Source organism: Eretmochelys imbricata, chromosome 20 (assembly GCF_965152235.1).
Source record: "Eretmochelys imbricata isolate rEreImb1 chromosome 20, rEreImb1.hap1, whole genome shotgun sequence".
NCBI classification, from domain to species: Eukaryota; Metazoa; Chordata; order Testudines; family Cheloniidae; genus Eretmochelys; species Eretmochelys imbricata.
The window spans coordinates 9,352,765-9,422,859 of NC_135591.1; the positions used below are offsets into that span (position 1 = coordinate 9,352,765).

Consider the following 70,095-nt stretch of genomic DNA (forward strand, 5'->3'; position numbering starts at 1 on the left):
GGGGCAGTTGGTGTCACAGAGTCCCTGGGCGATGCTCTGGAACTGCTCCCCATGATGCCAGGCAGGACTCTGGGGCAGTCGCCTTCCTATGAGCAGCCTGTCTTCAGGACACACAGCTCACACAGCTTCCACCTTCCTGGGTCTGACCTCGGAGCATTCAGCATCCTCTGCCCCTCCGTGCGCTCCCCACAGCGAGTCCGCTCAGGCGGGGCTCCTGGGGAAGCAAGAGGGTCCTGCACCCCAACTCCGCAGTCAGACGTGACTCTCAGCCAGCCAGTAAAACAGAAGATTTATTAGATGACAGGAACATGGTCTAACACAAAGCTTGTAGGTGCAGAGAACAGGACCCCTCAGCTGGGTCCATTTTGGGGAGCAGTGAGCCAGACAACCACGTCTGCCCTTCACTCCATGTCCCCAGCCAGCCCCAAACTAAAACTCCCTCCAGCCCCTCCTCCTCTGGGCTTTGTCCCTTTCCCGGGCCAGGAGGTCACCTGATTCCTTTGTTCTCCAACCCTTTAGCTCTCACCTTGCAGGGGGGAAGGGCCCAGGCCACCAGTTGCCAGGAAACAGGGTGTCGGCCATCCTCTGAGTCCAGACTCCTGCACACACATGCCCTCTAGGGCTCTGCAGTGATTATACACCCTTACCCCACCACCTAGATACTTAAGAACTGCATAGGGGAAACTGAGGCACCCCCACACTATTCAGAGGAAACATTAAGAACAGTCCCACTTTGTCACAGTTGGGGGTCGGGGACTTGGCACAGCCTTGTGTCACTGCTGCACAGTGATCTGTGAAGCTGTTAGTAGAGCCCTGAATATCCGTGGGTATCTGCAGATATCCCCATTCAGGGATGCAGAGATTCACAGACAATTTTTGCGGATCACGGATCGGATGCGGATATATATTTTTGTATCTGTGCAGGGCTGTAGCTTTAACTATCAGTGACTGGATCACGTTAGACCTTCCTCAGCTAGACTGATGAACCCAGTATCAAATATCTGTTCCCCAGGTAGGAACTGAGATCTAGTCACCCCCTAACCCTCTCTTTGTTATACTAACTAGATAGAGCCCCGTGAGTCTGACTCTAAGGTAGGTTTCTAATCTTTTAATCTCATGGCTCTTCTCTGACCCCTCTCCAATTTATTCACATTCTTCCTGAATTGCAGGCTGCAGAGCTGGACACGGGATTCCTGTAGCAGCTGAACCAGTGCCAGATACGAGGCTAAACCTCCCTCCTCCTACTTGAGATTCTCCTGCTTATGCATCTCAGGATTGCATTAGCCCTTCTAGCTACAGCATTGTGCTAGGCGCTCATGTTCAGCTGCAGTGTAAAGACATTACCTTGGTTTCCCTTTAGGCTGTGTTATCAAGTGGTTGGGATGGAGCAGTGAGTCAGAATTCTGGGTTCTGCTCCTGGCTCTGCCACGGCTCCCGTGATTTCAGCTAAGTTGCTATTTCCCCATCTGTAAAATGGGCCAACGCCTGCTTCTTAAGGGGGGATGGCCTGTGTAGCTTTGGGCCAAAAGGGGCAGTATGGTGCTGAGTTTCTAGCTGTGAAGAGTAGCTCCCTCTTGGAGTGATGGAATGGTATGTTCCATTCCATTCCGAAGACGTCCTGTTAGTCTGATCACTGTCTCCTGCAGGCTCATTAACGTCACCATCCAGTTTAAACTGAAGGCCATCAACATCCAGACGATCATTAACAATGAGATCCCGGACTGCTACACCTTCACCATCACTGTGAGTAACCCTGGCCCAGCTCTGAGCTGCTCCTGCCTGCGCCAGAGAAATACATAGGCAGCACTCCCCCAGGGCTGCAGCTGCCTGAGGGAAGCATGGGAATTTGGGATGAGTTAGAGATGGACAAGCCATTAGCCTGTACTACCTTCTTCCTGGGAGACCACCCCACAGCCTGGTCGCTCTCGCTGTCAGGGAGCGCTCACTCTTGAGCAAAGGAGCGGTCAGGCTGAATTCCTCCGAGCGATGTGCCCCCGGGCCAGCAAGCAAGGGCAGGTAGCTCTTTGGGCTGAGTCCCTGGGGTGGTGAGCAGCCGTGACATAGGAGGAGGGAGCCAGGGAGGAGGCCAAGGTTTCTGGCCGTGGTGCAGTTCTAGTGGGGGTCTCAGCTGGAAAGACACTGTGAAATTGCCCTTGTTCCACAGTGCCACCTGCTGACTCAAGCGACGAAGAAGTCTGCTGCTGCTCATTCCTCTTGGCCCTGCAGAACCAGCTCAGGAGCTGGATTCCAACTGGCTCATGCGTCTGAGCCAAGAACTCTTCCCAGAGAGCCAGGAGGAGCCCAGCTGGGCTCCCTGAGCCTGCGGGGCTGCCAGATGCACCCTCTCTGCACGGCCGCTCGCTGAGCAGGTTCTCCGTCAGAGGGTCAGTGTGAGACCCAGCTGTGCTGCTGGCACATGCTGCCCGGCAGAGCAGGACTACAATAAGGGAGTGAGAGTCCTGCGGCAGGAGCAGGGCTGGTGAGGACTATCCAGCCAGAGAGGTTCCTGGCCATCCCATTCCCTCCTCGCTGTGCAGTAGCAGTCTTCCTCTTCCTTCACCAGATCACGTTTGACAACAAGGCTCACAGTGGCCGGGTGAAGATCAGCCTGGACAACAAAGCTGACATCAAAGAGTGCAAGGACCCCAGCGTGTATGGCCGAGGTAGGGGGTGGGAAGGGTAGACAGAATGGGGGGCAGTCTGCCTCCTCCCCCCCCCCCACTGCTAACTGGAAGGGCCATTGGTTTGGCTGTGCTAGCGTTGCTGTGAACCATTCAGGCCTGTCCATTCTAGACGCCCCCTTTCACAGCAAATGTGACCTCGCCTCTGGGCTGAGCCTTCCTCAGCTAGATCTGTGCCGGGGGATGATTTGGGCAGGTGGAGGGATCTGTTCAGCAGCGTTGGAGTGATCTCTGGGTGATGTGACTCAGGGCAGGTGTCCATGGAAGACCATGCACCGCTCCTGTGATCGGAGCAGACACGCCTACTCCTTCATAGACTATCAGGATTGGAAGGGACCTCAGGAGGTCATCTAGTCCAACCCCCTGCTCAAAGCAGGACCAATCACCAATTTTTGCCCCAAATCCCTAAATCACCCCCTCAAGAATTGAACTCACAACCCTGGGTCCTTACTTCCTCACTCCCACGTAACTAAAATCCTGGTTTCAGGATGGGCACTGGGTGTCACCCCTGCTGTCTAGCAGGCTGATGGTGGTGGCTGCTCTCTGGCGGGCGTTCTAGGCCGGTGTGGCATGTGGGCTCCGGGCACTGCTGTCTCCATTCTCAGACCCCTGAGCACTCCGTTCTTGTGGAGGAGCCTGTCTCCTTCGCTGCTTCTCCTCCACCGGGGCTCTCCTACACTGTACTCTGGGCTCCGCTTGGCCACCCTGGTGTTCCCTTGCTGAGGAGATCCACTGCCTCTTCCGGGAGACAACACCTTTCGCGTGTTCTTTGACGTGGCTGTGATCCTTGTTTGTGTGCTGTCCTTCATCCTGTGTGCCCGCTCCATCATCCGGGGCTTGATGCTGCAGCATGTGAGTACTGGCCTGGCCTGCTGGGCTGACCAGCATGAACCCTTCGAGTGCCACTGGGCAAACATCAGGCTCTGACAGCACAGCCCCTTGCACTCCTGCAGCCTCTCAGGAATGATGGGCCTCCACTTGGGTGTAAGGCTGTGCCTGCTGCAGCGATCCCCTTTGGGGCTGGGTCTCTCTGGCAGGAGGGAGGGTTCCCAGGGCATCTCCTATGAATCCCTTGAGGCACACATCTACTGAATAAGGCTGAGGGCCGTGGGCATCTCTGGGGGTGGAATGGCTCAGTCAGTCTGAGATGGAGCTGTCAGAGGCTGGAACCTGCTGCTCCCAGCTGAGTTGCCCTGGAGGTGAGCAGAGCATCAGACCAGTGAGTGAGAGAACGTGATGTTCTGACCTGGTGAAAAGGGCACATATGAATTTTATTTTGAGCCAGGTAAAATCTCTCTCTCCTGGAGCACTGGGCAGAGCTGGGAGTTTTGCTTTGTCTATTTCTCCCTCTGCAGGGGTGAGGATTCTGGGAGATGGGGCCCTGTTGCTCCCACTGGGGCCTTCTCCGCCCAGCAGCCATGTTCCAAACCAAACATCCCCAAGGGACTCTTGGGAGTCCACCTCAGCCACCTGCCTGGGGAGCGTTGTCCCTGCTGTGGGTCCATCACCGCTCTCCATCCTGCTTGCAGGAGCTGGGCCATTTCTTTCAGAGACGCTACAACCAGGATGTCTCCCTGTCAGACCGCATGGAGTTTGTGAATGGCTGGTACATCCTGCTGGTGGGGAGTGATGTCCTGACAGTGTCTGGGACCATCATGAAGATCAGAATTGAGTCAAAGGTGAGGGCATGGCCAGGCATCCATTCCTGTGTGTGCTCTTCCCCCTCTCCCCCATCGGGCTGTGCCAGGGAACCCTCCCAGAGAATCTCTCTGGTAAAACATCTCCTCTGCACCCTGGGAATGTTGCCAGGGCAGGGGCACTGGCAGGGTGTGCAGAGCCACTGGAAGGCCACACCTTCGCTCCCAGCGGGTGGCGGCTGCTCTCTTGTGGCTGGGGCGCTGGGATTCCTCCTTGTGCCTCCCTGATAGGGTTAGGGGCAAGGACCCTGCTCAGTCAGGCCAGAGGAGAAGAGGAAGATGCTGGTCCTCTGGGAATGCACCATTTGCCCCCTGCCAGAGCAGTTAATAGCTGCAGCCTGAGGGGATTTTCACAGAGGAACTAGAGGAACCAGCTCCCTAGTGGCCCCAGGCCAGGACACTCAATGGGAGTGAGTCACAAAACAGAGAGGCAGCCAATAGTTTCACTGACAAGTGACTTTGGCTGTAGGGCTGGCAGCTTGCTGGGCATGGAGATCCCAGCCTAGGTGCAGATGTGGGCACTGCCAAACCTCCTGCCTGGGGTCATGTTCCCTCCTAACTCAGGGCTGTTTGTAAGATCAGTGCAGTAATCCTCTGGCTCTGTAGGCTCCTGCAGAGCTTGAGGCACCATTTGCCTGTTCTGTTCCCAGCAGGGAGAGAGGGACAGGGAAGGACCCACTCTGAGACTGGGTGGCCCGACAGCTGCATATGTGTGCCGGATTGCTGCTGTCCCCATGCTCTGGAGTGAGGGAACGATCATGCCTACTGAGCACGTCTAAGTGTTTAGTGAAGTCCTGGTCTGCGCAGGTCCATACGGGGCCCTGAGTGACGATCCCCCTCCTGTGTACAGCCCCTCCCCGCCACAGACAGTAACGTAGGGGACCCAAGTCACTAGGTACTCGTGCCAGGTCTTTGCCTAGTTTAAAAGGGCCCGAGTGGCTTCCTCCCTTCCCTTGGGAAACCATGCCAGGTACCGAGCCAACCCTGTCCTGAGCCCAACCTGTTCTGGCCCTTGGCCCATCCCAAAGGGGACCCCTGGCCGGGTTAGGACGGTCAGATTCTGCTGTTGTCCTGGAGCCAGGCTTGGGAGTGATCAGTCTCCTCCTCTCCCCTCTGATTGGTCCTGTTGCTTTTCGCTGACCTGCCCTCCCCTCGCTCGCCTCCCCACTCCAGAGGCTGCAAGGCCTTTCCTGATGCAGATCTTTTCCAATCCATCATGTTCCAAATGCATAACGGGCTGCGGGCTGCCCTCGGTGTCTTGTATTGCTGCTCCTCGGGCTCTCCTGTCCACCTGCCGGTAGCTGTCAGCTGGGTTCTGCTCCCCTGGCTGTAATGGATTCATAGATTCCAAGGGCAGAAGGGACCACTGGGATCATGTGGTCTGGCACAGGCCAGAGAACTTCCCCAGAGCAGAGCTCTTAGAAAAACATCCAATCTTGAATTAAAAATTGCCAGTGATGGAGAACCCACCACAGCCCTTGGTGGAATGGTAGTGAGTGCTGGGTAGTCCGGGATACTAAGCACCTCAGCTCCTGTGAATGATGGGAGGCATGTTTGCTGTGAGGAGCGGGGCCGCCTGATGTGTCTGTGTCTGTGTCTGTGTCTGCAGAACTTGGCCAGCTACAACGTATGCAGCATCCTTCTGGGCACCTCCACACTCCTGGTCTGGGTCGGGGTCATCCGCTACCTCAGCTTCTTCCAGAAATACAATGTGAGTGATGCCTGCGTGCAGACGCACACAGCATGTAGCGAGAGAGCTCTGTCCCAGTGAGTGGCAACGCTGCTCGAGGTGCTGTATTCTGCTCGAAGCGAAGGCCTGGGCACACTTTGCCCCCTCAATCCTGACCTGCAGCGTGCCACTGCATCTCCCTACCCCTGGCTCTTCTCTCACAGCTCTGCCGATACCCCTCAATTCTGACTTGCAGCCCTGTGATTGCAGATGGGGTTCACCCCCACCCCCCAGCTCTGCCAGTGCCCCTCAGAGCTGACTTGCAACCCTCCGGCTATTCCAGCCTTGCTCTCTCAGCAAACAAAACTGGAACAATTCAGTGTAAACCTGTTGTGTTAGCTAATGCTCTGTCCACTCCACATTAGTGCTCTGAAAGAATGGGGCTTCCAATGCTCCCTTTGAGAATCATTTTGAAGCCTGCTGAAAGAACAGGAGGACTTGTGGCACTTTAGAGACTAACACATTTATTTGAGCATAAGCTTTCGTGAGCTACAGCTCACTTCATTGGATGCATGCAGTGGAAAATACAGTGGGGAGATTTTATATACACAGAGAACATGAAACAATGGGTGTTACCATACACACTGTAAGGAGAGTGATCAGGTAAGGTGAGCTATTACCAGGAGAGAAAAAAACAAAACAAAAAACCTTTTGTAGTGATAATCAAGGTGGGCCATTTCCAGCAGTTGACAAGATCATGTGAGAAACAGTTGGGCGGAAAAATAAACATGGAGAAATAGTTTTACTTTGTGTAATGACACATCCACTCCCAGTCTTTATTCAAGCCTATTTTAATGGTGTCCAGTTTGCAAATTAATTCCAATTCAGCAGTCTCTCACTGGAGTCTGTTTTTGAAGTTTTTTTGTTGTAATATTGCAACTCTTAGGTCTGTAATCGAGTGACCAGGGAGGCTGAAGTGTTCTCCAACTGGTTTTTGAATCATATAATTCTTGACGTCTGATTTGTGTCCATTTATTCTTTTACGTAGAGACTGTCCGGTTTGGCCAATGTACATGGCAGAGGGGCATTGCTGGCACATGATGGCATACATCACATTGGTAGATGGGCAGGTGAACGAGCCTGTGATAGTGTGGCTGATGTGATTAGGCCCGATGATGGTGTCTCCTGAATAGATATGTGGACACAGTTGGCAACGGGCTTTGTTGCAAGGATAGGTTCCTGGGTTAGTGGTTCTGCTGTGTGGTGTGTGGTTGCTGGTGAGTATTTGCTTCAGGTTGGGGGGCTGTCTATAGGCAAGGACTGGCCTGTCTCCCAAGATCTGTGCGAGTGGTGGGTCGTCCTTCAGGATAGGTTGTAGATCCTTGATGATGCGTTGGAGAGGTTTTAGTTTTAGTACCCAGAAGTTACCTGCTACAGGACAGGCCCAACAAAGAAAGTAACAGAACGCCACTAGCCGTCACCTTCAGCCCCCAACTAAAACCTTTTGAAATGAATTTACCTTTTCTCACTGCTTTTAAAACCAGTGTGTAGCAGCAGCGAAGAATCACCCTCTCTGTCCTATTGCACTGTTTAGTGCAGCATAGGGTCTGGAGCAGGTGAGGCTGCTACAACAGAACCTCTGGCCCATGGCTTGGTTCGGCCTGGCTTGGCTCTGCCAGAGCCTCTGCTCCTGGTCAGGCAGCGCTAAGCAGCGGGTGGCGAGAGAGGCAGGAGGAAGTGAGGCAAGCAGGAAATGGGAGCCCTCAGGGGCCTGTTCCTGTTGCTACCCTGCTGGGGGATGTTGGCTAGTCCCTTCCCCTCTCTGCGCCCATTTGGGGAAGGGGGCTAATGGCCGGATAGAGCTTATAGCAAAAGGCCCTGAAGAGGGAAGATCTGTGTTGCTGGTAGCTCTGCTGCCATTAAGCCTAGATGGTCACGCAGCACTGCTCCAGCTCCCCATGTGGCTTAGCTCCAGGGTCTGCCTGGCCATACTGTACTCGGGGGCTTGGCTCTCTCTGTCCCATGTGCAGTTCCGCTCCCTCTCCATGGTGTCCGAATGCCTCTTCTCCCTCATCAATGGGGATGATATGTTCGTGACCTTCGCTGAGATGCAACAGAACAGCTACCTGGTGTGGCTCTTCAGCCAGCTCTACCTCTACACCTTCATCAGTCTCTTCATCTACATGGTGCTCAGCCTCTTCATTGCACTCATCACCGGCTCCTATGAGACCATCAAGGTCAGTCTGGGGAGTGCTGCCTTCCCTGGGCTGCAGGCTTGTCCGAGCCCGAGAGCCATGTCCAACCTGCATGAAATGGACCTTGTCTCAGGTTCCCTCAGCCACCTCCGTCTTGGGGTGGAGCACAGCATGTTGGGACATGAAGCCCTTCCAGCAGGGAGTATTGTGAACTCCATGGGCTGCCCTCTTAGAGTGGTGCCAACGGTGGGCTTAGTTACCCAATGACAGGTGTGTGGGCTAGGACACGTCCCCTCCCCCGGGCCTAGCTGCAGCTGGCATTCATCGCCTGGGGACGTGGTGTGGAGACAGCTTTGCTTGAGACCATAAGCACTTGTGTGCCTGAGCCAGCCCGTTCCCAGTACGACCCAGGGGCTCCACCAATTCAAATCCAAAGTGGCGCCACCTATGGTCCCTCCGGCCCTAGCATGTCTGGCAGTGCTGCCATTGCCCTGTTGCTGCCAGCCCTCCAAGGGCTGTGGGGAAGGGGAGTGAGGGCCCTGGAGTCTGCCCTCATGTGTATTGAGTAGGGAAGTCCTCTCTGGGGAGGCTTTGGCTTTCTCTTCAGTTCTGTGGAACTTTTCCTTCCACCACCACCCTAGGTAACCCATTCCAGTGCTTCATCACCCTCCTAATGAAATAGTGGTTCCTAATATCCAATCTAGACCTCCCCCACTGCAACTTGAGACCATTGCTTCTTGTTCTGTCATCTGCCACCACTGAGAACAGCCGAGCTCCATCCTCTTTGGAACCCCCCTTCAGGTAGTTGAAGGCTGCTACCAAATCCCCCCTCATTCTTCTCTTCTGCAGACTAAATAAACTGAGTTCCCTCAGCCTCTCCTCGTAAGTCATGTGCCACAGCCCCCTAATCATTTTCGTTGCCCTCCGCTGGACTCTCTCCAATTTGACCACATCCTTCTTGTAGTGGGGAGCCCAAAACTGGACGCAATACTCCAGATGAGGTCTCACCAGTGCTGAATAGAGGGGAATAATCACTTCCCTCGATCTGCGGGTAATGCTCCTACTAATGCAGCCCAATATGCTGTTAGCCTTTTTGGCAACACGGGCACACTGCTGACTCATATCCAACTTCTCATCCGCTGTAACCCCAGGTCCTTTTCTGCAGGTCCTTTTCACCAGTTCCTTATCCACCTTTCAATTCCCATATTAAACCCCATCTTCTCCAATTGAGCTAATAATTTCCCAATTGTATCAAATGCCTCACTGACATCCAGATAGATTAGATCATTGGTTCTCAAACTGGGGGTCACAACCCGGTTATGTGGGGGGGTCGCGAGCCCTGACCCCTGCGCCAGGCTGTGAGCCCCGACCACGATGCATGGCTGTGAGACCCGACCCCTGTGTGGAGCTGCGGGGCTACGAGCCCCAACCCGGGCGTGCAGCTGTGAGTCCCAACCCCTGCGCCGGGCTGTGAGCCCCGACCCTGACAGGGACGCGAGGCTGCAAGCCCTGATCCCGGTGCGCATATGCGAGCCCCGACCCCGGCGCGTGGCTGTGAGTCCCGACCCGACCCCTGTGCGTGGCTGTGAGCCCCGACCCCGGCGTGCGGCTGTGAGCCCCGACCCTGGCACGCGGCTGTGAGCCCCAACCCCGGCGCGCGGCTGTGAGCCCTGACCCTGACAGGGAATCATGCCTGTGATCCCCGAGTCTGACTGCCATGTGTGGTTGCGAGTCCTGACCCGAACCAGGAGCGGGGCTGTGAGCCCTGAGCTGGGGCCTCCAGGACGCTGTGAGCCCCGACCCCTGTAATGGGGTTTCAGGCGGAGCCCGGCCATGCTGAGGGTTATCAGCCGAGAGCACACACAGGGTTGTCAGCCCCGAGCCCCGCCACCCGCTGTGTTTTAGTCTTAATTTAAAAGCAGTGAGAAAAGGTAAATTCATTTTAGGCAATAGGGTTTAAATTTAGTATTTAACATAGTGTTAAATATCAAAAATCGCTGGATTAGATCTACTGCATTTCCTTTGTCTAAAACCTCAGTTATCTTCTCAGAGAAACAGATCAGGTTGGCCTGGCAGGACCTACCGATTGTAAAACCAGGTTGTATTTTATCTCAATTACCGTTCACCTCTATGTCCTTTATTACTTTCTCTCTCAAAATTTGTCCCAAGACCTGGCAGACAGTTGAGGTCAAATTAAAAGGCCTGTAGATACCTGGACCACGTTTTTTTCCGTTTCTCAAACATAGGAACTATATTAGCAATTCTCCACTCCCCCGCCTCGAGTTTACAGAGTCATCAGAAATCCTTGCTATTGGGCTTGCAATTCCAGGTGCCAGTCCCCTTACTATGCATGGATGGAGCTTATGGGGGCCAGACCGGCTCAGGATTTGGATGGGGGATGTTCAGAGGAAGCCCAGTTCCACAGGCTGTGCTGGGGGCTAAGCAGGAGGTGCTCTCCCCTCACAGCCATTGCTGGCCCCAGTGTGGTGCTCGGGGCTGCAGTGAGTGGGATGGGAGGGCCCAGTAGGGGGCGATCGCCCCTTATAGTCTGTGCTGGCCGCAGCACAGTGCTCAATTTGTGCTATTTTGGGGGTTGTAAATCTAAGCTCCTGAGCGCTTGTCACTAAGGAGCCCATGTGCAGCGCAGCCTGGTGTCTGGGCCAGGCCCAGCTCCCCATGCTCTGTGCAGCGCAGTGCAACTAGATGTGGGATTCTTCACTTGTCCTCATCTACTGTGCTGTGTGGCTGTTAAACAGCTGCTCCGTCCCACCCCAGAGGTGGCTGCATCTCAGTGCTGGGCAAAGGATCCCTGTATAAATAGCCCCAGCACCCCACCCCAGAGGTGGCTACATCGCAACCCCAGGGATGAACTGAGTGACTGGAATACAAGTGACTCTAGTCCTGGGAGTGACCAGGGCTGCTGGGCCTCTTGCCAGGGAGGTGGGCAAGGCCTCACCAGAGATTGGGGCCCTGGGGTGGTGCAAGGCCAGGGCTGAGATTCCTCTGGCTGTGGGAGCCCAGTGATGCAGTCAGTGCCCCACCCCCAGCCAGCCCTCCCCATTCACCAAGCCCTTCGTGCCAGCCATGTCGCTCTGAGTCGCACTAGGTGCCACTCGATAGGTCACCTACAATCACACGGTTTCTTTTCGGTGCCTCGACTGGGCAGCGGGTAATGAGCGGTGGATAACGGATTCTCTAGGCCAGGACTATGGACCTGCTCCCCCGCTGTGCCAGGGATGCCCCGCTGGTCCCATCTCTGCCCCAAGAGCCTCCCCCGCAGTCCCTGGCAGGGAAGGGATTGCCCCACTGCCAGCACCCAGCAGGCCTATGTGTGATATGAGGTTGGGGGTCTCAAACCCGTCCCTAGGGGGATGGGTCCATGCTCTGACGGGCATTAGCTGACAGCCAAGGACTGGCCAAGAGTGCCCCCCACTTCTCAGGCAGGGCAAGGGATGGGGTGCAGAGTGATCTGCTGTGGGGCCCAGGCCCTAAGTTTCTGGGGCTGGCAGCACTGCCCCAGTGATGAACCTCCCTGAGAAGCAGGGAGCAGCTGCCGGGTCCAAAGCCTCCCAGCAAACACTGGCCATTCGGCACCAGCCAGGGGAAGGTCTCGCACCCAGGCCATTCTGGATCAGAACCGTGTGTGGGGAGATGGGAGCTGAACACGGACCCCACTCCAAACTCCCAGCAGCCCCCAGGGCCTCGTCCCTGCGATCCCTCTAACGCCATGGGCACAGGGACCCTCAGCCAGCATCCCCATAGGGCCCCACAGTGGGGAACCCAGCCCCTTACCTGGCTGGCACCTCCCACGGCCTTGACGCTGGCCCCAGTTCAGCCCAGTTCCCCCACTCTGCAGGGCACTGGAGAACCCTCCACTGGCAGCTTTGCCCCTGGCACTCTGTGGCAGCTCCTGCCGAGCCCCCAGGGCCCAGGCTGGGCAGCGCTGCCCTCCCAGGGGGCTCGTTAGCCAGGGCCAGGCAGAAGCCTGGGGCCCAAAAGCCAACCATGGCTCCCCAGCCGGGAGCGGGTTTCCTTGACACCTGGGTACCCTAGGGGATGAGATCCTAAAGAGCAGGAGGAAAAGATGCAGAAAGGGGAGAGCTGTGCACGGGGTCATGGAGCGGGGGGAAGGGACAGAGAGACGTTTAAACCAGAGGGGCGGAGGGTGTGCTCGATCTTCCTCAGAGCCCTGGGCTGGCCTGTGCCCCCTGGCACCAGGGGTGGGGGCTGGAAAGTGACTTGCCTTGCCCCAGAGTGCCAAGGCCACTGGCTGTACCGGAGAGGCAGTGCGGCTGCAGGAACTGCCTCTCTCCCCCCAAGCCGGGCTCCGTGGGGCCGGGATTCAGGCCTGGGGAGCTTTGGGCCTTGTGGAGGGGACTCCAGCACTGAGGAAAAGGCCAGCTCAACTGCCCCAGAGCCCAAGGCTTGCGTCACACCCCCATCCCCACGCCAACGGCCCTGCCCTGCAGGGACCCATCTAGGGGCAGAGCAGACCTCAGGCTCTGTAGCCCCAGCGTGCCAGTCCCACAGCCGGCAGGCAATGCGGGTGCTGCCCCAACAGGAACTGGACTGAGCCCCTCTCCACAGCCCCCCCCCCGACCCCACTGTCAGGCACTGCTCCCCTGGGACAGATTCGAACCTGTGCCCCAGAGAGGAGAGACGCCCCCTACCCCCGCCAGCCCAGAATATTATTATTCATCTTACATAGCACTGTCCAGCAAAACACTTCCCAAAGGAGGTCAGTGTCATCATCCCCACTGTACACATGGGGAAACTGAGGCAGAGGGCAGGGAAGGGATTTGCTCAAGGTCACCCAGTGGCAGAGCCAGACATAGACCTCCAGTCTGCTGCATCCCAGTTCAGTGCTTTACCCACTAGGCCACACTGCCTCCCTTGACTCTGTGGCCATAGCTCGGGAGCGGCTTTCCCTCCACGCACTGCCAGGGGGAGCCAGGAGATGTTTAGTATTGTCTGTCCCAAGTGTGGGGAGGCACAAGCCACCCCAGGTCCCACACAGGTGCCTCTGTCCAGATGGCACGAAGGCCGAGCGGGCCCATCAGCTTTGGTGCCCCTCTTGCCCCCCAACATTCAGAAGTCACTGGTCAGGCCTCAAAATCATGAGATTTGCTTAAAAAATCACAAGATTTTAATATTCATTTGCATTCTGGCGTGGCTGTGTTTGGGAGGTGCGAGGTCTGGGGCTTCTCCTCCACGCCGAGGGGGGCACTTTATATAATGAAAAACCGGTGACTCACTTTCTCGTAACTGTTGTTCTTCGAGATGTGTTGTTCACGTCCATTCCAAGCAGGTGTGTGTGCGCCGCGTGCATGCCAGCCGGGAGATTTTTCCCCCAGCAGCATCCGTCGGGTCGGTCTGGGCGCCCCTGGGGTGTGCCTTCATGGCACCTAATATCGAGCCCCGCCGACCCCCCACCCCCTCAGTTCCTTCTTGCCGACCCTTCCGACAGAGGGGCAGGAGGGTGGGTATTGGAATGGAGGTGAACAACGCATCTCGAAGAACAACAGTTACGAGAAAGTGAGTCACCGTTTTTTCTCCTTCGAGTGATTGTTCATGTCTATTCCAAGCAGGTGATTCACAAGCTAGAGCTCAGGAGGAGGGGTCGGAGTTATCCACAGAAAAGGGCACGGTTCTCCCAAAAGCCGCATCGTCCCTGGACTGTTGTGTAATTGCACAGTGCAACGTAAATGTATGTATCGAGGACCAGGTGGCTGCCCTGCAGATTTCCTGAATAGGGACTTGTGCCAGGAATGCCTCAGAGGAGGCCTGGGCCCTGGTATCTGCGGAGCGGGCTCCTTTGCCAGGGTATAGCACTCCCTAATGCAGGACGTTATCCATGACGATATGTATTGAGATGATACCGGAAGGCCCTTCATTCTGTCCGCCACGGCTACGAAGAACTGGACGGATTTCTGGAACGACTTAGTTCTCTCTATGTAGAAGGCTAAGGCCTTACGCACGTCCAGTGAGTACAGCCTGCGCTCCCTATCGGAGGATCATGGCTTGGGATAAAACACTGGGAGGAAGATGTCCTGGGTCATGTGAAAATGGTAGACAACCTTTGGGAGAAAAGCTGGATGAGGCCTAAGCTGGACCTTATCCTTATGAAAAACTGTGTAAGGGGGCTCAGACGTGAGGGCCCTGAGCTCCGAGACCCATCGGGCCGAGGTAGTTGCCACGAGGAACACAACCTTTAATGAGAGATATAACAGGGAGCAGATGGTCAGAGGTTCAAATGGTGGGCCTGTAAGCCTGGAGAGGACTAAATTGAAGTCCCAGGCAAGGACTGGCTGATGTGTATGTGGGAAGAGCCTGTCCAAACCCTTGAGAAAACGACTGACCATAGGGTTTGCAAAGACCGAGAGACTGTCTGAACCTGGGTGGAAGGCGGAGATAGTGGCCAAGTGGACCCTTATTGATGACCGGGACAAGTTCTGGTGCTTTAGGTGAAGGAGGTAGACGAGTATAAATGGCATAGGGGCGAGGAGCGGTGGCTGACTACGTTGCTCCGCCCAGATGGAGAACCTTTTCCACTTAGCCAGGTAAGTAGCCCTGGTGGAGGGCTTTCTACTACCCAGGAGGACTTGTCTGACCTGGTCCGAACAAGAGAGCTCTGTGGCACTTAGCCATGGAGCATCCAGGCTGTAAGGTGGAGCGACTCCAGATTTGGGTGCCGGAGACGGCCCTGGTCCTGTGTGATCAGGTCGGGAACCAGCGGTGAGGTGAGAGGGGCTGCTATGGACATTTTCAGGAGCGAGGTGAACCACTGCTGACACGGCCATGGCAGCGCTATTAGTATGACTCGAGCCTGGTCCCTGCGGATCTTGAGGAGCACCCTGTGGACTAGGGGGATGGGTGGGAAAGCATATAGCAGGCAGCCCTCCCACCAGAGGAGGAAGGCGTCCCCGATGGACCCCGCACCGTGGTTCCTGGGAGAACAGACTGTCTGGCATTTCCTGTTGCCTGGAGTGGCGAACAGGTCTATCTGGGGAGAGCCCCAGAACCGGAAGATTGAGCTCACCACATCTGGCTGAAGGGACCACTCGTGGCCGTTGAAGGTCCGGCTGAGGCTGTCCGCCAGTGTGTTTCCCACCCCTGGGAGGTATGAGGCCTGTGGGTAGATCGAGTGCTCTATGCAGAAATCCCACAGTGCAAGGGCTTCTTGGCACAGGGGAGAGGAGCGTGCACCCACGTTTGTTGATATAAAACATCGCCGAGGTGTTGTCAATGAGGATTGAAACACATCTGCCCGTTATGTGCGTTTTGAAAGCATAGCAGGCCAGACGCACTGCCCTCAGCTCTTTGACATTGATGTGAACAGCAAGGTCCACCGGAGACCAGAGGCCTTGGGTCTTGAGGTCCCCTAGGTGAGCCACCCAACCCAGATCCGAGGTGTCTGACACCAAGGTGAGCGAGGGCTGAGGGCTGGCAAAAGGCACCCTTGCGCAGACCGTTCGAGGGTTGAGCCACCATAGGAGGGAGTCCAGTACCAGGCGGGGCAGGGTTACGACCCTGTCCAACGCATCTCAGGCTGGTCAGTACATCAACGCCAGCCAAGACTGGAGTGGGCACAGCCTGAGCCTGGCATGTTGCACCATGTAAGTGCATGAGGCCATGTGTCCCAGCAGCTTTAGACAGTTTCTTGCCGACCACATGGGGAACTGTCTGAGGCTCTGTATGATGTCCTGAAGTGAGCGACACCTGGCCTCCGGGAGGTATGCTCTGGCTTGAATAGAGTCCAGGACCGTGCCTATGAACTCTATCCTCTGCACTGGAGACAGAGTGGATGTCCCCTTGTTCAGGAGGAGACCTAAGTCAAGGAAGGTCCTCCTTATAAACTCGACCTGAGCTTCCACCTGGGCCCTCAAGCAACCCTTGATCAGCCAGTCGTCGAGGTATGGGAAAACCTGTATTTGGCATTTGCGCAGGAACGCCACAACGGCTGCCATGCATTTTGTGAATAATCACGGGGCAGTCAACAGTCTGAACGAGAGGACTGCAAACTGGTAGTGGCCTGTGTTCACCACGTATCTGAGGTAGCGTCTGTGATGTGGGACTATTGCGATATGAAAATACGCATCCTTCAAGTCGAGGGCAGCGTACCAGTCTCCTGGATCCAGTGAGGTGCTAATGGAGGTTAGCGAGATCATAAGATACTTTCTTTACGTACTTGTTGAGTTGTCGCAGGTCCAGTATGGGTCTGAGGCCCCCCTTGGCCTTCGGTATTAGGAAGTACCGGGAGTAAAAACCCTTGCCCCTTAGCTCCTGAGGAACCTCCTCCACTGCCCCTACCGAGAGGAGGGACTGCACCTCTTGACACAGAAGTTGCTCATGAGAGGGGTCCCTGAAGAGGGATGGGGAAGGGGGTGGGGCGGGAGGGTACAGAATTGGGTGGAATATCTCCTCTCTACCGTGTGGAGCACCCAGCAGTCCGAAGTAATTTGAGACCAGGCACAGTAGAAAGGGGATAGACGGGACGAGAAAGTAAGATGGGAAGGATCCAAAGGTCGAACTGGCAATCCGTCCTCGACCATACCCTCAAAAGGGTGGTCTAGAGCCCTGTGGGGCCCTAGGCTTCCCCGAGTTTTGCCCAGAGGGAGTTCTTTGCCTCCTCCGAGTGCTCCTGTTCCACCTACGTGGAGCGTCCTGGTGGTTCTGGGGTTGATAACGATGAGGAGCAGGTTGAGGCCTAAACTGTCTGTGCTGGGTAGCAGGTGTGTGAAGCCCCAGCGAATGAAGAGTAGCCCTTGAGTCTTTCAAGCTGTGAAGTCTCTTATCCGTCTTCTCAGAGAAGAGAGTTGCACCTTCGAAGGGGAGGTCTTGAATGGTCTGTTGGACCTGGTGGGGAAGACCAGAGACCTGTAGCCAGGAGCCTCTCCTCATAACCACCCCTGTGGCCAAAGAGCGAGAGGCCGCATCCGCCGCGTCCAGAGCCGCTTGTAAAGACTCTCGGGAGACCAGCTTCTTCTCCTCCATGAGCACAAAGAACTCTCCCTGAGCTTCCTGGGGCAGAAGCTCCGTAAATTTTGCCATGGACGAACAGGTGTTGTGTCTGTAGTGGCTTACTATGGCCTGTTGGTTGGCTATATGAAGCTGTAGACCTGCTGTGGAGTAGACCTTCTGGCCAAACAGGTCCAGTTTCTTGGCATCCCTGTTTTTAGGGGTGGAGCCTTGAAACCCCTGACGTTCTCTCTGATTGGCCATGTCGACCACCAAAGAGTCTGGAGGAGGGTCGGTATAAAGGTGTTCATACCCTTTATAGGGAACAAAGTAGTGGCATAAACATCGAATTGTTTGCACCTTTGGACTTTGGGTATTGTTGCTCTCTGTTCATGCGAGAAGGACCAGGGAAGTAAGTGGGTAAAGGAATAAGCCCCCTAACAGTGGCGCTCAGATTTCTTGGCCATAGGTGCCAGAGAAGCAGGGGTTTGCCACAAGTTCTTAGACATTTCAGTTATTGACGTGATAAATGGCAATGCAACCCTGGATGGGCCGGAGGGAGCCAGGATGTCTATGACTGAGTCTAAGTCTTCTTCTACCTCCTCTGCCTGAATCCCCAGGCTTTGGGTGGCCCACTTCAAAAGCTGTTGAAGAACCAGGTTGTCCTCCAAAGCTGGGGCCGGTGAAGTCCCCGCGACCGCTTCGTCGGGTGAAGATGAGGAAGAGAGAACCGGAGGTGGACCCAGTTCACTGCCTTCAGCCCCCCGCTCGGCGTACCTCAGCACACAGTACTTGGACTGAGGAACCGGCGCCGATGAAGAACTCTGTATTGCAGCCGGTGCCAGGGCAGGTAAAACCGGTGGGACCGAGACCATCGAGGTTGGTTGGGACGGAGCTGAGGTTTCCACCGGTGCCGTCAGTTGGGGAGTTGGTGCCGGGGCTGGCTGAGGCACGAACGACGCTGAGGAGACTGACACCGTTCTGGAGCACGGACCATGGACTTGACCCTGGCTCTGATGGTACGCCCAGGGTGTCCAGAAAGGCCACGGAGCAGGTGGTTGCCACTCTTGTTGTCATGGTGCCGGGTATGGTTGTTGACTGCGCCGGGACCAGGATCTTCTGCTGCGCGATCTGCTCGATCAAGCCGAGTCTACCTCCGACTCCGAGGTCTCCGAATAAGAAGACCATGGAGGAGCAGTCCCCTGGGTCGCCAATGAACGACGACTTGACTCTGGGGAGCGGCGCGCTTCCTGCGTCTGTGCGGGCAGTGCCGGAGATGGAGACCGACGAGCCATCATGGTTGACTTGCCCCTGGAGTGAAACAGGGGTCGTGCAGTCGCCGGAGACTTGTCCCTCCTTCGGGGGAGGCCGGCACCGGGAGGCGTATCAGGTCCATTGCCACCTCGAACGCTGTATGTCCACCAGGTGGTCCGGGGACTGAGGAGGGTTCGGAGTCAACTGGACCCTGGCCGGGGCAGGAGTCGATGAGACCCTGGGTGGAAGCGAGGTGGATGCGGTCTGTGCCGAGCCACTCGCGGATGGCACCAGCCCCTTAGGCTTCGGGGTCGGGGGGTGGTGACCTGTCCCTCACTGGCCTCTTCTTCTTTACCGGCACCGGAGATGGAGAACGGTGCCGAACTGATGCCGATGCCCTACGTCCCGAAGAGTGGCGGTGCCGATGGGCTTTAGAGTCCTTAGTCTGGCCCAATTCGTGCGCCGTTGGCGCCGGAGCGCTGCACACCGAAGAGGATGTGCTCGGTGCCGGGTCGTTGGGTCCCGGGTCAGATTTCGGTCTCAGAGCTGCCTCCATGAGCAGGAGTTTCAGTCTCTGCTCTCTGTCCTTAAGGGTTCTTGGGCGGAAACCCTTGCACTTGTCCTTTTTGGTGAGTCTCACCCAGGCACCGCAGGCAGGACGCGTGAGGATCACTCTTGGGCATAAACTTGCCACAGGACTCACAGAGTTTAAACCCCGGAGACCCGGGCATACCCCCGGAGGGGAAACTAGCTATCTACCAAACACTACTAACTCTGTGATAAGTACAACTATAGAGAAAAAAACTATTTACACTAAGAACAAAGACATGGCTAAGGCACTTGCTGCAAGAGTGAGCAAAGTTCCAGCTAGCCGTCAAGGGTGGTAAGAAGGAACTGAGGGGGTGGGGGGGTCGGCGGGGCTCGATATTGGGTGCCATGAAGGCGCCACCCTAGGGGACACCCAGGCTGACCCTACGGACCCTGTTAGGGAAAGATCTTCCGGCTGGCATGCACGCGGTGAGCACACACCTGCTTGGAATGGACGTGAACAATCATTCAAAGAAGAAAGCGAAGATTCTTCGTTACTGATCCCATTCCAACTGAACCCACCAACTGAACCCAAATGAAGTGAGCTGTAGCTCACGAAAGCTTATGCTCAAATAAATATGTTAGTCTCTAAGATGCTACAAGTCCTCCTTTTCCTTTTGCGGATACAGACTAACACAGCTGCTACTCTGAAACCATTCCAACTCACCCACCCACCCACTGCTGGGCTCACCATGCAATGATGGGCATTGGCAATGCTGGCCATTTAAGGGTTAAAGTGTGCCAAAGGTGTTGGTCTACCTTGGCACTAGAAGGGCAGCAGGAAGAGCAGCAGCCCCACAATTAAGCTGCCTTGGAAATTTGGGTATCTGTGCGTGGGTGGGTGGGTGGAACCCTTATATTTTCATCCCTTGCAAAACATTTTCAAAAGCCAAAAATGTGTGTGTATGTTTTCATCCCCTCCCGTCCACTTTCCAGTGGCAAATGAGAAAAGGACAAAGGGCAGAGAAATGGGAGAGGGAGGAATAATTTTTCGAAGGTTTTTTTTAAATTGCTCATCAAAAACCTGAAATGTTTAGAAAGAAGCAAATTTTTTCTACAACACTGCCAGGAAAAAGGCCAATTTACCAACAAAAAAGCTCAGGCTTTAGTTTAAAGAGGAGCGAAAGAAGCAGGGCTGAAATAGGTACAGAATATAATGAAAAGAAGGGTGTGCTCCTATTTGCCTCCCCCTTCACCTGCCCCAGTGTTGCAAGAACAATGGGATGCTCTGTGAAAGCAAATGTCAAGGGAAGTTACATAATTAGCCTGGGGAACTCACTGCCACTAGATGTCACTGACATTGCGAACCTGGCAGGATTCAGACAAGGATGATGGGGGGTTATGGGGGGGGGCAAGGGTGTTAGGACAGAATTTAGAAAATAGGGCACAAGGCCACTGCTGACTGTCAGGATGAGGGGGATATGCCTCCCCCGACTGATTATATCATCATTAGCCACTAGGAGGGGGTTCTTGCACCTTCCTCTGAACTAACTGGTGCTGGGGTGGCTGGCCCCATTGATCTGATTTGGAGAAGGAGGCAGCAGGGAGAGGGCAGGATACTGGGCTAGATGGGTCCTGTGATGCTAGAAGACCAGGTGCCAGCTCATGCCCAGGCCCTTAGGCCTCACTGAACACTGACAAATGCAGCGCTTGACCCAGCCTGTGTGTTAGCTGTGTGAAAACAGCTGCTTATCAGCGTGTGTGGAGTGTTTCGACTTGTGGAATTGCTTGCAGGATTGATCTCTCCCATAACCTCTGTAGCCTGTGGTATAAAGTTAGAATGAATGTTTGCATCGTAAACCTCTGTAACTGCTCTACACCACTGAGTTTGCAAGGCAGCTTACGTCCACCTAACACTGAGTCTACACTAAAATTTGGCTCCCGCTGATGTAACTCACCTGCTTTGCCTTAATCATGCCACTTCCCCCAGTCAGCGTAGTTAGGTCAATGCAGTGTCAGTGTACATACTGCGTTGCTTACATCGACTGTCCCGCAATGCCCCACACTGACAGTACAATCGATACCACACACCACAGACACTAGGAGCCAGGTGTACACACACACAAGCACTGTAACTACTGTGGCGGCTGCGTGCAGGGCGATTTGATTTTGTAGTGTAGCTATGGCCTGTGTAACTCCCCCAACAGGGGAGAAGCATGAATTAGTGTAAAGTGCTGGGCCTGCCCACTGAAACCAAATGAGCCATTGCGAAACATCAAAGACCTTACTGATTGCCTCTGTTGTTAGATATTTCACTGCGTGTGTGTGTTCTCCCTGTGTGCTGCCCCAGCTCTGCGCAGACAGCCAGCACAGCAGACCTTGAGTGAACTGCCCAATGACCACAAGATCCGTTAAGGGATGAAGGCACGCGGCCAGGTTTATTGTTGACAAGGCATGATAACAGCACCTGGTAGACTCTACGAGGATACTAAGACATGTATGCCTGTGACAATGGATGCAGCTCAGTGAATGGCGGGACTTTCCATTTCCCCCTTGGCTGGACCAAAACATTCTCTCAGAGATACCCTGTTACAAACAAGCTGCCCCTCTGATTTAGATACTGTCCTCTGACCTTGCTAGTTATTATCCACTTTTTTGTACATGTTGGTTTGATTAAAACATTTTTATTTATTACGTTGCTACATGACCTTATCTTTTAGGAGGGCTCAGTGTGTTCCAGTTATCCTTGGGGAATGTTTTTGCACCATTCTTGATATTGTGGTTTTCGTACCATGCTTCTGGAGTGGGTTTGTGTGAGTCCTTTGTGCCGAGCACGGTCCAGGACTGTGCGTTTCTGCACAATCAGCGCTGGGCTCGCCAGACCCTGGGAACGTCCCAGCGGGCAGGGCCTGACATTCTCTCACAGCCTGACTTTTGCTTTCTATTAGCAAATTTGCCCCTACTTTAGCTTAGGCCTTGTACTAGGCCTTTAATACAAGGGCTCCTATTTTAGGCTTTCTTTCTTCCTCATGCCCTTGAAGGGGAGCCAGGCGCCGACACTCGTTCCATCAGTTTGAGCTCTGGGAACAAGGAATAAAATGCCTGGCCAGAAGGAGCTGTAGCACTGCCGAGCTTGGCACCTGGGGAGGGCAAGATTTCGAAGCGTAAGCAAGGGATCCCCCAGCAGCTCAGCTGGGGTTAGCCCGGAAAGAGAAACAGAGCTTGGAAGTGACAGCAGCTTCTATTGCCTTTTGGAACCTAACCCTGGGCCTGTCTATCACTGAGGCCGGCTTGCTAGACCGGGGTGCTTCAGGGGACTGTCTGCGGCTGTTGCAAGGCTGGAGGAATTCACAGCCAGTACCCGGTTGCTGTAAGCTCTTTTGAGAACACCCAGCCAGTTTCGGGGCTGCCCTGAGGTTGGCACCCATGTTGTGAGCTGCTCCACACCACATGAACTTAGGGTGACCAGATGTCCCAATTTTATAGGCACAGTCCCAATATTTGGATCTTTTTCTTATATAGGCTCCTATTACCTCCCACCCCGTTCCAATTTTTCACACTTGCTGTCTGGTCACCCAGAGCCAGCGTAGCAGGGAGAGGGGATACTGGGCTGGATGGGCCCTGTAGGAACCAGCCAGGCTGAGTTTCCTACAGGGCAGAGGGAAGTGAGTGGGCCTCGTTAGATGCAGCCTGGGGGGCTGGCTATGGTGAGGGGGGTCTCGGGCTTTGGTGGGGTTCTCTCCAACAGGCTGTCTCTGTAACTGATGCTGATCACACTACGCTGCCCCCTTCTTAAAGCCCAGCCCAGCCCAGCAGCTGGAGTCCACCCAGTAATTAGGAAATGAGATTTAATTTCAGGCAATGAAATGCCACGAAAGTGGAGGGTGAGCCGGCTTTGGGCTGCGCGGTAAGATGATAAGCAGCATCACACGGGCTGGTTGCATAATTGTGAACTTGGCTCAGGCTGATCGCCTTCCCCGCCTCCCACCCAGCCCCGGAGGTTGGGGGCCGATTCTGGGGAGGGCTGGGGGACGAGATGCTGGGTCCCTGCCCGGGAGAAGGGGTGTGCACTGGGCATCATTCTGGGATCGCTCAGCCCCCAGCATGGCCAGGCCCAGGGCAGGGGGCACCGGGCTGCAGTCCACACCCACAAGGGATGGGCAGGTTGGGGGCAGGGCTGGCTCAGCCTGGGTTTGGTTAACTCCGATCTGTAGACAATATTTGCTCTAGGGCCCAGTGGATGCACCAGTGCTGCCTACAGGGGGCATTGCCACTGCATGGGGGTATCACCCACCTGCACCTGCTGCCTCCCACTGCCCCACCCCAAATCACCGCCTGACCCCCCTACCCATGCAGTGTATACAGCTTGCAGTTACTGTAAACCTCTCCCCCTCCCTGCTACCCCCACTGCTTCCCCCCAGCCCTGCTGTAAGCCCCCCAGTCATCCCGCTCTGCCCCAAACACTCTCCCTCCAGCAGGGTCTGCATGCAGGTCTCTGCAGGCTGAGCCCTTCTGCAAGCCTGGTGCAGCCTCACCTGGCCCTGGGTCCCAGCTCAACCCTAGTCATGATCCTCCCAATCCAGCCCAAAGATCTTGGGGGCCCTGGCACAGCTGGCACTGGGAGACGGGCATCTTGGCACCCCATTCCCACCAGCCCCCAGGGCTGGGACCAGCACAGTGATCAGCTCCCCCAGGCCCACTGCATGGGCTGATGTGTGCAACCCTCTCCAGCTGCCCTCACCAGAGCCTGGGGCAGAGCGTGGCAGAGCCAGGGCAGCATCGTGACGGACCCACCCTCCTGCCTGGTACCGACCAGGCCCATGTTGTCACGGAGTCCCTGGGCGATGCTCTGGAACTGCTCCCCATGAAGCCAGTCAGGACTCTGGGGCAGTCGCCTTTCTGTAAGCAGCCTGTCTTCAGGACACACAGCTCACACAGCTTCCATCTTCCTGGGTCTGACCTCGGAGCATTCAGCATCCTCTGCCCCTCCGTGTGCTTCCCACAGCGAGTCCGCTCAGGCGGGGCTCCTGGGGAAGCCAGAGGGTCCTGCACCCCAACTTTGCAGTCAGACGTGACTCTTAGCCAGCCAGTAAAACAGAAGGTTTATTAGACGACAGGAACGTGGTCTAAAACAGAGCTTGCAGGTGCAGAGAACGGGACCCCTCAGCTGGGTCCATTTTGGGGGGCAGTGAGCCAGACAACCACGTCTGCACTTCACTCCATGTCCCAGCCAGCCCCAAACTGAAACTCCCTCCAGCCCCTCCTCCTCTGGGCTTTGTTCCTTTCCCAGGCCAGGAGGTCACCTGATTCCTTTGTTCTCCAACCCTTTAGCTCTCACCTTGCAGGAGGGAAGGGCCCAGGCCATCAGTTGCCAGGAAACAGGGTGTCAGCCATTCTCTGTGTCCAGACCCCTGCACACACCTGCCCTCTAGGGATCTGCAATGATCATACACCCTTACCCCACCCCCTAGATACTTAAGAACTGCATAGGGGAAACTGAAGCACCCCCCACACTATTCAGAGGAAACATTAAGAACAGTCCCACTTCGTCACACATGGCCAGCTGTCTCAGGCCTGTACCCCCCTCATGCTTCTGGGGGCAGGCTGAGGGGTACAGCGCATGTGGCTGGGGTCCCCCTTGCCCCGGTGGCAGCCCAGGTGTAAGGGCAGCCATGGTGGGAGCTGGCGAGCCCACAGTTGGGCAGGTGTCTCTGCTGGAGCGTTTTAATTCCGCGCCCCCAATCCGCCGCCCACCTGCCTGGCAGCCGTGCAGCAATTATCCAAATGGCTGTTAATTGCGGCTGATAATTCCCCATGGGGATCAGGGGTGGAAAGCTCCGCAGCTGAGCAGATTGGGGCTGGGCCCGAGCAGCAGGTCCGAGGTGCCAGGGTCTCTCACCCCGTCCACAGCAGGCACGCAGCGCTGGCAGGGCTCATTTGCCCAGCAGGGAGACAGGAGCTGGCCCAGGGGGAGGGGAAACGGGGCCTGCTGGGCTCTACGGGACTGACCTGTGCCGGGGCACGTTCCCAGCACGCTGCGTGTGCAATTATTAGCAGGAGTATGAGGGGAGAGAAGGATGGGCAGAGCAGGGGGGGCTGGGAGGCAGGACTCCTGGGTTCTGTGCTGAGCTCTGGGAGGGGAGTAGGGTCTAGGGGTTAGATCAGGGGCTGGGAGGCAGGACTCCTGGGTTCCATGCCCAGCTCTGCCCCCAAATCCATGTGAGTCACTCCTGCTCTGGGTGTCTGTTATTGAGGTTTCGTGTCACACGGGTGCTGCTGGGCATTTTCCAAGCCCCCTGGGGGGCTGGGATCGATTTTTGCCAAGCCTGGGGCACTCTGAGGCTGGCAGGTGCTGGGGAGCCATGACAGGGTGAGATGGGTAGGGGCACAGGAGGGGTGCAATGCAGAGTCTGGGCTGCAGGGGGGCGCATAGGCTGAGAGTGCCTGACCTGGCTGGTCCCCTCGTGCTGCGGAGAAGAACTGCATTTTCTCCCTCTGCCTGTCTCCCACCCAGGGCAGCCCCCAGCTGGGCTGGGAAGCAGCCACCTGCCCTCCCGTGAACCAGCCAGGGGCACTGGGCTTGAAGGGGTGCTAGCCTAACGTGGCCTAGGCCAGGCCCAGATGATCACAAACAGGGCGAGCCCAGCCAGGCCATCCCTGAGACAAACCTGGCTCAGGCCGGGCCCCAACCCATGGCTGCATGGCCAAGTCAGTGCCCTCCAGCCCCCCGCCCTCCCCAACTGCCTGCAATAGCCGTGCTGCTCTCCCCCCCGCATATGCTGGCAGAGGGGTGACAGGAGGGGGAGGGGCGGGGCTGTGCTTTGGGTCCCAGGCAGGGGAGGTAGGAATGGCTGAAGCTGATAGATAATGGAGCCTGACTCTCCCCCTACCCCATCAGGGGCAGGGGGCCACAGGGCACAAAGGGTGACAGCCCTAGAGGCTGTGCCAGAGGGAGGAAGCCTGGCCTGCCCCCTGCCCTAACAGCCAAGCAGCCTGGGGGTCATTCCCCCCCGCCCCCAAGAACTGACACCGCAGCCAGGAGTAGGGGGGAAGGTGCCTTGTTGAGAAGAGGAGGTGGAGCTGGGGACAGCGAGCTGGAGCTGTGGGGGGCAGAGTCTCTGGGGGAAGGGGGCTGCTTCTAGGCCTCCTCGGGGTCCAGCTGGTTGAGGGTTTGGACGTCATCCAGGAAGCGCTTGGGGGTCAGGATGTGACTGGAACCTGGGGGAGAGAGAGGTGGTTGGCAGCGGTGGGCACAGTGGCGTGGGTATGAGGCTGGCATCACCATCACCCCCATCCTTGCAGCTGGACCCTGCTCTAGTGCAGGAGGGGAGGAACTGTCTCCTACCCCCTGTGGCCTGGCACCGCACCCCTCGTGCCGCTGTACCCTGCACGGCCAGGCAAGAATCCACGCGCTGACACTGTTCCTCACCCTTGGGTCTTCGAGGGGTGTGTGCAGGGGGTGAGCCATATCTCTATGGGTGTTACTGGGGTGTCTGACTGGGCCCCCACACATGGTCCCTGGGCAATGACAGGCCTGGGGAACCAGGGGCCAGGAGATCAGGCGGCTAGATACAGGCCAGGTGGGGCAAGGACATCTGTTCCCAGGCCCCCGGGTGCGGGAGGACAGAGGGTAGCATGGGTGCCCTGTGGGTGCTGGGGTCTCCCCCTCTCAGGGGGTCCCAACTGTCCCTGACCTGGGCATTCCAGCCGCCCTTCCCCCCAGGACTTGCCCCATTCATCTATCACCACCTCCCACTTGCCCTTGGTGGCTGGGGTCACTTCATAGGTGCAGCGCATCTCAGACATGGACACCCCACCCAGCACATAGATGCTGAGGCGCGGGCCTGTCCGGTACTCAGCCGCTGGCTTGTTCTTGTGCCAATGCCCAAAGCGGGCGCTGGGGGGAGAGAGGGGCAGTGTGGATACCAGGGGCTCGCTGAGGGAATGCCAGGTGTAGGGGTGGGCACTGCCTAAAGCGGGCGCTGGGGGGAGAGAGGGGCGGTGTGGATACCAGGGGTTCACTGAGGGAATGCCAGATGGAAGGGCAGGGCCTGGAGGAGGCTCGGGAGCAGGCCCTGCCCAAGAGGGTGGGACAGGAGTCCCAAAGCAGGCAGAAGGGAGTAGGGGAGGGTGGCACCTGCCCTGGGCTGGGGGTGCTGTCTAAAGCTCGGCCAGTCCCTTTCCTCCATCCTGGGCCCTGCTGTGTTGAGGGACTGCTGGGGTGAGGGGGACATGGTAAGAGCGGTCCAGGGCTCCAGGTTGTTGGGCAACCCTCCCCCATAGACGGCAGGGTCCTGGCCACACACTCCCAGGCACAGAGGCTCCTACACCCTGGGGGCCGGGGGGGGGGGCGTTGTCAGGGCTCTGCCTTACCTGACAACAGCCTGGGAGCTGGTGGTAGGGACAGGGTCCGAGACGAAGGGCCATAGATTATTGTCCAGTTTGTCCTCAATGATGTCCTGACGGGGGGAGGACAGGTCAGCAGGGGCTAAGCAGCAGGAACCTCAGACCTGGTGGCCAAGCCAGGCCGCACTGGGGCGGAGGGGCTGGGGCGGCTCCTCACTGAATGATTGACAGTCCCTGTGGGGAGCAGCCTGGGGCCCCCTTTCCAGGGTGGGGCATGGGGAGCCAGCAAAGAGCATGCTGACTCCTCCAGTGATGCCCCCCAACTCCCCACATCCCCCTCAGCTGCTCAGTGCCCTGCTGTGAACTCCCCACCCATCCACCGTTATGGGGAGGGCAGAGACCTCCTGCAGCTGGATCCAGGGCCCCTCGCTTGGGATGGGGAGGCAGGGGGCTGCCCTCAGTGCCCCTTCCCTGCTGTGGGCAGATCCAGGCCCTGCCTCTTGCCCCATGAGGTGCATCCCAGACACGCAGGGGGCCCAGGCTATGATACATCCTAATGCCACATAATAGGGGCGTTTACATTAGTCCGCTGCGTTGACTTGTACAGGGAGCTTAAGGCCTGCCAAGCTGTGGCTGGCGCAGAGGGGGGCGCCCCTGATTGGATTAGGCATAGGACTGAGGTTACCGCTACTACCTGCCCCAAAATCCCACAGGAGGAACCATCACAACGCTGGAACAGGGGCCTGGGAGCCTCCCACCTGTGATCTGCCAGGGACAGGAGCTCCGGTTGGGGGGCTAATTCTTGGCCTGGAGGAGCCCCAAGCCAGTAGGTTGAAGGCAACTAAGTGTGCCCCCCACCCCCTTGAGGAGTGCCCCACAGGACAGGGTGATGAGGGGCTCAGCCCCCAGCAAGGATGGGGGGAAGGAGTGACTATGTCACCTCTCACAAGCTAAGCAGGTTTGGGCCCAGGCAGTGCTTGGATAGGAGACCTCTAAGGAAAAGCCACTGGGTGCTGGGGGGCGCGAGTGAGTCAGCAGAGGGTGCTCTATGACCCCAGTGCGGCGCTAGGGGGTGCTGTAGGTGAGTTGGGGGGGGGTCTGCAGGGGGCGTGACCAGTACTGTGCTGCAGGAGTTCATCCTTTAGATGAGCGTCAAACAGCTGCTCCTCACTGGAGGTTAGACCAAGGACCCTGCCAGCCATTCAGATTCCAGTACCAGTCATGACAGTGTGCTGCCTGGATCCCCTGCATTTCCAGCCCCACACACTGATCATCTCCTGCCCTAGACTCTCATGCAGCGCTACTGGGCCGTTGTTAATAGCTGCCTGCCACTCCTTAGGAAGAATTCAGCCCCGGTGAGGGACCGCTGTATAAACCGCCCGTGCCCCACCCCAGAGGTGGCAGCATCTCAGCACCGGGTAAGACAACTCCCCTGCACTCGTGTCTATGGTTGAAGACCCCTAAGGACGGCAGCAGGAGAGGACTCTCTGATGAGCCCCTCACATGGCTAGAGCCCTGCGCAGATACAAAAGTGTGGATGTGCATCAGCCCACAATCCACAAGCCGCCTTTTACCTGTATCCGCATCCACACCGACAGCAGCTAGCGAGGGTGGGGAAGGGGCAGCGTGGAGGGATTGGGGGCTGGGGGAAGGGGCAGTGTGGAGGGGGGGTCTCGAGGAGAAGGGGCAGTGTGGAGGGGGTGGGGGCTGGGGGGAAAGGGTGTCTCATCACGTGCCGCTCCTGGGGGGGGTCACGAGCGTACACGGCAGCAGCAGAGCATGTTGCATCACAGTGGGGTGGAGGGGTGGGGTGCCGGGGCTCTGCCCCCTCCCATCCCAAATCCTGCTGCTCAGGAGCTGGTGGGGACACTGGTGCTGCTCGAGCTGCTGGACAGGAAGCCGCGCGGTGGGGCGAGTGGGTGCCGGACAGCCCCAATTCCGACCTGTCGTCCAGCCACTGGCTGTGGGCCGGCGGCCCCGAGTGCCCTGCGTGCCCCGGGCTGCCTGAGCTGGATGCCGCGGGCCAGGCGCTGCTGGGGAGTAGAGCCCTGCACGGTTGTATCTGCAGCCGATCCACTATCGGCAGAAATGGGGCGCGGATATGCAGGGCTCTACACATGGCTGACCCCAAACCACCCCCTTGGGCCCAGCCTGCCAGTTGTGACCCCAGTCCCCAAGGCCAGGAAGCAGATGGCCCGGTACCTCCATGATGTCCTTGAGCATGGGGGTCCAGCGGGAGAGCTGGTAGCTGGACTCCAGCCGCACCTTCCTCTTCGGTCGCAGCTGCCCGCTCTGGGGGAGGAAGGGAGAGGGGGTGAGAGGCAGCAGGGAGGAGGTGCGGGGTGGGAACGGGGGCAGACAGGGAGAGCGTGGCCTACCTGAGTCGCGCCAACCAGGCTGGTAGGGGAGAGGCAGAGAAAAGAAAAGAATGGATCACTGAACGAGAGAGAGAGAGAGGAGGGGAGAGAGACTGATGGGAGAACAGAGCTGCTTCCCCCCATTCGCCACATGGCCACCCCACACAGTGGTCACCAGCTCCAGCTCCCTAGAGATCTGAGGTCCTGATCCCCAGGGTCCTCTGCCAGGGCAGAAGAAGTCACCCCAGATGGGGAGTAACTCAGGGGTCACCCTCATATGGGGAGGGTGTCACCCCACTGTACAGGGACAGAGGCCACCTCTGTGCTGGGAGTAGGTCACTGCCATAGGGGGGCACCTCCAGGATGGCCTGGGCTCCCCTGTACAGCACAGATCTGCCCCCTGGCATGGGGACAGCTGCTGGCCCCTGGCCCCAGTCCCTTACCCCAGGCGTGAGAGAAATGCCCAGGAACTGCATGTTGTGGATGATGTCTCTCTGCTGCTGGATGTTGGCATGCTGGATCAGCTTGGTGAGGTTCTCCTCGCTCACACCTGCACAGGGACAGACAGGTCAGTGCTAGCACCCCTGGGACGCACCCACAGCCCAGGCACACGAGTCCGTGGCCCCAGGAGTCCTAGTTCCCCGATCAGATCCTGAGATCCTGCTCTTCCCACCTCTCTCAGAGCTGGGGGTAAACCCAGGAGTCCTGGCTCCCAGCCCCCCTCTAACCCACTAGACCCCACTGCCCTCCCAGAGCTGAGGATAGAACCCAGGAGTCCTGGCTCCCACCACCCGCTCTAGCCCACTGGACCCCACTGCCCTCCCAGAGCTGGGGTTAGAACCCAGGAGTCCTGGCTCCCAGCACCATCTGCTCTAACCCACTGGACCCCATGCAGTTAATGATTGAATTTAGGTTCTTGCTGCTCTTCCCTCCACAGGTTCTCTCGGGCACTGGGGTCAGGGGTCTCTCTAGTTCCCCCTGGCAGTGCAATGGGAGCCCCCGTCCCCCTGATCTGGGCTTCCCCTTTTGCGGCCAGTCAGGTGCAATGTCAGAGCTGAGGCCTGGCTCTTTAAGGCTGTGAGGCCTTGAGCTGGAGGGAGGGCAACATGCCCCACCCCTGCCCCCCCAAACCATTTACTGCTGCTTAGTGCAGACGGGGAGGCCTGGCAACTCCACAGCACCCCCTGGCCAGGAAACTGGGCAGCCAGGCAGCCAGAGGAGCCACATGAGGGCACCCTGGCCTGGGCAATGGGCGCGGGTCAGTGCCTGAGCAGGGTTACAGGAAGGGCCCCGGAGCAGGGCCCTGCCCCACCAAGCCAGCATGGGGCAGGAACCGATGGGGGAAGAGGGACTGTGCCAAGTGTCAGGGTCAGGGAGGTTCCCTAGACCCTGGTGAGCTGGGGGAAGGGGCTGGATGCAGCAAGAAGCAGGGAGCTGGTACAGGGATGACACAAGGGGTGGGCAGGGAACTGGTCGCAGGAGGCTCAGAGACAGAACATGGTATCTGAACAGCCTGCAGAAAAAGAGGGATGTCCCTCCTCCCTGCAGAGAACGGGCTGGGGGGCTGCTTCGGGTGTGTTTCTCCATCCCCCCTTCCTGCAGAGAACGGGCTTGGGGGAGCGTGGAGGGCGGACACTGCTCGGAAGGCAGCAGCAGGGAGCAAAGGCCGCCAGGTCCGAGCCCAGGGGGCAGTGCGGAGCGTGGGCACAGCGCACTGCCAGGCTCGCAGGCACCGAGAGGTGGGCAGAGGGGAGACAGGGCTGTAGAGCCAGGCTGGACACAGGCCCTGGGAAGTGGCTGGCTGGGAGGCGCCCTACATGGCTGGGGGGCGTGCCAGTCTGAGCAGTGCTATTCCCCCCCAGCCCCACAGGCCTGGGCCCTGCCTCCAGGAATGCCCCCTGCAGCAGCAGGCCCCCCAGTGCTCCCCCTGCAGGCCTGTGGCGTTACCATTCTGCAGGAAGATGTAGATCAAGATGATGCAGATCTTGTCGTAGGCCTGCACGCTGGGGTCCAGCAGGACGGGCACGATGATCTTCATGGGGTCCTTGATCTTCTCTCCGTCCACGTCCGTTCCCATGGCCAGGTCCTGTGGGGGGAGGGGGCGCACACACAAGGCCCAGGTCAGGCCGCTCTGCTTCCTCCCGCCCCCGCAGCAGGATGGGAGATGTGAGGGCCCCACTACCCACAGCTCGCCTACCCCCCATGCCAGGGCCGCCTCCTCCCTGGGGTCAGCTCCCCCTGGGATGAGCAACGGGCCCCCAGGGAGTAACCCGAGCCACATGTCCCACTTCTGCACCCCCGGTGCTGCATGGGGGGGATGACCCTGGCTCCATCGAGCCTGCGGGTCTGAGACCCCTCTCTCCGGGCTGAGGCCATGAGCCAGACTCTGCCCCAAGCCAGGCTCTGCCCACAGACCCACCTGCTCCACGCTGCACAGCTTCTCCACCGTCCCTTTGAAGTGCTGCATGCAGTGCTCAGCCAGGTTCAGATGCGTGGAGTACTGCGGGGAGAGACCGGGGCACGGGGGGAGTTTACTGCATCACCGGCTGGTCCAGAGCACCTGAACCCCACAACCCACAAGGAGGCCCCTCAGCCAGAGGGGCAGCCCCAATCGGTTGTAGAAGCTGAGTATATAGGGATAGTTTTGCCCAGCACTGATGTGCAGCCACCTCTGGGGTGGAGCGGGGCAGCGGGAGGGGAGGATCAGGAGGAGGGAGCAGCTTCCAAAACAGCCCACGGCTTCTCTGTTAATCACCACAAGGTTGGGGGCTTGGAGACCAGCAGGTGTTGGGGTACCTGTGCCAGTGGCCAGGAGCTTTCTGTTGGCACATGGCCCAGTGGCACCAGGAGTGGCTCCAATGGGCTGGTTTGGAAGCCCACCAAGGCCCTCTCCCGAGAGCTGCAGCAGCAAGGTACGGGCATTACCCAAGGGCTGCCATTGGTGGGGCAAACGTGGCAGCTCTGGGCACTGACAGGCAGGCTGCTGCCCATGGTGCCACACAGCACCTGGGGGGAAAATGGCTCTGCCCAATGGGACAGGTCAGCAGCTCTCATCAGGCAGTAAAGCGGAGTACCCCAGAGTGCCCTGCCCCCCCAGGAGAGTCCCTACTGTCCCTTACCAGCCCCACAGAGCACCCTGCGCCTCCCATCAGTCCCCTGAATGCCCTGCCCCCCGCCCACTAACAGCCCCAGCCCTGTTACCTTGTTCAGCTCTTTGTGATACTGGGGCATCTTCTTCAGGATCTGGGACAGGTCCTCGATGTTGGTCTGGAGGGAGGCGGTGGTGAGATCCTGGCCGCTCCCAGCGCTTGGAGCCCCCTGCAGGGCAGAGGCCTCACCTGGGGACAGCCACAGCAGCCCAGCCACGTGTGCCAGGGCCAGGGTGAGTCACTCAGGCCATGCGTGGCTGCGGCTTAGATTAGACCTGCCCTTCCCAGGCCAGCTGGAATGAGACGGGAGCCCCGCAACCCGAGCGCCCCTCGAGATGTAAAGCGGCAGCAGGCCGGGGAGATGCCAGCGTTGGCTCCCTGCAGCTCTCCCTGCGCGGCCCCGATCCTGCTGTCTGATCCCGCCCCATGGGCCTCTGCCCTCCCCCACTGTGGGGAGCTCCAGAGCTCTGGCTGGGGGGCAGAGGACTCCACATACACCTCTTAGCCCTTTACAGGCAAACCCTGGGAGCAATGGGACAGACCCCCCCACCAACCCCCTCCTGGGGCAGCAGGACAGCCTCCCCTTCCCATCAGTGGCAGTGGGATGGGTCCCCCCGTCCCGGACTCCCCAATTGCTCCCCCCCAGCCCCCGCCGCACCTTGTCCGTGGTCAGCCTCTTGCTCTCATAGAAGGTGCGCAGCAGCTCCGTCACCTTCCTGCAGCAGGGAGAGGGGTCAGGACGGAGCCAGGCACTGCCTTGGAGGTAGGGGGTACCCTGTCCTATGCTAGAGGGGATGGAGCCCCCGCCCCATGGGCACCAGGGTTCTCTGCCTCAAGAGCCTCAGACAGGCTGGGGGAGGCCCTCTTCCTAAGTTACCCCAAGGCAGAGAGTTCAGTGCACCTCTGGGGGCTCCTGGCGCCCTGCTGGCGGGGCCTGGGGGCAGTGGCAGGCCCAGTAGGAGGGTAGTGAAGGACTCACTCAAGGGTCTGTGAGGTGCATGGGGAGACCCTGGGATCGGGGGAAGACAGTGTCCAGGGGGATCCCCGAGACGAGATGTGGACAGCGGCTCTGGAAGGGAGGGCTCAGGGGTCCTTTGGGGAGAGGGGCTGGGTCCAGGGTGTCTCAGCATTCAGAGAGGAGTATGTCTGAGGGACAAGCTCCAGCACTGGGTGGGAGGGGGAGGGGGGAGTCCTGGCACTGAGCAGGAGAGGGGTGTGTTACGGGGGGTGTCCCTGCACTGGGTGGGAGAGGAGTGTATCCAAGGGGGAGTGGGGTTCCAGCACTGGGTGGGAAGGAAAGGGGAGGGGTGTGTCCAAGGGGGCCCCAGGGTAGGGAGGGGTGTGTCTGAAGGGGAAGATGGGGGAAGTCCTGGCACTGGAAAAGAAGGGAAGGGATGTGTCAATGGGGTGGGCTGTCCTGGTATTGGGTGGGGAGGGGAGAGGTGTGCCAAAGGGGGGCGGTAGTGGGTCCTGACGCTAGAAAGGGCACGGAGGGGTGTGTCTGGGGGGTCCTGGCATTGGGTGGGGCACGGAGTGGTGTGTCCGGGGGGGGATGGGTCCTGGCCCTGGGTGGGGCACGGAGGGGTATGTCCAGTGGATGGGCGGGGCATGGAGGGGTGCGTAAGGGGGCAGGGCTGAGCGCGCTCACTTGGAGACGTTAGCGATGTGCATGTGGCGTAGCTGCACCCCGAGTTCGTCGTCTTCGTCCAGCAGCGCCTCTTTCTCCTGCGAGTCGCTGATGCCCGTCGTCTCGTACCTGCAGGGGGGAGATGGGGTCAGGCTGCGGCACCCCTCGCCCGAGCGTGGGGGCTGCGGAGCAGTGCAGGTGCCTGGGCCACATCCCCCCCAGCCCGCCTGAGGAGGGGTGCGGGGCGCCCCCTGCTGGCAGCCAGGCCCTACTTGTAGGTGTCTTTCTCGATGCTGAGCAGGTCGTAGGCCATGGCCTGGTAGGTGAGCTCGTGCAGCAGCGGGGACACCAGGTCAAAGCTTCGGTCCACGATCCACAGCTGAGAACGGGCTTTGTCGGGGCCCTGGGGCAAAGGAGAGAGAAACCCGTCACCCCCTGCTCTGGCGGAGGGTTCCTGGCCTGGCTTACATGGCACAATCCAATGGGCCCTGGTGGCCTGAAACATCACCACCTGCCCTCTCTGTGGCCCAGCCCCCAACCCCAGGGGGAAGCCAAGAGACACCCCCCAAGCTAGCTGGGACGTGCCCTGGGGTCCCGCCCTGACCGGCGGGGAGAGCTCCCCACCCAGCTGCGCTGCAACGCCCCCTGCAGGGATGGGTTATCTGCCCCTCATGCAAATAGCAATGCCCCCCTCCCCCAAGCACGCTCTCTGCTCGTGCCTCTCCACCAACAGGAGCATGCCCCTTACAAGGCAGCCCCCCGACTGCCCCCTGCCCCATATGCTGTGTGGGGACGGGAGGAACTACACCAGAAGGGCCTGGCTAGTCTATCATGAACCAACACCAGGCCCAGAGACTCTTTGATACAAGGTCCCAGAGGGGGACGACAGGACATTATCCCTATGCCCCACCCTGCATCTGAGCTGGGACCCCATATGAAGCTCTAGCCCCCCACTCCCAGCCTGGGTGGCCCCCCAGCATCCAGTGGGACAGAGACCACTCAAATGGTCAGCATGTCAGACCCACATCATGGGGGGGGCTGGCCCAGGCCCCGCTTCCTGCCTGATCAGCATGCACTGCCCTCTTTGCGCAGCAGGTGGCGATAGGAGACCAGCCCTGCGCTCTCATGGCAGACCGGCTCCAGCAGCCCCAGTGGAACCCAGCCCACTCAGGAGCACCTCGGCAAGGGGCTGCGTCTGCTCTTTGCTGGGTAGCACAGACAGTCGGGGGTGGGTGGGGTGGGGACGTACAGCCCCTGATGCTACCCCAACTGTCCCACCTCAGTATGTGGCCCGATTTTCAGCCACGCTCGGGAGCAGAACGTCGGACCGGCCACCACCCACCCGCCTGGCAGGTCTCCACAGCCTCTGGGTAAATGGGTTGAGGCTGACGGGGGAGCGCCTCTCTTGGAGGAGTATCTGGCCCCCACCACTGTAGCACTATCATTGCTGCATCCTGCCCCCACATGCACGTGGGGCTGGGCAGGGCTGTCACCCCATTGCAGAGGGGGACGGAGGCCCGAGGGGCTGGGTGACTCACCCAAGGTCACACAGGGAGTCTGTGGCAGAGCAGGGACATGAACCCAGAGCTGGCGCCATCATTCCTCTCCGGCCCTACCCAGCCTGGATGGGTTGCTATGCCCAGCCCCCACCCCCACCCTTCCGGGACTCTGCTCACACCTTTGCCAGTTCAGCTCTGCTGGAGGGATCCCCGAGTGCAGATGGGGGCTGGCGTAACCACCGGGTCACCCCACCCTGCCCAGAGCAGAGGGGTGGTTAGTGCACTGGTGGGTGCCACAGCACTGCCTGTCCCAGCTACCCCTCAGGGCTGGCAGCTGGGAAACATCAAGGCAAGAGGGACTAGTGCAGACAAGGCCCCAGGGTGCTGGGACCGCGGGCTGGGTGGCTTTGGAGACCTGACTGCTAGAGGCCATGCTACAAGAGACCCTGGGGTTCTTTCTGCGCCAGCTGGCAAGGCAGGGGCAAATTGGACTGGCCAGCCAGGATTGTGCTGCATGGAGCCAGCATTGCATTGAGAGCAGGGGCTTGAGTCAGCACCCCCAGCCCTGCAGTGGGCGTGCTGTCTGGATTCTATTGAAGGGGGCTGGGCAGGCAGGACTCCTGGCTCCTATTCCTGCCTCTGCCACCTACTCCTGTCACGCTGCTCCATGTCTCAGTTTCCCCCATGTAACATGGGGATAGTGCTTACACCCATGACAGGGAGGCTTGGCAAGAGCCTCAGGAATATCTCTGGGGGGACTCACGGGAGTAACAGCAGCAGGGTGTGCACAGAGCAGGATTTTGCCCTCCTGAGAGCAGCCATCAGCTCCTGAGAATAGCCCAGATCAGACTGGGGCTGCAGGCTGGAGCCAGCTCTGCTACAGCAAGTAGCTCCGGTGGTTAACAAGCATGCTGTCAAGCCCTTCCCTGTGTAGATGGTTTTGGCAGCCAGGTGTGTGCCAGGCTCCCCTCTGGAGGCAGGCCTGTGCTGCCAGCTGTGAGTTACAGAGCATCTGTGCCATGGCAGCCAGCTATCCCAGAGGGGGGCCCCCCTGCCTGAGACTGGTATCATTATCCCCATTTTACAGATGGGGAAACTGAGGCACAAATGGGGGAGGTGACTTGCCGAAGGTCACCCAGCTGGGAATGGAACCCGGGTCTCCCGTTCCAGTCCAGGGGTCTATCCACTAGGCAACACTGCCTCGGTGGATGGGAAAGTAGAGAGGAATGGTGCGCTCATGGATCCACAGGGTCGGTGCCAGGGCCCCAGCTGTGGAAGTCTCTGGGAGGAAGCCCTTTGCTGTGCCAGACCCCAGGACAGGCCACATGGCCTCCCCACCACCTGAGACTGAACCGCTAGGCTTCACCCCGTGAGCCCTGCCCAGCGAGTCCAGCTGAGACAGATCCTGGTAGAGACCCGTCCACTCCGCAGGGCCCGACGCCCCTCAGCCCGGGTGACAGGGCCACTCACCCAGCATTGTCAGGACAGTTGGGTTTCTTAGGCACCTGGACCCCAGCCCGGGCAGCCCAGCCCACTGAAGGTTAAAGCAAGAGGCTGTTCTGGTCAGCCCAGAGCCCGGCCGAGCTGCAGAGAAACCTGTTTTCAGCTCCGGGTCTCTCGCTCAGGGCCTGTCTACATGTAAACCACTTCAGCTGCTCCGCTTCAGTGATGCCGCCTTTCCCATACACCCGAGCGACGCAGTTGCACCGACCCAATTGCCTCGTGTAGACCAGGCCTCGGCCTGACCTTGGTCAGTTCTCAGGCGAGAGCTCCCAGCTTCCCCCACTTATCCCCCAGCTCAAACCTTCCCAACCCTGTGTGCTCGAGCTGGGGGCCCTGCTCCAATTCCCTGCTGGGAGCATCCAGCCAGGGGCCATTGGAGCCGGCACGATCTTTCTGGCCCCCAGGCTGATCTGGGTTGGATTCTCTTCATTTCACCAAGACTTGGAGGTGACACCACCCCCATGACTCTTACCTTCCCTGAGAGTCCTTCCTCCCCACCCCCCACCAGAGAAGCCATGAAACATATAGGGGAAACTGAGGCACACATCAGATTCATAAAAGATATTACAAACATTCCCAGTTGGTCACAGGTGCACAGTCTCCCAGCAGCTTGGCAAAGGCTGGAGGCAAAAGCAGAGGCAACAGGATGGAGAGATCTGGGCAAGCCTTGGATTTTACATCACTTTGCTTCTCCTAGGGGGACAGGAGCCACTGGGTTTCCCTTGCGAGAATCCAGGGGAGGGTGGGTTTGCAGCTCCCCTCTGCTGGGGGTGGGACGGGGATGGCAGGAGCTGGGGGAAGCCCACAGGCCAGGGCTGACTGTGGCTAAGGCTTAGGAGAGGTGGGTTCTATTCCTGCTCTGACAGACTCCCTGCATGCCTTAGTTTCCCATTTGTAACACAGGCCACCCTGCTTCTCTGGAAGGCTGAATTCATTAGTGAGGTTCCGATACCATGGTGATGGGTGTAGGAGCACACACAGACAGGAGTGTCCAGGTGTGGAAGAGGCTCTGTCATAAATATAAAGGGAAGGGTAACCACCTTTCTGTATACAGTGCTATAAAATCCCTCCTGGGTAGAGGCAAAACCCTTTCACCTGTAAAGGGTTAAAAAGCTAAGATAACCTCGCTGGCACCTGACCAAAATGACCAATGAGGAGACAAGATACTTTCAAATCTGGAGGGGGGGGCGGAACAAAGCATCTGTGTGTGTGATGCTTTTCCCTGGAACAGATCAGGAATGCAGTCTCACAACTCTTATTAGTTAGTAAGTAATCTAGCGAGAAATGCATTAGATTTCCTTTTGTTTAATAGCTGGTAAAATAAGCTGGGCTGGAGGGAATGTATATTCCTGTTCTTGTGTCTTTTTGTAACTTAAGGTTTTGCCTAGAGGGATTCTCTGTTTTGAATCTGATTATCCTATAAGGTATTTACCATCCTGATTTTACAGAGGTGATTCGTTTACCTTTTCTTTAATTAAAATTCTTCTTTTAAGAACCTGATTGATTTTTCATTGTTCTTAAGATCCAAGGGTTTGGGTCTGTGTTCACCTGTACAGATTGGTGAGGATTCTTAGCAAGCCTTCCCCAGGAAAGGGGGTGTAGGGCTTGGGGGGATATTTTGGGGGAAGACGTCTCCAAGTGGGCTCTTTCCCTGTTCTTTGTTTAAACGCTTGGTGGTGGCAGCATACAGTTCAAGGATAAGGCAAAGTTTGTACCTTGGGAAAGTTTTAACCTAAGCTGGTAAGAATAAGCTTAGGGGGTCTTTTGATGCAGGTCCCCACATCTGTACTCTAGAGTTCAGAGTGGGGAAGGAACCTTGACAGGCTCCGTGTGCGAAGCTTAGTTCTGAGACCAAACTGCCCTGTTTATAAACAGAGAGATTGTGCTGGGCACACACTTCCCCAGTCAGTGCCTCGGTTTCCCCATCTGTACAGAGGGGATAAGGACACTGGCCTTTGTAGAGCACTTTGAGATCTGCCCACAGCCAGTGTTAGAGAACGGCTGGGGCCATTAGTCCAACCACACAGGGAATGCTATTGTTCTGCCAACCCTGCAGGATCTCCAAGGGGGTCTAGACCCCCCCCCTCCCCCCCCCCGCCAGGATCTCCGAGCAGCTTCTAAATCACTCCTCCTTCCTTCTACTTCTCGTGTGCTCCCCCCTCTCCCCCACAGCTCTGTCCCATGGCGAGGGCGTGGCCGGCACAGCTTGCTCACCTGTCCCATGCTGGGCTCGTATTTCTTGAACACCTTGAGTTTGGCCAGCACAGCGTGCGCCAAGTGGAAGTTATCTTCATGGTCCCTGCAGCAAAGACAAACCCTGTGGGTCAGAAACAGCTCCTCCCCCAGGGGCACACGCACTTCCTGTAGGAGATAACCAGGTACCCTCGCCCTCTGGGCACACTCACTTCCTGTAGAGGATGGCTGGGTACCTCCCCATGGCACACTCACTTCCTATAGGGGATAGCTGGGTACCCCTTCCCCCGGGCACACTCACTTCCTGTAGCGGATGGTCAGGTACCCTTCTCCCTCTGGGCACACTCACTTCCTGTAGCGGATGGCTGGATACTCCTCCAGGGTTTCACACAATGTGGCAATCTGCTCTGCCAGCATCTCCATCTGCTTGTTCTTTTTGAAGAAGTGGTAGGGGCTGAACCAGTTGTGGAAGGTCTGTGGCCCGTCCAGGGAGTACACCTGGGGGACGGGGGAGAGCAGAGATCAGACCCTGGTGCCAACTGCTGGCAGCCAGGCCAGCTGTGTCCCATACCGCGCCCCTAAGATGCGCTGTTGGATCAGGCCAGCCTGGCGGAGCCGTAGCAAGCCCCTAGTGAGGGAGAGATCCCTTTGCCAGTGCCACTCCTGTTGTAGTAGAGGGATAGCGAGCCAGAGATTCATGCACCAGCCTGGGATGAAGATGCCCCAGGTTCAGGTCCTTACGTGGCTGCAGACTCTCGGGTGCCCTCAGGGGTGTGTCTCTGCCCTGGAGAAGTCAATGTTGGGGGAGGGGGCTTGGCCACGCTTCTAGTCTGGCGAAAGCCCCAGCATAGTTGTGGGCAAACCCGGCATCAAGGTGCATCTGCCGCTGTCGCTTATTTCACTGGCCGAACAGAACGAGCCACTGGGGCAAACGTGCTTGGACACCAATAAATAGTATCGGCCCATGAAGGGTTTGCTGGCGCAACGGGACGGGTGAGCCAGCAAAGCCTCCTGACGGACACTCAGCTTCTACCAGCCAAAGCTTCTCTTGGCACAGCTGGCACCGGTACCCCAGATGAAATCAGCTAGAGTGGCGAAAGGACTGCTTTGCCAGCGTAACGGCATCTACCCAGGGGCTCTGCCAGCACAGCTGCATCAGTTACAGGGGGGATTTTTTCTCTCATGTCCCTGTAACAAACCCATACCAACAAAGCTTTTGTGTGTAGACCAGGCTCATGTCTCTCTGTGCCTCAGTTTCCCCAACAATGCAATGGGGCTGACACCACAGTCCTGCCCCTCAGGGGCGTGAGGGGGGAAATCCACTGACGACACAAGGAGGGGATGGGGCAGTTGGGCAAAGGGCAGGCGTGTGGAGTATCGGGCTGTCTTGCAGGCCTGGTATAAATCATCAGTAAGAGCTGGTAAAGCCAGGGAGGCAGGGCCCTCCTCCCCCATACATCTACCATCCCCACCAGGTGCAAGCCAGCGATTCCACGTCTCACAGGGTGTGAGCAGCCAGCTAGTCCCTGCTGCCCTGTGCTGGCGTCAAACCCGGGGCCCTAGAAGGGAAAGGTTCCCCCCCCCGGAGCCACGTGGAACACTAAGGATGGGGTGTCGTACGTCACCATCCACCCCGGGGGCCTGCTCCTCCAAAACCCAGCCACCCCTCACCTGGCTCTCGCAGGGCAGGAAGGCCATGTTGATCTCCTTGAGGGTTTTGATGGCCTTGATGATCCGTGACTTGCTCAGCTCGTTGAACAGAGGCTCAGGACAGGCTGCGAGTGACAGGCACAGGGCTCAGGACCCCCAGCACAGCGCCAGCCCCCACGGACGGGGCCAGACCGGGCACAGCAGGGGCAGTAGTGCTGCACGCCTGTGGGGAACCTGGGCAAGCCAGCAGGGCCACACAGGAGTCAACGATGAGTCCAGCCCCCCCGAACCAGAGTCATGCCGGGTTCTCGCCTTCTGCAGCATCAGCAGCGAGGGGGAGCCACAATCTCTCCTACGCAGCCCCTCCTGTCTCACACCCTGCCCTCAGCCCCCCCGCAGGGCTGAGTGACCGGAGTGTACAACATAGGATGATGCACAAGGAGAAACGGGGACTTGGGCTCCCCCTGCCGCTGTAATGGGGAGAAACAGATCTGACCCTGACACACTGGGTATTCTGGTGCTGTCCCATCCCCCCACCGAGTTGGGACTGACGGAGCAATGCATTCAGGGAATGGTAGCCAGAGGCCGCCTTTCTGGGCGCATGCTGCAGGTGTCTGTGAGCCGTGCTGGCTGGAGGCAGGCCCGTGGGGGAGAAGGGGGGGAAGGAATAGGTGGGGTCGTTCGGTCTGGCCTGCTCGGGCTGCATCCCCTGCAGGAGGGCAGAGCATAATCAGGGTGCTGCGCACTGGCCTGCCGGCAGAGAGAGATCCCCGCACCCCCGGGCTTCAGTGTGCTGCTGGCCAGGCTCCCAGCTGGGGGATCCCCCGACCCCCGATATTCACGGTTGATGAAGAAGACGTGAGCTGCCTTGTAGGTGAAGGTGGGGGTGCCCTGGAAGTCATTGATCAGAGTCTGCACCTACTGCAAAGGGGGAAGAGGGGGGTTGTCAGGCTCAGCCCCTGGGGACTCAGAGCCCAGCATGATGCCATCGGGAGGTAGGCTGGTTTTCACCCCCCTGGCTCTGGGCTCCCTCCCTGCCTGGAGCAGGGCATGTGTCCATGTGCCCGGGACATCCTCAGGGCCCAGCCACGTCTCTTGCTGGCACACAAGTGTCCGTGCCCAGCCTCAGATGGGGCCTGGTATTGCCTTGCTGCTGAACTAAGTGGGCTCTGAGCAGCGCCCAGGGAACAGCTGGCCGAGCAGCAATCCCAGGCAGCTACCATCAGGGCCCCCTCCCTCCCCGGGCGCCATGCTGGGCACCTACAGCTTCGCCACGCCAGCTAGCCTGGCAGGGTGTTCGGAAGCTGTTTGGACTCCTCGACCAGCCATTGTGACAGGTGAGAACCTGGCTGTCCTGTCCCAAGCCCCAGGCCCCAGCTCGCAGTCCTCTCCTACAGCGCTCCTTCCGCGGGCAGCCCCGGCAGGTTCTGGGCTTCACCCTGCTCCGCCAGCGCCCCCTGCCCCTGGTCTCCCTCCACTCGCCTCCCTGCTGCAGATGCAGGAGCCTCCTCCCCCACAGCCCCTGCTCCCTGAGCCTCTGCCTCAGCGACTCCTTCGCTTTGAGTCTCAGCTGAGGTCGCCTCTCTCCGCCTGCTGCACCTGCCCATCCAACCCCCACAGGACTGCACTGCGGAGAGGTCTGGGGGACAGTCTGTGCCTCCCGTGGCAAAGAACACGAAGCCCAGCTCTGGGGAAGCAGCCTCTTGGGGAGCCCTCTCGTTGAGGTGGATTGATTACATCAATAGGAGAGCGCTCTCCCGTAGACTTATCACATCTTCAGCAGACCTGCTAAACTGCCACGGCAGCATTGATCACAGTGGTGCCGATTTAGCACTATAGTGAAGACAAGCCCTGTGTGTCTGTGCATCACCCAACCCAATGCAGCCCCAATCTGGGTTGGGGCCTCTCAGCGCTACAGTCATACCAATGGCAACAGGCAACGGACTCTGAGGTGTCCTTTGGGCTACCTACACATCAGCAGTATATCCGCTCTATGCAGACTCTGAACATCAGTAATGGGCACTGTGTAACAGAACTTCCCACTGTACTAAAGACAGCTGAAACACCCTAACATTAATCTTCCATGTAAACAATTCAAGGGGTGGAATGTATGCTTAAAGATAAGGAAGATGACAGTGCCTTAGCTGTCAGAGTGCAAGCAATCATGAACAGAAGGATGCTCACAGAAGAACTAAAACAGAGGGGAAATGTCTATGTGACACTCTCACTTTCAAGAGATGATCCACACAATCCGCAACTGTGAGAACCTGTAGGGTATTGTGCTTTAATGGTGCCTGGAACAAAACCTTGCTTTGAGACTCAAGCGTTGAGGACACACGCACATGCAGGCTGGGTATAAACTGATTTTATTTGTAGAGTTAGACAGGTCCTGCTAGGCTTTCCCAAGATTATATACAGCACTCATTGCCCAAAGAGCATGTACAATAGAAAAGTGATCAATAAAACCAGCACACACAGAATGCAAAACAATTCATTTCTTTGTGAACCATGGGATGCAAAGGAATGAGTGATGAACCTGAAATGGGGATGGGGGAGGGTAACAACCTGACAGAGAGAAATGAAAAAAGGCCATTTAACTAAACTGAATTTTAGTTTGTTAACTAGGAAAAAATTATCAGCTTGGTAAAGATCCAAAGCATCAGATTCTCTGGTTAAAAGGGGCTCATTGTCAACGTGAGGATTTTGAAATTCAAGGTTTTGACAGAACCTCCCTTTATATAACAACATTCTGAAAATTTCCATTTTAACTCAAGTTCCTTTTAAAAAAAAAGATGCGTGAGGGGGAGAGGAAGCTTGCTTTTCTGTTGATGCTTTTAATGCTCTTTTCAGCAAGGAAGAAACTGACAACAGAGGAATAGTGAAACCGATGGCATGGAATTGCTGCACAAAGGAAAGGAGCTGAAAAGAGGAATCTCTTTTCTTTGCAAACTACTTCCTGTCAAAGTGATATTAGGAGTTACTCGCAACTGGTACAGATGCAGAGTTTTCAGTGAGATTTGTTTTCAAGCCAGTCATGTCCCTTTCATTAAGCTTGCACTGTGGGGGTGGAATAAGGTATCACAACTCATTGCCTGCTGAATGTTTAGGGACAGCAACTTCTCCAGCAAGAGCAGAGGCTGCCAGACATCACAACACAGCTGTTTTGAAGGTTAAACAAAGCATCAAGTTTTTGAAGAAAATCCCCACTGCTCCCACATTCAGATCTCCCCCAAACACTGTAAACCAGCAGCAACAGAGAATATGTTCCCTGTGGCAGGTCACCTTTCAGGCAAGAAGCATGTTAAATCTCGTCTGGGAACAGCCTGGCTGTTGGCATGGTAAAGATGTCTAGTTTTGTGTTTCCATCCTCACCGGGCACTGAGCATACATGCCGCAGTTTGAAAGCGTGAGCGTGCTATGCTCTGAAAGGAAAAGCTGGATTTGGGCCCCACAAAAAGCTCCATTTTAACTCTCAGACTAACTGACCCATTCAGAACCTGCTTCATGGGCAGCAGAAGGGGAAGCTTCTGACACAAACTCTGTCCCTGTCCCCCCCACCAGTGTGTCTCAAACCTGCCTTGGAGGGATCCGCTCTAGAAGGCAGTGGGGTGCTCAGTGCTGGGCTTTGCTAGGACTGCCAATCAGGGCAGCTCGTTGGAGCTGGCTGCGCGAGTGGTTCTGGGGCGTGGCTGCCTGTCCCACTAAGAACCATGCTGAGTCCCACACACACAAGCAGTCAGAAAGCAGAAGTCAGAACTGCTGAAATAGGCCAGAGCAGAAGCAGCAGCCTAGGTCTAAAGATGCTGCAGCCCAGGAACCAGTACTTCTTGACTTTATTTTATTAAGCTGGGGAAAGTTTCAGTTTTCTCCAATCTTGAAAAACAGGTCACACACCCACCTCCTGTGGGGCAACTGCTCTCCCATCAGCTTTGCGGGCAGGGGGTTGGGCACATGGGAAAAAACCTCCTGATGCTGCCCCACCAACATATCTCAGCTCTGCACGCGGGAGAGATCATCTCATAGGCAAGAGCAGAGTTCAGAGTCTAAGTCTGTCTACAGACAACAGGGAGGTGTAATCCCCACTCGGGTGGAGATGCACACACTAGCTCTGTTCAAGCTGGCACACTAAAAGCAGCAGCAGCAAGGGCTAGCCACCAGAGTGTGTACCTAGGATCTCAGACTGGATCATGTTCTGGCAGGGGCTGCGGCTCGAGTTAGCTGCCCGAGCACAAGCCTGTCTGAGATTCTAGGTACGTCCAGGGTGGTTAGCCCCAGCCACGCGCCTGTGCCACCACTGCTACTGGTATTTCTAGTGCGTTAGCTCAGTCAGAACTAGCCTGCGTATCCCTACCCGAGCTGAGCATGACAACCGCCAGCTGCAGTGTGGATGCATCTTTGGCTGCCAGTTGGCATCCCTGGCAGCAGCCAAGAATTGAACAGGGGGTGGGGGAGCGGAAGGGAGGGGCAATTAATATGACGGGGAGATGTGTTCCACTGGAACTGGGCTGAGGCCCCCTCTGCTTCATGCAGGTTCATTCTGATCTGCACCAGACCAGCCCTTTGAGGACATCCTAACACAGTCCTTTTAGTTACACAGTGCACATGTACAAGAGCAGCACGCCGGCTCCCCCAGCAGTGCGCTCAGCGGCCGTCCAGGGCTTTGTCTCGCGCGATGACGGACTCGTCAAATTTGATCATGAGGGTGGTGCCCTTGTGCCAGTGGGCCGTCACCTTGGCGGGGAAGCCACTGTAGGTGAGGATGGCTTCCACGATGCCAGCTGTGAAGGAGGCACAGTTGAGCGTGCTGTTCTCCTTGGGCACCGAGATGTATGTGTTGATCAGTGGCTCTTTCTCGATGATGTAGTAGGTCTTGTCATCGTCGTTGGCCTGCTCCAGCTTGTCCGCCTCCTTCCCGAACAAGGCCTTCCACACCGTCACCTTGATGAAGAGGAGAATGTTGATGACCTTGGTCTCCCGCTTGCCGTTTTTCTCCCGCATGACCAGCACATCCAGGATGCGAGCTCCCACTTGCTGGCCCAGCTCAGAGAGCTTGTTCTGGAGCTCAGAGACGGAGTAGACCCGGTTCTGACAGTACTGGACTATCTCGGAGAAGAGCAGAGAGAACGCGCTCAGGCTGACCTCTGTCTTTGGCCGGGTCAGAGACCGCTCCAGGATGGCAGATTTCCCACGAGTGAAGCGTGAATCCATTGTCCTAAAGGAGAACAAAATACTCAGTTCTGTGGGACAGGTACCGTCTCTTACGAGGTGTCTTTGCAGCGCCTGGCACTATGGGGCCCTGAGTGCAGCTGAGGCTGCAAAGTGTTACTGCGATACACAGAAGAAAAAATAAAAGAAATCTGATGAACAAATCTCTGATGTGTCTATAGCACCTTCCATTCCCACGGGCTTTACAACAATACCTCTGCAGGGATCCCGTACTCAATGCGGAGAGGCAGCCAGCCACCTTTGGGGTGGGGTGGCTGCGCATACAGGGCTCCCTGGTCCGGCGCCGAGAGGCAGCCAGGCTTGGGGGGGCACACAAGCAGGGGGGCAGCACAAGAAGCACAGAAGGAGCCGCCCGACTGACGCCACGTGGGGTGGGGCAGGATTTGAATCTAGGGAGCTAAAAGTTGACACCAGAGTTGGAATCCGGCTGGGGCAACGGCTTGGGATTCACACAACTGCCGAGGGCCTTGGAGGGATCCCGAGGGCCCCCCCTTACAGGTGGCGAGGAGACCCACGCGTCCCTGTGACCCAACCCCGTCACCCTGTCCCCAGCACCACGAACCAACGCCAGGGACGGCCCCCGCCGGGCTCAGGCGTGCCGCCCCGCCCCCACCTCTCCCGACCCGCGCGCCGGGGGCCCCGGCCGGGCACTCACGCGCGGCGGGGGCGGGGCGCCTCTCTCCAAGAGGAGGAAGAGAGAGCGGAAGCCAATGAACCGCCCCCGTTCCCGGCCGCACTCTGCGCTTTACGGCTGCCGCTGCTGCAAACGGGCCGCGCCGCACCAGCGGGCCGCCGGAAGAGGCCGCAGGGAGGCGGGGCTTGGTCACCACAGCAACCGGGACTGGTTCTCGTAGGGGCAGGGGTCACGTGGTAACGGGCTCGGCTGGCGGGAGCGGGGGGGTGCCGGGGGCGAGGCCGACTGCTGGGTGTGGCTCGTTGTCAGCCGCCAGGCTGTAGGAAGCGAGCGCGAGTTTGTCCGGGAGGTGTGGCCTAAGGGAACGCGGTGGGGCTTGTTGCGAACACAGACCGACAGGGCTACCACTCTGAAACCTACACTGTGTCAGCTACACCCTGTGTGCCAGTTATACCCTGTGTCACCTACACTGGGTGCCAGCTACACTGTGTCAGCTACACCCTGTGTGCCAGTTATACCCTGTGTCACCTACACTGTGTCCAAGATACACTGTGTCAGTTACACCCTGTGTGCCAGTTATACTGTGTCACCTACACTGTGCCAGCTACACTGTGTCAGCTACACCCTGTGTGCCAGTTATACCGTGTTTCACCTACACTGGGTGCCAGTTACACTGTGTCAGCTACACCCTGTGTGTCAGTTATACCCTGTGTCACCTACACTGTGTCAGCTACACTGTGTCAGTTACACCCTGTGTGCCAGTTATACTGTGTTTCACCTACACTGGGTGCCAGCTACACTGTGTCAGCTACACCCTGTGTGCCAGTTATACCCTGTGTCACCTACACTGGGTGCCAGCTACACTGTGTCAGCTACACCCTGTGTGCCAGTTATACCCTGTGTCACCTACACTGTGTGTCAGCTACACTATGTCAGCTACATCCTGTGTGCCAGTTATACCCTGTGTCACCTACACTGTGTCAGCTACACCCTGTGTGTCAGTTATACCCTGTGTCACCTACACTGGGTGCCAGCTACACTGTGTCAGCTACACCCTGCGTGCCAGTTATACCCTGTGTCACCTACACTGGGTTCCAGCTACACTGTGTCAGCTACACCCTGCGTGTCAGTTATACCTTGTGTCACCTACACTGGGTGCCAGCTACACTGTGTCAGCTACACCCTGTGTGCCAGTTATACCCTGTGTCACCTACACTGTGTGTCAGCTACACTATGTCAGCTACATCCTGTGTGCCAGTTATACCCTGTGTCACCTACACTGTGTGTCAGCTACACTGTGTCAGCTACATCCTATGTGCCAGTTATACCCTGTGTCACCTACACTGTGTCAGCTACACTGTGTCAGTTACACCCTGTGTGCCAGTTATACCGTGTTTCACCTACACTGTGCCAGCTACACTGTGTCAGCTACACCCTGTGTGTCAGTTATACCCTGTGTCACCTACACTGTGTCAGCTACACTGTGTCAGCTACACCCTGTGTGCCAGTTATACCGTGTTTCACCTACACTGGGTGCCAGCTACACTGTGTCAGCTACACCCTGTGTGTCAGTTATACCCTGTGTCACCTACACTGTGTCAGCTACACTGTGTCAGTTACACCCTGTGTGCCAGTTATACTGTGTTTCACCTACACTGTGCCAGCTACACTGTGTCAGCTACACCCTGTATGCCAGTTATACCCTGTGTCACCTACACTGGGTGCCAGCTACACTGTGTCAGCTACACCCTGTGTGCCAGTTATACCCTGTGTCACCTACACTGTGTCCAAGATACACTGTGTCAGTTACACCCTGTGTGCCAGTTATACTGTGTCACCTACACTGTGCCAGCTACACTGTGTCAGCTACAACCTGTGTGCCAGTTATACCGTGTTTCACCTACACTGGGTGCCAGTTACACTGTGTCAGCTACACCCTGTGTGTCAGTTATACCCTGTGTCACCTACACTGTGTCAGCTACACTGTGTCAGTTACACCCTGTGTGCCAGTTATACTGTGTTTCACCTACACTGGGTGCCAGCTACACTGTGTCAGCTACACCCTGTGTGCCAGTTATACCCTGTGTCACCTACACTGGGTGCCAGCTACACTGTGTCAGCTACACCCTGTGTGCCAGTTATACCCTGTGTCACCTACACTGTGTGTCAGCTACACTATGTCAGCTACATCCTGTGTGCCAGTTATACCCTGTGTCACCTACACTGTGTCAGCTACACCCTGTGTGTCAGTTATACCCTGTGTCACCTACACTGGGTGCCAGCTACACTGTGTCAGCTACACCCTGCGTGCCAGTTATACCCTGTGTCACCTACACTGGGTTCCAGCTACACTGTGTCAGCTACACCCTGCGTGTCAGTTATACCCTGTGTCACCTACACTGGGTGCCAGCTACACTGTGTCAGCTACACCCTGTGTGCCAGTTATACCCTGTGTCACCTACACTGTGTGTCAGCTACACTATGTCAGCTACATCCTGTGTGCCAGTTATACCCTGTGTCACCTACACTGTGTGTCAGCTACACTGTGTCAGCTACATCCTATGTGCCAGTTATACCCTGTGTCACCTACACTGTGTCAGCTACACTGTGTCAGCTACACCCTGTGTGCCAGTTATACCCTGTGTCACCTACACTGTGTGCAAGATACACTGTGTCAGTTACACCCTGTGTGCCAGTTATACTGTGTCACCTACACTGTGCCAGCTACACTGTGTCAGCTACACCCTGTGTGCCAGTTATACCGTGTTTCACCTACACTGGGTGCCAGCTACACTGTGTCAGCTACACCCTGTGTGTCAGTTATACCCTGTGTCACCTACACTGTGTCAGCTACACTGTGTCAGTTACACCCTGTGTGCCAGTTATACTGTGTTTCACCTACACTGTGCCAGCTACACTGTGTCAGCTACACCCTGTATGCCAGTTATACCCTGTGTCACCTACACTGGGTGCCAGCTACACTGTGTCAGCTACACCCTGTATGCCAGTTATACCGTGTTTCACCTACACTGGGTGCCAGCTACACTGTGTCAGCTACACCCTGTGTGCCAGTTATACCCTGTGTCACCTACACTGGGTGCCAGCTACACTGTGTCAGCTACACCCTGTGTGCCAGTTATACCCTGTGTCACCTACACTGTGTGCAAGATACACTGTGTCAGTTACACCCTGTGTGCCAGTTATACTGTGTCACCTACACTGTGCCAGCTACACGGTGTCAGCTACACCCTGTGTGCCAGTTATACCGTGTTTCAGCTACACTGGGTGCCAGCTACACTGTGTGAGCTACACCCTGTGTGTCAGTTATAACCTGTGTCACCTACACTGTGTCAGCTACACTGTGTCAGTTACACCCTGTGTGCCAGTTATACCGTGTTTCACCTACACTGTGCCAGCTACACTGTGTCAGCTACACCCTGTATGCCAGTTATACCCTGTGTCACCTACACTGGGTGCCAGCTACACTGTGTCAGCTACACCCTGTGTGCCAGTTATACCCTGTGTCACCTACACTGGGTGCCAGCTACACTGTGTCAGCTACACCCTGTATGCCAGTTATACCGTGTTTCACCTACACTGGGTGCCAGCTACACTGTGTCAGCTACACCCTGTGTGCCAGTTATACCCTGTGTCACCTACACTGGGTGCCAGCTACACTGTGTCAGCTACACCCTGTGTGCCAGTTATACCCTGTGTCACCTACACTGTGTGCAAGATACACTGTGTCAGTTACACCCTGTGTGCCAGTTATACTGTGTCACCTACACTGTGCCAGCTACACGGTGTCAGCTACACCCTGTGTGCCAGTTATACCGTGTTTCAGCTACACTGGGTGCCAGCTACACTGTGTGAGCTACACCCTGTGTGTCAGTTATAACCTGTGTCACCTACACTGTGTCAGCTACACTGTGTCAGTTACACCCTGTGTGCCAGTTATACCGTGTTTCACCTACACTGTGCCAGCTACACTGTGTCAGCTACACCCTGTATGCCAGTTATACCCTGTGTCACCTACACTGGGTGCCAGCTACACTGTGTCAGCTACACCCTGTGTGCCAGTTATACCCTGTGTCACCTACACTGGGTGCCAGCTACACTGTGTCAGCTACACCCTGTGTGCCAGTTATACCCTGTGTCACCTACACTGTGTGCAAGATACACTGTGTCAGTTACACCCTGTGTGCCAGTTATACTGTGTCACCTACACTGTGTGCCAGCTACACTGTGTGTCAGCTACACCCTGTGTGTCAGTTATACCCTGTGTCACCTACACTGTGTCAGCTACACTGTGTCAGTTACACCCTCTGTGCCAGTTATACCGTGTTTCACCTACACTGTGCCAGCTACACGGTGTCAGCTACACCCTGTGTGCCAGTTATACCCTGTGTCACCTACACTCGGTGCCAGCTACACTGTGTCAGCTACACCCTGTGTGTCAGTTATACCGTGTGTCACCTACACTGGGTGCCAGCTACACTGTGTCAGCTACACCCTGTTTGTCAGTTATACCCTGTGTCACCTACACTGGGTGCCAACTACACTGTGTTAGTTACACCCTGTGTGCCAGTTATACCCTGTTTCACCTACACTGTGCCAGCTACACTATGTCAGCTACACCCTGTGTGCCAGTTATACCGTGTTTCACCTACACTGGGTGCCAGCTACACTGTGTCAGCTACACCCTGTGTGCCAGTTATACCCTGTGTCACCTACACTGGGTGCCAGCTTCACCGTGTCAGCTACACCCTGTGTGTCAGTTATACCCTGTGTCACCTACACTGGGTGCCAGCTACAATGTGTCAGCTACACCCTGTGTGTCAGTTATACCCTGTGTCACCTACACTGTGTGCCAGCTACACTGTGTCAGTTACACATTGTGTGTCAGTTATACTGTGTCAGCTACACTGTGTGTCAGTTATACTGTGTCAGCTACACCCTGTGTGCCAGTTATACCGTGTTTCACCTACACTGGGTGCCAGCTACACTGTGTCAGTTACACCCTGTGTGCCAATTATACCCTGTTTCACCTACACAGTGCCAGCTACACTGTGTCAGCTACACCCTCTGTGCCAGTTATACCCTGTGTCACCTACACTGGGTGCCAGCTACACCGTGTCAGCTACACCCTGTGTGTCAGTCATACCCTGTTTCACCTACACTGGGTGCCAGCTACACTGTGTCAGCTATACCCTGCGTGCCAGTTATACTCTGTCACCTACATTGTGTGCAAGATACACTGTGTCAGTTACACCCTGTGTGCTAGTTATACTGTGTCACCTACACTGTGCCAGCTACACTGTGTCAGCTACACCCAGTGTGCCAGTTATACCGTGTTTCACCTACACTGGGTACCAGCTACACTGTGTGCCAGCTACACCCTGTTTGTCAGTTATACCCTGTGTCACCTACACTGTGTCAGCTACACTGTGTCAGTTACACCCTCTCTGCCAGTTATACCGTGTTTCACCTACACTGTGCCAGCTACACTGTGTCAGCTACACCCTGTGTGCCAGTTATACCGTGTTTCACCTACATTGGGTGCCAGCTACACTGTGTCAGCTACACCCTGTGTGCCAGTTATACCCTGTGTCACCTACACTGGGTGCCAGCTACACCCTGTCAGCTACACCCTGTGTGTCAGTTATACCCTGTGTCACCTACACTGTGTGCCAGCTACACTGTGTCAGTTACACCCTGTGTGTCAGTTATACTGTGTCAGCTACAGTGTGTGTCAACTACACTGTGTCAGTTATACCCTGTGTGCCAGTTATACCGTGTTTCACCTACACTGGGTTCCAGCTACACTGTGTCAGCTACACCCTGTGTGCCAGTTATACCCTGTGTCACCTACACTGTGCCAGCTACACTATGTCAGCTACACCCTGTGTGCCAGTTATACCGTGTGTCACCTACACTGGGTGCCAGCTACACCGTGTAAGCTACATCCTGTGTGTCAGTTATACCCTGTGTCACCTACACTGGGTGCCAGCTACAATGTGTCAGCTACACCCTGTGTGTCAGTTATACCCTGTGTCACCTACACTGTGTGCCAGCTACACTGTGTCAGTTACACATTGTGTGTCAGTTATACTGTGTCAGCTACACTGTGTGTCAGTTATACTGTGTCAGCTACACCCTGTGTGCCAGTTATACCGTGTTTCACCTACACTGGGTGCCAGCTACACTGTGTCAGTTACACCCTGTGTGCCAATTATACCCTGTTTCACCTACACTGTGCCAGCTACACTATGTCAGCTACACCCTGTGTGCCAGTTATACCGTGTTTCACCTACACGGTGCCAGCTACACTGTGTCAGCTACACCCTCTGTGCCAGTTATACCCTGTGTCACCTACACTGGGTGCCAGCTACACCGTGTCAGCTACACCCTGTGTGTCAGTCATACCCTGTTTCACCTACACTGGGAGCCAGCTACACTGTGTCAGCTACACCCTGTGTGCCAGTTATACCCTGTGTCACCTACACTGGGTGCCAGCTACACTGTGTCAGCTACACCCTGTGTGCCAATTATACCCTGTGTCACCTACACTGTGTGTCAGCTACACTATGTCAGCTACATCCTGTGTGCCAGTTATACCCTGTGTCACCTACACTGTGTGTCAGCTACACTGTGTCAGCTACATCCTATGTGCCAGTTATACCCTGTGTCACCTACACTGTGTCAGCTACACTGTGTCAGTTACACCCTGTGTGCCAGTTATACCGTGTTTCACCTACACTGTGCCAGCTACACTGTGTCAGCTACACCCTGTGTGCCAGTTATACCCTGTGTCACCTACACTGTGTGCAAGATACACTGTGTCAGTTACACCCTGTGTGCCAGTTATACTGTGTCACCTACACTGTGCCAGCTACACTGTGTCAGCTACACCCTGTGTGCCAGTTATACCGTGTTTCACCTACACTGGGTGCCAGCTACACTGTGTCAGCTACACCCTGTGTGTCAGTTATACCCTGTGTCACCTACACTGTGTCAGCTACACTGTGTCAGTTACACCCTGTGTGCCAGTTATACTGTGTTTCACCTACACTGTGCCAGCTACACTGTGTCAGCTACACCCTGTGTGCCAGTTATACCCTGTGTCACCTACACTGGGTGCCAGCTACACTGTGTCAGCTACACCCTGTGTGCCAGTTATACCCTGTGTCACCTACACTGGGTGCCAGCTACACTGTGTCAGCTACACCCTGTGTGTCAGTTATACCCTGTGTCACCTACACTGGGTGCCAGCTACACTGTGTCAGCTACATCCTGTGTGCCAGTTATACCCTGTGTCACCTACACTGTGTGTCAGCTACACTGTGTCAGTTACACCCTGTGTGCCAGTTATACCCTGTGTCACCTACACTGTGTCAGCTACACTGTGTCAGTTACACCCTGTGTGCCAGTTATACCCTGTGTCACCTACACTGGGTGCCAGCTACACTGTGTCAGCTACACCCTGTGTGCCAGTTATACCCTGTGTCACCTACACTGTGTGCAAGATACACTGTGTCAGTTACACCCTGTGTGCCAGTTATACTGTGTCACCTACACTGTGCCAGCTACACGGTGTCAGCTACACCCTGTGTGCCAGTTATACCGTGTTTCAGCTACACTGGGTGCCAGCTACACTGTGTGAGCTACACCCTGTGTGTCAGTTATAACCTGTGTCACCTACACTGTGTCAGCTACACTGTGTCAGTTACACCCTGTGTGCCAGTTATACCGTGTTTCACCTACACTGTGCCAGCTACACTGTGTCAGCTACACCCTGTATGCCAGTTATACCCTGTGTCACCTACACTGGGTGCCAGCTACACTGTGTCAGCTACACCCTGTGTGCCAGTTATACCCTGTGTCACCTACACTGGGTGCCAGCTACACTGTGTCAGCTACACCCTGTGTGCCAGTTATACCCTGTGTCACCTACACTGTGTGCAAGATACACTGTGTCAGTTACACCCTGTGTGCCAGTTATACTGTGTCACCTACACTGTGTGCCAGCTACACTGTGTGTCAGCTACACCCTGTGTGTCAGTTATACCCTGTGTCACCTACACTGTGTCAGCTACACTGTGTCAGTTACACCCTGAGTGCCAGTTATACCGTGTTTCACCTACACTGTGCCAGCTACACGGTGTCAGCTACACCCTGTGTGCCAGTTATACCCTGTGTCACCTACACTCGGTGCCAGCTACACTGTGTCAGCTACACCCTGTGTGTCAGTTATACCGTGTGTCACCTACACTGGGTGCCAGCTACACTGTGTCAGCTACACCCTGTTTGTCAGTTATACCCTGTGTCACCTACACTGGGTGCCAACTACACTGTGTTAGTTACACCCTGTGTGCCAGTTATACCCTGTTTCACCTACACTGTGCCAGCTATACTATGTCAGCTACACCCTGTGTGCCAGTTATACCGTGTTTCACCTACACTGGGTGCCAGCTACACTGTGTCAGCTACACCCTGTGTGCCAGTTATACCCTGTGTCACCTACACTGGGTGCCAGCTTCACCGTGTCAGCTACACCCTGTGTGTCAGTTATACCCTGTGTCACCTACACTGGGTGCCAGCTACAATGTGTCAGCTACACCCTGTGTGTCAGTTATACCCTGTGTCACCTACACTGTGTGCCAGCTACACTGTGTCAGTTACACATTGTGTGTCAGTTATACTGTGTCAGCTACACTGTGTGTCAGTTATACTGTGTCAGCTACACCCTGTGTGCCAGTTATACCGTGTTTCACCTACACTGGGTGCCAGCTACACTGTGTCAGTTACACCCTGTGTGCCAATTATACCCTGTTTCACCTACACTGTGCCAGCTACACTGTGTCAGCTACACCCTCTGTGCCAGTTATACCCTGTGTCACCTACACTGGGTGCCAGCTACACCGTGTCAGCTACACCCTGTGTGTCAGTCATACCGTGTTTCACCTACACTGGGTGCCAGCTACACTGTGTCAGCTACACCCTGTGTGCCAGTTATACCCTGTGTCACCTACATTGTGTGCAAGATACACTGTGTCAGTTACACCCTGTGTGCCAGTTATACTGTGTCACCTACACTGTGCCAGCTACACTGTGTCAGCTACACCCAGTGTGCCAGTTATACTGTGTTTCACCTACACTGGGTACCAGCTACACTGTGTGCCAGCTACACCCTGTGTGTCAGTTATACCCTGTGTCACCTACACTGTGTCAGCTACACTGTGTCAGTTACACCCTCTCTGCCAGTTATACCGTGTTTCACCTACACTGTGCCAGCTACACTGTGTCAGCTACACCCTGTGTGCCAGTTATACCGTGTTTCACCTACATTGGGTGCCAGCTACACTGTGTCAGCTACACCCTGTGTGCCAGTTATACCCTGTGTCACCTACACTGGGTGCCAGCTACACCCTGTCAGCTACACCCTGTGTGTCAGTTATACCCTGTGTCACCTACACTGTGTGCCAGCTACACTGTGTCAGTTACACCCTGTGTGTCAGTTATACTGTGTCAGCTACAGTGTGTGTCAACTACACTGTGTCAGTTATACCCTGTGTGCCAGTTATACCGTGTTTCACCTACACTGGGTTCCAGCTACACTGTGTCAGCTACACCCTGTGTGCCAGTTATACCCTGTGTCACCTACACTGTGCCAGCTACACTATGTCAGCTACACCCTGTGTGCCAGTTATACCGTGTGTCACCTACACTGGGTGCCAGCTACACCGTGTAAGCTACATCCTGTGTGTCAGTTATACCCTGTGTCACCTACACTGGGTGCCAGCTACAATGTGTCAGCTACACCCTGTGTGTCAGTTATACCCTGTGTCACCTACACTGTGTGCCAGCTACACTGTGTCAGTTACACATTGTGTGTCAGTTATACTGTGTCAGCTACACTGTGTGTCAGTTATACTGTGTCAGCTACACCCTGTGTGCCAGTTATACCGTGTTTCACCTACACGGTGCCAGCTACACTGTGTCAGCTACACCCTCTGTGCCAGTTATACCCTGTGTCACCTACACTGGGTGCCAGCTACACCGTGTCAGCTACACCCTGTGTGTCAGTCATACCCTGTTTCACCTACACTGGGTGCCAGCTACACTGTGTCAGCTATACCCTGCGTGCCAGTTATACTCTGTCACCTACACTGTGTCAGCTATACTGTGTCAGTTACACCCTGTGTGCCAGTTATACCGTGTTTCACCTACACTGTGCCAGCTACACTGTGTCAGCTACACCCTGTGTGCCAGTTATACCCTGTGTCACCTACACTGGGTGCCAGCTACACTGTGTCAGCTACACCCTGTGTGCCAGTTATACCCTGTGTCACCTACATTGTGTGCAAGATACACTGTGTCAGTTACACCCTGTGTGCCAGTTATACTGTGTCACCTACACTGTGCCAGCTACACTGTGTCAGCTACACCCAGTGTGCCAGTTATACCGTGTTTCACCTACACTGGGTACCAGCTACACTGTGTGCCAGCTACACCCTGTGTGTCAGTTATACCCTGTGTCACCTGCACTGTGTCAGCTACACTGTGTCAGTTACACCCTGTCTGCCAGTTATACCGTGTTTCACCTACACTGTGCCAGCTACACTGTGTCAGCTGCCCCCTGTGTGCCAGTTATACCGTGTTTCACCTACATTGGGTGCCAGCTACACTGTGTCAGCTACACCCTGTATGCCAGTTATACCGTGTTTCACCTACACTGGGTGCCAGCTACACTGTGTCAGCTACACCCTGTGTGCCAGTTATACCCTGTGTCACCTACACTGGGTGCCAGCTTCACTCTGTCAGCTACACCCTGTGTGTCAGTTATACCCTGTGTCACCTACACTGTGTGCCAGCTACACTGTGTCAGTTACACCCTGTGTGTCAGTTATACTGTGTCAGCTACAGTGTGTGTCAGCTACACTGTGTCAGTTATACCCTGTGTGCCAGTTATACCGTGTTTCACCTACACTGGGTTCCAGCTACACTGTGTCAGCTACACCCTGTGTGCCAGTTATACCCTGTGTCACCTACACTGTGCCAGCTACACTATGTCAGCTACACCCTGTGTGCCAGTTATACCGTGTGTCACCTACACTGGGTGCCAGCTACACCGTGTCAGCTACATCCTGTGTGTCAGTTATACCCAGTTTCACCTACACTGGGTGCCAGCTACACTGTGTCAGCTATACCCTGCGTCCCAGTTATACTGTGTCACCTACACTGTGTCAGCTACACTGTGTCAGTTACACCCTGTGTGCCAGTTATACCGTGTTTCAGCTACACTGTGCCAGCTACCCTGTGTCAGCTACACCCTGTGTGCCAGTTATACCGTGTTTCACCTACACTGGGTGCCAGCTACACTGTGTCAGCTACACCCTGTGTGGCAGTTATACCCTGTATCACCTACACTGGGTGCCAGCTACACTGTGTCAACTATACCCTGCGTGCCAGTTATACTGTGTCACCTACACTGTGTCAGCTACACCCTGTGTGTCAGTTATACCCTGTGTCACCTACACTGTGTCAGCTACACTGTGTCAGTTACACCCTGTGTGCCAGTTATACTGTGTTTCACCTACACTGTGCCAGCTACACTGTGTCAGCTACACCCTGTGTGCCAGTTATACCCTGTGTCACGTACACTGGGTGCCAGCTACACTGTGTCAGCTATACCCTGCGTGCCAGTTATACTGTGTCACCTACACTGTGTCAGCTACACTGTGTCAGTTACACACTGTGTGCCAGTTATACCGTGTTTCACCTACACTGTGCCAGCTACACTGTGTCAGCTACACCCTGTGTGCCAGTTATACCCTGTGTCACCTACACTGTGTGCAAGATACACTGTGTCAGTTACACCCTGTGTGCCAGTTATACTGTGTCACCTACACTGTGCCAGCTACACTGTGTCAGCTACACCCTGTGTGCCAGTTATACCGTGTTTCACCTACACTGGGTGCCAGCTACACTGTGTGCCAGCTACACCCTGTGTGTCAGTTATACCCTGTGTCACCTATACTGTGTCAGCTACACTGTGTCAGCTACACCCTGTGTGCCAGTTATACCCTGTTTCTCCTACACTGGGTGCCAGCTACACTGTGTCAGCTACATCCTGTGTGCCAGTTATACCCTGTGTCACCTACATTGTGTGTCAGCTACACTGTGTCAGCTACACTCTGTGTGCCAGTTATACCCTGTGTCACCTACATTGTGTGTCAGCTACACTGTGTCAGTTACACCCTCTATGCCAGTTATATCGTGTTTCACCTACACTGTGCCAGCTACACTGTGTCAGCTACACCCTGTGTGCCAGTTATACCGTGTTTCACCTACACTGTGCCAGCTACACTGTGTCAGCTACACCCTGTGTGCCAGTTATACCCTGTTTCACCTACACTGGGTGCCAGCTACACTGTGTCAGCTACACCCTGTGTGCCAGTTATACCCTGTTTCTCCTACACTGTGCCAGCTACACTATGTCAGCTACACCCTGTATGCCAGTTATACCGTGTTTCACCTACACTGGTTGCCACCTACACTGTGTCAGCTACACTGTGTCAGTTACACCCTGTGTGCCAGTTATACCGTGTTTCACCTACACTTGGTTCCAGCTACACTGTGTCAGCTACACCCTGTGTGGCAGTTATACCCTTTGTCACCTACACTGCGTGCCAGGTACACTGTGTCAGCTATACCCTGTGTGCCAGTTAAACTGTGTCACCTACACTGTGTCAGCTACACTGTGTCAGTTACACCCTGTGTGCCAGTTATACCGTGTTTCACCTACACTGGGTTCCAGCTACACTGTGTCAGCTACACCCTGTGTGTCAGTTATACCCTGTGTCACCTACACTGGGTGCCAGCTACACTGTGTCAGCTACACACTGTTTGTCAGTTATACCCTCTGTCACCTACACTGGGTGCCAGCTACACTGTGTCAGCTACATCCTGTGTGCCAGTTATACCCTGTTTCACCTACACTGTGCCACCTACACTATGTCAGCTACACCCTGTGTGGCAGTTATACCGTGTTTCAGCTACACTGGGTGCCAGCTACACTGTGTCAGCTACACCCTGTGTGCCAGTTATACCCTGTGTCACCTACACTGTGTGCCAGCTACACTGTGTCAGTTACACCCTGTGTATCAGTTATACCCTATGTCACCTACACTGTGTCAGCTACACTGTGTCAGTTACACCCTGTGTGCCAGTTATACTGTGTTTCACCTACACTGTGCCAGCTACACTGTGTCAGCTACACCCTGTATGCCAGTTATACCCTGTGTCACCTACACTGGGTGCCAGCTACACTGTGTCAGTTACGCCCTGTGTGCCAGTTATACCCTGTTTCACCTACACTGTGCCAACTACACTATGTCAGCTACACCCTGTGTGCCAGTTATACCGTGTTTCACCTACACTGGGTGCCAGCTACACTGTGTGAGCTACTCCCTGTGTGTCAGTTATACCCTGTGTCACCTACACTGGGTGCCAGCTACACCGTGTCAGCTACACCCTGTGTGTCAGTTATACCCTGTGTCACCTACACTGGGTGCCAGCTACACTGTGTCAGCTACACCCTGTGTGTCAGTTATACCCTGTGTCACCTACACTGTGTGCCAGCTACACAGTGTCAGTTACACCCTGTGTGTCAGTTATACCATGTCAGCTACACTGTGTGTCAGCTACACTGTGTCAGTTACACCCTGTGTGCCAGTCATACCGTGTTTCACCTACACTTTGTTCCAGCTACACTGTGTCAGCTACACCCTGTGTGGCAGTTATACCCTGTGTCACCTACACTGGGTGCCAGGTACACTGTGTCAGCTATACCCCGTGTGCCAGTTATACTGTGTCACCTACACTGTGTCAGCTACACTGTGTCAGTTACACCGTGTGTGCCAGTTATACCGTGTTTCACCTACACTGTGCCAGCTACACTGTGTCAGCTACACCCTGTGTGCCAGTTATACCGTGTTTCACCTACACTGGGTTCCAGCTACACTGTGCCAGCTACACCCTGTGTGTCAGTTATACCCTGTGTCACCTACACTGGGTGCCAGCTACACTGTGTCAGCTACACACTGTTTGTCAGTTATACCCTGTGTTACCTACACTGGGTGCCAGCTACACTGTGTCAGCTACACCCTGTATGCCAGTTATACCCTGTTTCACCTACACTGTGCCAGCTACACTATGTCAGCTACACCCTGTGTGGCAGTTATACCGTGTTTCAGCTACACTGGTTTCCAGCTACACTGTGTCAGCTACACCCTGTGTGCCAGTTATACCCTGTGTCACCTACACTGGGTGCCAGCTACACCGTGTCAGCTACACCCTGTGTGTCAGTTATACCCTGTGTCACCTACACTGGGTGCCAGCTACACTGTGTCAGCTACACCCTGTGTGTCAGTTATACCGTGTCAGCTACACTGTGTGTCAGCTTCACTGTGTCAGTTACACCCTGAGTGCCAGTTATACCGTGTTTCAGCTACACTGGGTTCCAGCTACACTGTGTAAGCTACACCCTGTGTGCCAGTTATACCCTGTTTCACCTACACTGGGTGCCAGCTACACTGTGTCAGCTGCACACTCTCTGCCAGTTATACCCTGTGTTACCTACACTGTGTGCAATCTACACTGTGTCAGTTACACCCTGTGTGCCAGTTATACTGTGTCACCTACACTGTGTGCTAGCTACACTGTGTCAGTTACACCCTGTGTATCAGTTATACCCTGTGTCACCTACACTGTGTCAGCTACACTGTGTCAGTTACACCCTGTTTGCCAGTTATACTGTGTTTCACCTACACTTGGTTCCAGCTACACTGTGTCAGCTACACCCTGTGTGCCAGTTATACCCTGTGTCACCTACATTGGGTGCCAGCTACACTGTGTGAGTTACACCCTGTGTGCCAGTTATACCCTGTTTCACCTACACTGTGGCAGCTACACTATGTCAGCTACACCCTGTGTGCCAGTTATACCATGTTTCACCTACACTGGGTGCCAGCTACACTGTGTGAGCTACTCCCTGTGTGCCAGTTATACCCTGTGTCACCTACACTGGGTGCCAGCTACACTGTGTCAGCTACACCCTGTGTGTCAGTTATACCCTGTGTCACCTACACTGTGTGCCAGCTACACTGTGTCAGTTACACCCTGTGTGTCAGTTATACCATGTCAGCTACACTGTGTGTCAGCTACACTGTGTCAGTTACACCCTGTGTGCCAGTTATACCGTGTTTCACCTACACTTGGTTCCAGCTACACTGTGTCAGCTACACCCTGTGTGGCAGTTATACCCTGTGTCACCTACACTGGGTGCCAGGTACACTGTGTCAGCTGTACCCTGTGTGCCAGTTATACTGTGTCACCTACACTGTGTCAGCTACACTGTGTCAGTTACACCCTGTGTGCCAGTTATACCGTGTTTCACCTACACTGTGCCAGCTACACTGTGTCAGCTACACCCTGTGTGCGAGTTATACCGTGTTTCACCTACACTGGGTGCCAGCTACACTGTGTCAGCTACACCCTGTGTGCCAGTTATACCCTGTTTCACCTACACTGTGCCAGCTACACTGTGTCAGCTACACACTGTTTGTCAGTTATACCCTGTGTCACCTACACTGGGTGCCAGCTACACTGTGTCAGCTACACCCTGTGTGCCTGTTATACCCTGTTTCACCTACACTGTGCCAGCTACACTGTGTCAGCTACACACTGTTTGTCAGTTATACCCTGTGTCACCTACACTGGGTGCCAGCTACACTGTGTCAGCTACACCCTGTGTGCCAGTTATACCCTGTTTCACCTACACTGTGCCAGCTACACTGTGTCAGCTACACCCTGTGTGTCAGTTTTACCCTGTGTCACCTACACTGGGTGCCAGCTACACCGTGTCTGCTACACCCTGTGTGTCAGTTATACCCTGTGTCACCTACACTGGGTGCCAGCTACACTGTGTCAGCTACACCCTGTGTGTCAGTTATACCGTGTCAGCTACACTGTGTGTCAGCTTCACTGTGTCAGTTACACCCTGAGTGCCAGTTATACCGTGTTTCAGCTACACTGGGTTCCAGCTACACTGTGTAAGCTACACCCTGTGTGCCAGTTATACCCTGTTTCACCTACACTGGGTTCCAGCTACACTGTGTCAGCTACACACTCTGTGCCAGTTATACCCTGTGTTACCTACACTGTGTGCAATCTACACTGTGTCAGTTACACCCTGTGTGCCAGTTATACTGTGTCACCTACACTGTGTGCCAGCTACACTGTGTCAGTTACACCCTGTGTATCAGTTATACCCTGTGTAACCTACACTGTGTCAGCTACACTGTGTCAGTTACACCCTGTGTGCCAGTTATACTGTGTTTCACCTACACTGTGCCAGCTACACTGTGTCAGCTACACCCTGTATGCCAGTTATACCCTGTGTCACCTACACTGGGTGTCAGCTACACTGTGTCAGTTACACCCTGTGTGCCAGTTATACCCTGTTTCACCTACACTGTGCCAGCTACACTATGTCAGCTACACCCTGTGTGCCAGTTATACCCTGTGTCACCTACACTGTGTGCCAGCTATACTGTGTCAGTTACACCCTGTGTGTCAGTTATACCATGTCAGGTACACTGTGAGTCAGCTACACTGTGTCAGGTACACCCTGTGTGCCAGTTATACCGTGTTTCACCTACACTGGGTTCCAGCTACACTGTGTCAGCTACACCCTGTGTGCCAGTTATACCCTGTGTCACCTACACTGGTGCCAGGTACACTGTGTCAGCTATAGCCTGTGTGCCAGTTATACTGTGTTACCTACACTGTGTCAGCTACACTGTGTCAGTTACACCCTGTGTGCCAGTTATACCGTGTTTCACCTACACTGTGCCAGCTATACTGTGTCAGCTACACCCTGTGTGCCAGTTATACCGTGTTTCACCTACACTGGGTTCCAGCTACACTGTGTCAGCTACACCCTGTGTGTCAGTTGTACCCTGTGTCACCTACACTGGGTGCCAGCTACACTGTGTGAGCTACACACTGTTTGTCAGTTAAACCCTGTGTCACCTACACTGGGTGCCAGCTACACTGTGTGAGCTACACCCTGTGTGCCAGTTATACCCTGTTTCACCTACACTGTGCCAGCTACACTGTGTCAGCTACACCCTGTGTGTCAGTTATACCCTGTGTCACCTACACTGGGTGCCAGCTACACTGTGTCAGCTACACCCTGTGTGCCAGTTATACCCTGTGTCACCTACACTGTGCCAGCTACACTGTGTCAGTTACACCCTGTGTGCCAGTTATTCTGTGTCACATACACTGTGTCAGATACACTGTGTCAGTTATACCCTGTGTGCCAGTTATACCGTGTTTCACCTACACTGGGTGCCAGCTACACTGTGTCAGCTACACCCTGTTTGCCAGTTATACCCTGTGTCACCTACAATGGGTGCCAGCTACCCTGTGTCAGTTACACCCTGTGTGGCAGTTATACCCTGTGTCACCTAGAATGGGTGCCAGCTACACTGTGTCAGTTACACCCTGTGTGCCAGTTATACCCTTTGTCACCTACACTGTGTGCAAGCTACACTGTGTCAGTTAAACCCTGTGTGCCAGTTATACTGTGTCACCTACACTGTGTCAGCTAAACTGTGTCAGTTACCACCTGTGTGCCGTACCCTGTTTCACCTACAATGGGTGCCAGCTACACTGTGTCAGCTACACCCTGTTTGGCAGTTATACCCTGTGTGGCAGTTATACCCTGTGTCACCTACACTGTGTGCCAGCTATACTGTGTCAGTTACACCCTGTGTGTCAGTTATACCATGTCAGCTACACTGTGAGTCAGCTACAGTGTGTCAGGTACACCCTGTGTGCCAGTTATACCGTGTTTCACCTACACTGGGTTCCAGCTACACTGTGTCAGCTACACCGTGTGTGCCAGTTATACCCTGTGTCACCTACACTGGGTGCCAGCTACACTGTGTCAGCTATACCCTGCGTGCCAGTTATACTGTGTCACCTACACTGTGTCAGCTACACAGTGTCAGCTACACCCTGTGTGCCAGTTATACCGTGTTTCACCTACACTGGGTGCCAGCTACACTGTGTCAGCTACACCCTTTGTGCCAGTTATACCGTGTTTCACCTACACTGGGTGCCAGCTACACTGTGTCAGCTACACCTGTGTGCCAGTTATACCCTGTGTCACCTACACTGTGTGCCAGCTACACTGTGTCAGCTACACCCTGTGTGTCAGTTATACCGTGTGTCACCTACACTGGGTGCCAGCTACACTGTGTCAGTTACACCCTGTGTGCCAGTTATACCCTGTTTCACCTACACTGTGCCAGCTACACTATGTCAGCTACACCCTGTGTGCCAGTTATACCGTGTTTCACCTACACTGTGCCAGCTACACTGTGTCAGCTACACCCTGTGTGCCAGTTATACCGTGTTTCACCTACACTGGGTGCCAGCTACACTGTGTCACTTACACCCTGTGTGCCAGTTATACTGTGTCACCTACACTGTGTGCCAGCTACACTGTGTCAGTTACACCCTGTGTGTCAGTTATATGGTGTTTCACCTACACTGTGTCAGCTACTCTGTGTCAGTTACACCCTGTGTGCCAGTTATACCCTGTGTCACCTACACTGTGTGCCAGCTACACTGTGTCAGTTACACTCTGTGTGCCAGTTAGAACCTTTGTGCTCTGCTATAACCCTGTGTGTCAGTTATACCCTGTGTCACCTATACTATGTCACCTACACTATGTCAGTCACACCCTTTGTGTCAGTTAAATCCTTTGTGGTTTACAGTGTGGGTGTGTCTACACTACGTAATTAGGTCGATTTTATAGAAGTCGATTTTTCGAAATCGATTTTATACAGTCAATTGTGTATGTCCACACTAAGCGCATTAATTCGGCTGAGTGCATCCTCACTACCGTGACCAGCATCGACTTATGGAGCGGTTCACTGAGGGTCGCTATCCCACAGTTCCTGCTGCCCATTGGAATTCTGGGTTAAGCTCCCAATGCCTGAAGGGGCAAAAACATTGTTGTGAGTGGTTTTGGATACATGTCGTCAGTTGCCCCTCCCTCCGCAAAGGCAACAGCAGACACTTGTTTCACACCTTTTTTCCATGCAGACACCACAGAATATCAGGGTTGGAAGGGACCATTAATTTCATTTGGTGGCCCCTAGTTCTTATATTATGGGAACAAGTAAATAACTTTTCCTTATTCACTTTCTCCACACCACTCATGATTTTATATGCCTCTATCATATCATAGAATCATAGAATATCAGGGTTGGAAGGGACCTCAGGAGGTCATCTAGTCCAACCCTCTGCTCAAAGCAGGACCAATCCCCAATTTTTGTCCCAGATCCCTAAATAGACCTCTCAAGGATTGAACTCACAACCCTGCGTTTAGCAGGCCAATGCTCAAACCACTAAGCTATCCCTCCCCCCTTGCCATACCATGGCAAGCATGGCACCCACTCAGCTCAGCTCACCATCACCGCTGCTGTTGTGTCCTGGATGCTGCTGTCAGCAGACGGTGCAGTATGACTGCTAACTGTCATCATCCATCGCTTCCGCTGCAACTCTGCTCTGCTCTCCTGCTCTTGTAAATGAGCTTAGTCTCAATAGCAAATTTCTCCACGTTGTCGTCATCCACCGCTTCCGCTGCAGCTCTGCTCTCCTGCTCTCCTGGTGCCATGAATCCACCTTGTAGGTCCTCTCATTGTTCTGTATAAATATCTATTCTTATGGCATCCGTTGTAATCCACCACTTCCGCTGCAACTCTGCTCTCCTGCAGACGCCATACCACAGCAAGCATGGAGCCCGCTCAGCTCACTGCTGCTGTTGTGAGCATTGTAAACACCTCGCGCATTATCCTGGACTATACGCAGAACCGGGCTAAGAGATGCCAGCACAAGGACAATTTTGATGAGGATATGGACACCTACGTTCCTGAAAGCATGGACTGAGGCAATTGGGACATCATGGTGGCAGTGGAGCTGGTTGATACAGTGGAACACCAATTCTGGGCCCAGCAAACAAGCACAGACTGGTGGGACCGCATAGTGTTGCAGGTCTGGGATGATTCCCAGTGGCTGTGAAACTTTCGCATGCGTAAGGCCACTTTCCTGGAACTCTGTGAGTTGCTTTCCCCTGCCATGAAGCGCAGGAAAACCAAGATCAGAGCTGCCCTGACAGTTGAGAAGCGAGTGTTGATAGCCCTGTGGAAGCTTGCAATGCCAGACAGCTACTAGTCAGTTGGGAATGAGTTTGGAGTGGGCAAATCTACTGTGGGGGCTGCTGTGATCCAAGTAGCCAATGCAATCATTGACATTCTGTTATCAAGGGTAGTGATTCTGGGAAATGTGCAGGTCATAGTGGATGGCTTTGCTGCAATGGGATTCCCTAACTGTGGTGGGACGATAGACAGAACGCATATCCCTGTCTTGGCACCGGATCACCTTGTCAACCAGTACTTAAACCGCAAGGGGTACTTTTCAATAGCGCTGCAAGCACTGGTGGATCACAAGGGACGTTTCACCGACATCAATGTGGGATGGCCGGGAAAGGTGCATGGCGCTCGCATCTTTAGGAACTCTGGGCTGTTTGAGCAGCTGCAAGAAGGGACTTACTTCCCAGACCAGAAAATTACCACTGGGGATGTTGAAATACCAATAGTTATCCTTGAGGACCCAGCCTACCCCTTGCTCCCATGGGTCATGAAGCCAAACACAGGCAGCCTGGACAGTAGTCAGGAGCAGTTCAACTATAGACTGAGCAAGTGCAGAATGGTGGTAGAATGTGCCTTTAAGGGCCCTACCATCAATCAAACCCTAACCCTGCCCCTTGACCCCTTAGCCCCGCCCCTTGACCCCTTAGCCCCGCCCACCGGAAGTCCCGCCCTAATGAGTTATTACTTCCGGGGTCAAGGCTGCCACATGACCGGAAGCAAGGTGTGTCATGTGACACCCACCCCACTCCTTGACTCCTTAACCCCACCCCTTGACCTCTGCCCCCCCACCGGAAGTCCCATCCCATGGGGTATTATTTCCAGGGTCAAGGCTGCCACGTGACCGGAAGCAAGGTATGTCATGTGACCCCTCTAACAACTCCTCCCACTGCCCTCTACCAATCAAGATGGGTTTTGCCCCTGTAGGACTTCCCCCAAGAGGAGCTTTGACCAATCAGGGCGAGTTCTGGGGCGGGGTGTCCTCTCCGGAAGTGGGTCTTGTGATCCCTCTAATAATCCCTGTGCACTGTGGAATTGAACGCAGCCATAGCAAAGGGGTACGTGGTGGCTAAAATCTATGAAATCTGGCATTTTAATGAAAAATCTGATGAACTCTTTTTGGAGTACATAAAATTACACCTCCGCCAGAAACAAGAGGCTTCAGGGTATCCTAGATGGTGCACAGACAAAGACAAACAAAATAAGTATGTTAACGATTTCTACCAGAAAGAAGGTGTGCTTTTACGCCGACACGAGATCAGGCTAAACCCCGCTAAACGCCAAATTGCTAAACTGTTTTTAAATTCTCTGTGGGGTAAATTCGGCCAAAGAACCAACCTACCCAATACCAGCATCGTGAGAGACCCCAACGAACTCTTTCAGTACCTATTTTCCCCCAACTACGAGGTTTCATCCTGTGAGTTTATTGACGATGAAACAGCGTGCGTATCTTGGAAGCACGCAAAAGACCGTTATTCTGTCTCTGGCGATACCAATGTTTTCATAGCCTGTTTCATCACCGCTTATGCCCGCTTAGAACGATACAGCCTCCTAGACGGATTGCAAGAGCGGTGCCTGTACCACGACCCTGACTCTGTGATATTTGTGAAAAGGGAGGGGGCCTGGAATCCCCTCTGGGGGATTATTTAGGGGACCTCACGAGCGAGATCCCACCAGATCAACACATCACCGAGTTTGTGTCGGCAGGCCCAAAAACATACGGGTATAAACTGTCGGGAGGAAAGGCTTGTATGAAGGTCAAAGGTATTACCCTGAACGTAGCAAACTGTGAAAAGATCAACTTTGACAGTTTGAAAGATCTAGTCCTGAACTATTGCACGGGTCTGCGAGAGAACCCCTCAAAAAAGATAGACGTGCAGCAACCCTCTATTGTAAGAAACAAAAATCAGTGGCAAATAAAGACAAAAACCCTTAAAAAAACACAGAAAGTCGTTTACAACAAGAGGGTCCTAGGAGAAGGGTTTAAAACCCTGCCCTACGGTTTTTGAAAAATGGATACGAGGTGGAAACACCCCTTTTCTGCAATTCTCGCCGGGCCTAGCAACTGCGGGAAAAGTTACTTTATAAAAAATGTATTGGATAATACCAAACAAACGTTGTCTGTTACGCCTGAGAATATTGTGTGGTGTTACAGTTGTTGGCAACCTCTGTATAAAGAACTGCTCTGTAAATACCCCTTTCTCAATGTTGTGGAGGGGCTGCCTGATGTTTTTGACGATGACCGTTTGTTTCCTACCAATAAAGTGAACATGATTATCATAAACGATCTGATGAACTCCGCTTGTGAAAGCGATGAAATCGAGAAAGCCTTTACCACGTACGTGCATCACAGGAACCTGAGCATTATGTATATAGTTCAGAACATATTTTGCCAGGGAAAAAAGAGTCGCACTATTAACCTAAACACAAAATACATGGTTCTGTTCAAAAACCCCAGGGACAGATTACAAATTGCTACACTCTCTCGGCAAATGTACCCCAGCAAAGCTCAGTTCTTTCTAGAAGCTTTTGAGGATGCTACCAAAAGGCCTTATGGCTACCTGGTGGTGGATTTAAATGCTTCCACACCAGAAGCTTATAGGCTAAGAACTGGTCTTTTCCCTCCAGACTGGCCGGC

At 55.4% G+C, this 70,095-nt stretch overlaps 3 protein-coding genes across 4 annotated transcripts; 1 reads left to right on the top strand and 2 right to left on the bottom strand.

Annotated features, from left to right (window-relative positions):
• The first annotated feature begins 1,382 nt into the window (after window positions 1–1,382).
• On the top strand, window positions 1,383–8,509 carry LOC144277881 (mucolipin-1-like). Its single transcript, XM_077838905.1, has 8 exons — window positions 1,383–1,390; window positions 1,647–1,743; window positions 2,564–2,663; window positions 3,024–3,026; window positions 3,430–3,533; window positions 4,211–4,360; window positions 5,988–6,093; window positions 7,989–8,509. The coding sequence occupies exons 1-8, from the start codon at window positions 1,383–1,385 to the stop codon at window positions 8,507–8,509; spliced, it is 1,089 nt and encodes a 362-aa protein (XP_077695031.1).
• Window positions 8,510–26,120: 17,611 nt separating this feature from the next.
• Window positions 26,121–44,696, bottom strand: LOC144277882 (syntaxin-binding protein 2-like). The gene is made up of 16 exons (XM_077838906.1): window positions 44,679–44,696; window positions 42,149–42,224; window positions 41,328–41,431; window positions 40,006–40,154; window positions 39,678–39,762; window positions 34,734–34,864; window positions 34,483–34,590; window positions 33,493–33,550; window positions 32,887–32,952; window positions 32,105–32,185; window positions 31,633–31,771; window positions 30,129–30,235; window positions 29,531–29,620; window positions 27,356–27,441; window positions 26,713–26,879; window positions 26,121–26,200 (listed from the first exon to the last, which is right to left on the bottom strand). Exons 1-16 carry the CDS (start codon window positions 44,694–44,696, stop codon window positions 26,121–26,123), a joined length of 1,545 nt encoding a protein of 514 aa, XP_077695032.1.
• TRAPPC5 (trafficking protein particle complex subunit 5) lies at window positions 43,657–47,312 on the bottom strand. Of its 2 annotated transcripts, none has more exons than XM_077838692.1 (2): window positions 47,188–47,312; window positions 43,657–46,518 (listed from the first exon to the last, which is right to left on the bottom strand). In XM_077838692.1, the coding sequence occupies exon 2, from the start codon at window positions 46,512–46,514 to the stop codon at window positions 45,948–45,950; it is 567 nt and encodes a 188-aa protein (XP_077694818.1). In that variant the 5' UTR covers window positions 46,515–46,518; window positions 47,188–47,312; the 3' UTR covers window positions 43,657–45,947. The 2 variants fall into 2 exon arrangements, with proteins under 2 accessions (XP_077694818.1, XP_077694820.1); XM_077838694.1 differs by having other exon boundaries at window positions 47,095–47,200.
• Between the last annotated feature and the right edge of the window lie 22,783 nt (window positions 47,313–70,095).

What these genes read in the sequence shown, in the direction of transcription:
- LOC144277882 (XM_077838906.1), bottom strand. An exon ending in ATCGAGAAAGACACCTACAA is followed by an intron (nt 34,591 to 34,733) that starts GTAGGGCCTGGC and finishes TCCCCCCTGCAG; the next exon opens with GTACGAGACGACGGGCATCA. An exon ending in GCATTTCTCTCACGCCTGGG is followed by an intron (nt 29,621 to 30,128) that starts GTAAGGGACTGG and finishes TTCCTCCCCCAG; the next exon opens with AGCGGGCAGCTGCGACCGAA.
- TRAPPC5 (XM_077838692.1), bottom strand. Translation starts at nt 46,514, where the DNA reads ATGGATTCACGCTTCACTCGTGGGAAATCTGCCATCCTGGAGCGGTCT.
- LOC144277881 (XM_077838905.1), top strand. An exon ending in GGGGCTTGATGCTGCAGCAT is followed by an intron (nt 3,534 to 4,210) that starts GTGAGTACTGGC and finishes TCCTGCTTGCAG; the next exon opens with GAGCTGGGCCATTTCTTTCA. An exon ending in CTTCCAGAAATACAATGTGA is followed by an intron (nt 6,094 to 7,988) that starts GTGATGCCTGCG and finishes ATGGTCACGCAG; the next exon opens with CACTGCTCCAGCTCCCCATG.